The sequence below is a fragment of the Salvelinus alpinus genome, chromosome 22 (assembly GCF_045679555.1).
Source record: "Salvelinus alpinus chromosome 22, SLU_Salpinus.1, whole genome shotgun sequence".
In the NCBI taxonomy this organism is placed as follows: domain Eukaryota; kingdom Metazoa; phylum Chordata; class Actinopteri; order Salmoniformes; family Salmonidae; genus Salvelinus; species Salvelinus alpinus.
In genome coordinates, this window is record NC_092107.1 from 30,329,082 (window position 1) to 30,400,915 (window position 71,834).

Genomic DNA, 71,834 nt, shown 5'->3' on the forward strand with positions numbered 1-71,834 from the left:
ATTCCAGGCTGTATCACAACCGGCCGTGATTGGGAGTCCCATAGGGTGGTGCACAATTGACCCAGCGTCATCCGGGTTAGCGTTTGGCCGGGGTAGGCTGTCATTGTAAATAAGAATTTGTTCTTAACTGACCTGCCTAGTTAAATAAAAGGTACAATAAGAAAGATGTGGAAGAGAGGGAAAGATTGATGTGTTGGGTTATTGAGGTTGGACAGGGATGGTGAGGGTTTGATAGAAGGGCTATTTTTTTGTCTTAGTAGTATAGGATTAGATAGGAGGGTTTAGTTTCTCTCAATGTTTATTTTCTTTATATTCATTTAGTCTGTAAACTGTGATTGACTACACGCCCCAATGCAGTATGAAGCGCTGTGCACCGCTAACGTTTGTTTACGGACCGCCATAATATTATATTAGAAGAAACAAAGCAGTGCGCTGCTATTCTAGACATTATGGTAATCTTACTCAACTTCCTTAGCCGTCAGCTGATTGTCGAGTTGGGAGGAAAAGAAAACATAGCTATGGCGGCAGAGATTCATTCGAGGCCTCAAAGTTCAAGACCAGTTCTTCTAAATAAAATCGAAGGACACTCGCACACGGTCAATGCTGCAGTTTTGATACCGAAAGAGGACGGAGTGATCACGGTTAGCGAGGACAGGTAGGTTGTCTGACGCCCCATTAGCTGTTTTCCAGATCATTATCTAGCTATTAGCCAGATAACGGTAACGTTAGCTAGCCTGCTTACTATTATTATTTTTTTCACCTTTATTTAACCAGGTAGGCCAGTTGAGTTGAGAAAAGTTCTCATTTACAACTGCGACCTGGCCAAGATAAAGCAAAACAGTGGGACAAAAACAACAACACAGAGTTACACACAAACAAACGTACAGTCAATAACACAATTTGCCATGGGGACCAGACGGTTCTATTCTAAATACACCGTCTGGAACATCATGACAATGTTTGATTCTTGAGATGGTCCTCTTCAAGCCGGAATGTTGAATACAGTTATATTTGAACTTACTCAGCCGATTGTCTGATGTTGGTCCTTCACATGTTCCAATCTTTAGACAAAATATCTACAGGAACATATTTAGTCGACTTTTTAGAACACCGGTATTGAAGTTTAAATCTATATCACCTGGTACGTGCGCAAAACCATGTAAATACCTGCAAGACAATAGATATCCTATTAAACTAGAGGGGCTAGCTACAAAGATTTGTATAACTAACCCAGAGCTTGTCTTTCCAATGGGAGCAAATTAATCATAGTGGACAGAACAAGCAAGGAGGTAGGCAGAGCCAAGCAGGAGCTAGTGAGATCCTATTGGCGCGTTTTAACCTTTATTTTCATATTTCCGTTAGGGAACGCCTACTCTGTTAAGTGCGCGTGTGCAGTAACTCAATTCGCCCTTGCACCCCTTCTAAACGACGCAATTTTTTGAAACTTTGCCAAAAGGCTACAAAACGCAGTCCGCTGTTTGGAGATGAAATGATTCATTGAATGTCGGGCAAAATCCATCTTGTTCCATCTTCTACCACTGCCAGTAACTGGGCTTCCTCTCATCACCATATTTGGTAGTGAGTGGAAACGCCAACCGGATGCTTCACATTTATACGTCCGGTGAAATATCTGGCTCATTGTTCTATCTGTGTTAGCTTTGTCATAAACCCTCAAATTTCCACAGTAGGGCGAAAATGGAAGCCATCTTACTCAGGGAGAAATCCAAAACCAGTCTAATTGGAATAAATGGCAGTAGAGGCAAATATTTTTATAACTAAACCAAGATAGACCACAGCTTGTTGTTTCAAATTGGAACAAATGAGCCATAATGGGAAGAACAAGCAAGGAGGTGGGAAGAGCCAAGCACGAGCTAGCGAGATCCCATTGGCCTGTTCTAGCACACATTTGCATATTTCCGTTGGGGAACTCCTACTCTGTGAAGGGCGCGTGTGCAATAACTAAATTTGCCTTTGCACTGCATTTTTTTGAAACTTTGGCAAAGGGTAAAGTCTACAAAACTTGGTTCACTCTGTTCGTAACAGATTGTAGTTTTGGGAACAGAACTGTATTGAGATCAAATGTTTCATTGATGATTAAATAAGCAGAATGTCCGCCAAAATCCATCTCGTTCCATCATCTCCCTCTGCCGGCCACTGAGCTTCCTGTCACTACCATAGTTGGTATGAGTGGAAATGCCAACCAGATGCTTCACATTTATACATCCGGTGAAATATCTGTCTCGTTGTTCTATCTGTGGTTGAGGCATAAGTGATGCCTTTCCTACTTTTACTTATGCAGCGGAAAAAAGTAAGGCATGTGATGTATCAGAAATTGTGTAATGGAATTATAGTCAACTTTACATATTGTCATATAATTATAAATACATTTTATACATACACTCCCGGTCAACAGTTTTAGAACACCTACTCATTCAAGGGTTTTTCTTTATTTTGACTATTTTCTAGATTGTAGAATAATAGTGAAGACAACAAAACTATGAAATAACACATATGGAATCATGTAGTATCCAAAAAAAATAAATAAATCAACATATATTTGAGATTTGAGATACTTCAAATAGCCACCCTTGGCCTTGATGACAGCTTTGCACACTCTTGGCATTCTATCAACCAACTTGCTTTTCCAACAGTCTTGAAGGAGTTCCCACATATGCTGAGCACTTGTTGACTGCTGTTCCTTCACTCTGTGGTCCAACTCATCCCAAACCATCTCAGTTTGGTTGAGGTCGGGGGATTGTGGATGCCAGGTCATCTGATGCAGCACTCCATCACTCTCCTTCTTGATAAAATAGTCCTTACACAGCCTGGAGGTTTGTTGGGTCATTGTCTTGTTGACAAACAAATTATAGTCCCACTAAACTCAAAACAGATGGGATGGCTGCAGAATGCTGTGGTAGTCATGCTGGTTAAGTGTACCTTGAATTCTAAATAAATCCCAGAATTCTAAATAATTCACAGACAGTGTCACCAGCAAAGCACCCCCACACCATACCTCCTCCTCCATGCTTTACGGTAGGAAATACACATGCGGAGATCATCCTTTCACCTATTATGCGTCTCATAAAGACACGGCGGTTGGAACCAAAAATCTCCAATTTGGACTCCAGACCAAAGGACAAATTTCCACCGGTCTAATGTCCATTGCTTGTGTTTCTTGGCCCAAGCAAGTCTCTTCTTCTTATTGGTGTCCTTTTAGTAGTGATTTCTTTGCAGCAATTTGTCCATGAAGGCCTGATTCTCGCAGCCTCCTCTGAACAGTTGATGTTGAGATGTGTCTGTTACTTGAACTCTGTGAAGCATTTATTTGGGCTGCAATTTTTGAGGCTGGTAACTTATCCTCTGCAGCAGAGGTAACCCTGGGTCTTCCTTTCCTGTGGTGGTCCGCATGAGAGACAGTTTCATCGTAGCGCTTGATGGTTTTTGTGACTGCACTTGAAGAAACTCTCAATGTGTGACGAATCAACTTCGCTCCTAGAGGCTACTGCATAAACAGTTTACTGCTTTCGTAGGTGTTAGCAATAGCAAATATTATTCTATTGATTTGGCAAGTCAGCTAGTTAGTAGGTTTGGAATGCATATCCTCAGGGCATAACAATGTGTGTAACGCTAGCTAGCTGCACAATCCTGGCACTGACATCAGGATATTGTTGATTTGTGTGCTAGTTGGTATACATTTGGCTACCTGTTACCTTCTCTACATACTAGGACCATGGACCTCATGATACAATATTATCACGATGCATAGGTTATGGTACGTATTGCAATTCTCACGATTCTTTATGTATTTCGATTCGATGTTTCAAACATATTGCTCACCGTATGTCTGCTGCAGAGGGACGAGAGAGAGCCATGAGAGAATGAGTTTTGATCAGCTATGGGAATAAAAGTCCTGAAAACAAATTGGCTCCCTATTTAAAAAGATGGAGAACAAGCTATGAAGGAAAAATACTGGTTTTGGTGCAGATACAGCAAACTAGCATAAAAATACTACCTAATACCCAACGGTCACCATTATTTGAGACGTTATCTTAGGGGTATGCCTTATGTGAATCAATTGACAAGTGTAACTGCCACCTCCAACCCCAATTGCAGTTGAATTTTTATTTTGTTTTCAGTCATTTTGTGCACCGCCTAACCACACAATTTAGACACAAAAGAGATGTAGGCCATTAACACCTACTCCAAAAAGTATTCATAAATGGTGAGGAAGAGATAGTAGGGTGGGCACTTCTCTAAAACGGGAGGCCATCCTCTTCTGGTCAACTTTAGGGCACCAGGCAGGCGTAGATCAGAGTAAGTTAATGTGGCGGTCATGCTTGGTCAATTGTACATTGAGGAGCAATATCCTGAGCAAGGTATAGAGAGAATTTAAATACCCTTCCTTGTCCCCAGTAGGATAAGCTTCTCATGGTTGACTAGAAAGGGTACATTTTTGAGGAAGGGAGATTCAAGTAGTATGAGAAGTTATTTTTTTATATCTTGTGACTGGACTGTCGTAATGACACTGTACTCTCCTTTTGTGTCACAATGATCTTGTGGCTTGAGAAATTCATGGTGTTCTAAAACTGTATTATATTGCAATAGAGGAGCTGACAGTCTTAGACATTTTTCTCCCAAGTAGCCCAAGTTCTAGTACTGTAATCCCTATTCACATTTGAGACTATCATGCTGCACCTTCAGGAACAGTGCCAAGAGGGGCACTTGAAGTTTGAATATGACATTTCCTGTGTCCTATGTCCAGAACTATCCGGGTATGGCTGAAGAGAGACAGTGGACAGTACTGGCCCAGCATCTACCACACAGTCTCCTGTAAGTACCACAAGCGATTAGAAGTAGGCCTCAGCTGAAACGTCCACTAACGTTAGATGCTAAAAATACAGTGCCATGCAAAAGTATTCATCCCCCTTGGCATTTTTCTGATTTTTGTTGCATTACAACCTGTAATTTAAATAGATTTTTATTTGGATTTCATGTAATGGACATACACAAAATAGTCCAAATTGGTGAAGTGAAATGAAAACATTTTTACTTGTTTCAAACATCCCACGGAGCACCATTTAAATCCATTATTAAAAAATGGAAAGAATATGGCACCACAACAAACCTGCCAAGAGAGGGCCGCCCACCAAAACTCAAAGACCATGCAAGGAGGGCATTAATCAGAGAGGCAACAAAGACACCAAAGATAACCCTGAAGGGGCTGCAAAGCTCCACAGTGGAGATTGGAGTATCTGTCCATAGGACCAATTTAAGCCATACACTCCACAGAGCTGGGCTTTACGGAAGAGTGGCCAGAAAAAAGCCATTGCTTAAGTGAAAAAAAGGAGCAAACACATTTGGTGTTTGCCAAAAGGCATGTGGGCGACTCCCCAAACATATGGAAGAAGGTACTCTGGTCAGATGAGACTAAAATTGAGCTTTTGGGCCATCAAGGAACACACTATGTCTGGCGCAAACCCAACACCTCTCATCACCCCGAGAACACCATCCCCATAGTGAAGCATGGTGGTGGCAGCATCATGCTGTGGGGATGTTTTTCATCGGCAGGGACTGGGAAACTGGTCAGAATTGAAGGAATGATGGATGGCGCTAAATACACGAAATTCTTCAGAGAAACCTGTTTCGGTCTTTCAGAGATTTGAGACTGGGACGGAGGTTCACCTTCCAGCAGGACAATGACCTTAAGCATACTGCTAAAGCAACACTTGAAGGGTTTAAGGGGAAACATTTAAATGTCTTGGAATGGCCTAGTCAAAGCCCAGACCCAATCCAATTGATAATCTGTGGTATGACTTAAAGATTGCTGTACACCAGCGGAACCCATCCAACTTGAAGGAGCTGGAGCAGTTTTGTCTTGAAGAATGGGCAAAAATCCCCGTGGCTAGATGTCCCAAGCTTATAGAGACATACCCCAAGAGACTTACAGCTGTAATTGCGGCAAAAGGTGGCTTTACAAAGTATTGACTTTGGGGGGGGGGGGTGAATAGTTATGCATGCTCAAGTTTTAAGTTGTTTTGTCTTATTTCTTGTTTGTTTCACAATAAAACATATTTTGCATCTTCAAAGTGGTAGGGATGTTGTGTAAATAAAATGATACAGGCCCCCCCAAAATCTATTTTAATTCCAGGTTGTAAGGCAACAAAATAGGAAAAATGCCAAGGGGGTGAATACTTTCGCACGCCTCTGTAGCTGAAGCGTATACTATTGAATCAAAACATTGGCCATACACAATTGTTTTTTCAATACATATTTTTCATCTCTGTACTAGCGCCGTGCTCCTGTATGTCTTACCATCACGACAGCAGGCGCATCTTCATCGGGCAGGACAACGGAGCCATTGTGGTGAGTGAGATGAAGCCTTAAAGATGACCTCATGTGTAAACCCCAGTCTCTGTGTTTTGAGTGGACCCATAACATTCCATTCTGGTTCACACTGACCCCGTTTCTAATGTGTCCCTGCTTTGAATGAGAAACAAGCTAGAAGTATGAAGTTACATGGAATAAGAGTGGGACTGGTAACTGATCTTTACTATTGTTTGGTGGTGCTAACAGGAACTCCTTCTGTCTGAAGATTTCAACAAGATGAACCATGTGAAGACCTATCCTGGTGAGATTGTAGTGGGGGTTTTCTGCCTTTACAAAGCCAATGAAAACTAAGAAGCTTTGGTGATGTAGACATGATATGATCTCTAGTGTTCAGTAATGGAGTCTTGTGTAACAGTATATATCAGTGATAATGGCTCTTTAGTGTACATTAGTATGTGTGTATACTGGGCTGTGTTCTGAAGCACTGCCCAGTCCCATGAGAGATAATCTGGTCCCTACTCAGCATGCCTCTGGGGAAATGTCTGAACAGGAAATAGAGACCGACGTCATTGCTGCTTAGAACACATGCATGCACACACTCAGACCCAGACCCACAGTGAAAGAGGATAAGTAATTATTGTTCAAGCAATCCAACTTGATGATGATGATCCACCACCACCTCATATTGTCTGACTATTATTATGTTACTACAGTCACCTTCCCCCAGGCTCAGAGAATATGGTCTCTGTGACTAACAGGCTAGCCATGCAGCCTGGACCCTTCTCTCATCACTGGAAAATCCATGCTTAGGGAAATTTGAGTAAAAAAAAAAATGTAAGCATTAAATGCCAAAAAACAGATGTCACTGTGGAAGTTTCTAGCAGTTCTCATCCAGCAGTGAAAATGGGCCCAGAACAGAAAAGCTCCATTAAGTAATCTATAGTCATTCTACTCACTCAAACCTTTTGCAGAAAGAGAAAGTTGAGTGGAGAATGAATTCAACATTTGTGTGTGTGTGTGTATTTAACCCATTGTGGCTGTGTGTGTCCAGCCCATCAGAACCGTGTGTCAGACATGGTGTTTTCTCTGGAGAGCGAGTGGGTGGTGAGCACCGGACACGACAAGAGTGTGAGCTGGATGTGCACCCAGAGCGGCAGTATGCTGGGGCGCCACTACTTCGGCTCCTGGGCCAACTGTCTACAGTATCCTTCTCTGTTTGCGTGAGAGCTGGACAGGGGTCAGTTTATTGTTAATGTTCATATTCCTAAGAATGACTTCTTTGGTCAAAGGTAACTTCCTATCTGTCCTATGTGCTCTTCCTGTGTATCTTCCTTGACTCTGTGTTTAGGTATGACAACGACACCCAGCATGCCTTTGTAGGGGACTACTCAGGACAGATCACCCTGCTGAAACTGGAGAGACAGACCTACTCCACCATCACAACACTGAAGGGCCACGAAGGTAACACATATACCACAGGAGGTTTGTGGCACCTTAATTGGGGAGGATGGGCTCGTGATAATGAGTGGAATGGTATCAAATACATGGTTTTCAAGCGTTTGATGCCATTCCATTTGCTCCGTTCCGGACATTATTATGAGCCGTTTGCCACTCAGCAGCCTCCTGTGACACACACAGGGACACACGGACAGCCTATGCACAATATGGAAACGGACGCTACAAAGTGCTCGGATGCCATCTCTAACTGGCAATCATTTAAAAGAGGAAATGTTGCTGGCAGATTGTATGGAGCCATACTGTATTGTCATGCAGTGGGGTAACAGTTTTGCACTTGTATGCATACTGCCGTTCAAAAGTTTGGGGTCACTTAGAAATGTCCTTGTTTTTGAAAGAAAAGCAACTTTTTTGTCCATTTAAAATAACAGCAAATTGATCAGAAATACAGTGTAGATATTTTTTATGTTGTAAATGACTATTGTAGCTGGAAACAGCAGATTTTTAATGGAATATCTACATAGGTGTACAGAGGCCCATTATCAGCAACCATCACTCCTGTGTTCCAATGCACGTTGTGTTAGCTAATCCAAGTTTATCATTTTATAAGGCTAATTGATCATTAGAAAACCCTTTTGCAATTCTGTTAGCACAGCTGAAAACTGTTGTTATGCTAAAGAAGCAATAAAACTGTCCTTCTTTAGACTAGTTGAGTATCTGGAGCATCAGCATTTGTGAGTTTGATTACAGGCTCAAAATGGCCAGAAACAAAGAACTTTCTTCTGAAACCTGTCAGTCTGTTCTTATTCTGAGAAATGAAGGCTATTCCATGCAAGAAATTGCGAAGAAACTGAAGATCTCGTACAACGCTGTGTACTACTCCCTTCACAGAACAGCGCAAACGGGCTTTAACCAGAATAGAAAGAGGAGTGTGAGGCCCCGGTACACAACTGAGCAAGAGGACAAGTACATTAGTGTCTAGTTTGGGAAACAGACGCCTCACAAATCCTCAACTGGCAGCTTCATTAAATAGTACCCGCAAAACACCAGTCTCAACGTCAACAGTGAAGAGGCGACTCCGGGATGCTGGCCTTCTAGGCAGAGTTGCAAAGAAAAGCCATATCTCAGACTGGTCAATAAGAAGAAAAGATTAAGATGGGCAAAAGAACACAGACATTGGACAGAGGAACTCAGCGCTGTAATCGCTGTCAAAGGTGCTTCAACAAAGTGCAGAGTAAAGGGTCTGCATACTTTTGTAAATGTCATATTTCAGTTTTTTTATTTGCAAAAAAAATGTAAACATGTTTTTGCTTTGTCCAGCTACAATTGTCGTTTACAACATTAACAATGTCTACACTGTATTTCTGATCAATTTGATGTTATTTTAGTTTGCTTTTCTTTCAAAAACAAGGTGTGTGTGTGTGTGTGTGTGTGTGTGTGTGTGTGTGTGTGTGTGTGTGTGTGTGTGTGTGTGTGTGTGTGTGTGTGTGTGTGTGTGTGTGTGTGTGTGTGTGTGTGTGTGTGTGTGTGTGTGTGTGTGTGCGCACGTGATTGCACATTATGTTTTTTTACGAAAATTGTGTGTGTACCAGTCAAGTTTGGACACCTGCTCATTCAAGGGTTTTTCTTTATTTTTTACTATTTTCTACATTGTAGAATAATAGTGATGACATCAAAACTATGAAATAACATGTAGTAACCAAAAATTCTTAAACAAATCATAATACTCTTGGCATTCTCTCAACCAGCCTCACCTGGAATGCTTTTCCAACAGTCTTGAAGGAGTTCGCACATTTGCTGAGCAGTTTTTGGCTGCTTTTCTTTCACTCTGTGGTCCAACTCGGGTGATTGTGGAGGTCAGGTCATCTGATGCAGCACTCCATCACTCTCCTTCTTGGTCAAATAGCCCTTACACAGCCTGGAGGTGTGTGTCATTGTCCTGTTGAAAAACAAATGTTGGTCCCACTAAGCGCAAACCAGATGGGATGGTTTACCGCTGCAGAATGCTGTGGTAGCCATGCTGGTTTAGTGTGCCTTGAATGTCTGTGATTTATTTAGAAGTGTCACCAGCAAAGCACCATCACACCTCCTTCTCCATGCTTCACGGAAGAGGGCCCTATTTGGTAAAAGACTTAAGTCCATATAATGGCCAGAACAGCTCAAATAAGCAAAGAGAAATGACAGTCCAGTCAATGTGGAACATTTCAAGAACTTTTAAAGTTTATTCAAGTGCAGTCGCAAAAACCATCAAATGCGATGATGAAACTGGCTCTCATTTCCCTTTGACTCACCCCAACCTTCTAAAATCAATCAAATGTTATTTGTCAAATGCTTCGTAAACAACCGGTGTAGACTGAAATGCTAATTCGGAAAGTATTCAGATCCCTTCCCTTTTTCCACATTTTGTTATGTTACATCCTCATTCTAAAATGGATTCAATTACATTTTGTTATGTTACATCTTCATTCTAAAATGGATTCAATAACATTTTCCCTGACAATACCCCATAATGACAAAGCGAAAACAGGTTTTTAGAAATGTTTTGCAAATGTATTTAAAAATAAAAAAACAGACCTTATGAGACTCGAAATGGAGGTCAGGTGCATCCTGTTTCCATTGATCATCCTTGATGTTTTTACAACTTGATTGGAGTTCACCTGTGGTGAATTGAATTGATTGGACATGAATTGGAAAGGCAGATATCTGTCTATATAAGGTCCCACAGTTGACAGTGCATGTCAGAGTAAAAACCAAGCCATGAGGTCGAAGGAATTGTCCGTTTAGCTCCAAGACAGGATTGTGTCGAGACACAGATCTGGGGAAGGGTACCAAAAAATGTATAGTATTGAAGGACCCCAAGAACACTGTGGCCTCATCACTCTTAAATGAAAGAAGTTTGGAACCACCAAGACTCTTCCTAGAGCTGACCGAGAGCTGACCAAGAGCTGACCAAGAACCCGATGATCACTCTGACAGCGCTCCATAGTTCCTCTGTGGCAATGGGAGAACCTTCCAGAAGGACAAACATCTTTGCTGCACTCCACCAATCAGGCCTTTATGGTAGAGTGGCCAGATGGAAGCCACTCTTCAGTAAAAGGCACATGACAGGAAACTTGGCACCATTCCTACGGTGAAGCATGGTGGTGTTTTTCAGCGGAAGGGACTGGGAGACAGGATCAAGGGAAAGATGAACGGTGCAAAGTACAGAGATTCTTGATGAAAACCTGCTCAGGACCTCATACTGGGGCAAAGGTTCACCTTCCAACAGGACAACGACCCAAAGCACACAGCCAAGACAATGCAGGAGTGGCTTCGGGACAAGTCTCGGAATGTCCTTGAGTGGCCCAGCCAGAGCCCGAACTTGAACCCGGTCCAACATCTCTGGAGAGACCTGAAAATAGCTGTGCAGTGACGCTCCCCATCCAACCTGACAGAGCTTAAGAGGATCTTTAGAGAAGAATGGGAGAAACTCCCCAAATACAGGTGTGCCTTGCATGTGGAGTCATACCCAAGAAGACTCAACGCTGTAATCGCTGCCAAAGGTGCTTCAACAAAGTACTGAGTAAAGGGTCTGCATACTTATGTAAATGTCATATTTCATTTTTTACATTTGCAACAAAAAAAGTAAACATGTTTTTGCTTTGTCATTATGGGGTATTGTGTGTAGATTGATGAGGGGGAAAAACTATTTAATCCATTTTAGAATAAAGCTGTAATGTAACAAAATGTGGAACAAGTCAAAGGGTCTGAGTACTTTCTGAATGCACTGTATGTGACTGGGTACCAGTACTGATTTGATATGCAGGGGTACGAGGTAATTGATGTAGATATGTACATATAGATAAGGATAAAGTAACTAGGCAACAGGATAGATAATTAAGCAATGTGGTATGAAGTGCTGTTATATGGTCAATATACCACGGCTAAGTGTTGTTCTTATGCACAACACTGAGTGCCTGGATACAGCCCTTAGCTGTGGTAGTGTATTGGCCATATACAACAAACCCCAGAGATGCCTTATTGCTGCTATTATTATTACCAAAGTAATTAGAACAGTAAAAAAATATATGTTTTGTCATACCCATGGTATACAGTCTGATATACCACTGCTTTCAGCCAGTCAGCATCCAGGAGCCAAACTACTTGGTTTATAATAAACATTATACCATGGCATTGTTGAATACTCATTTCTGATTGGCTTGAAGGGCATTCTACAGCGTGCATTATTTCCCTATAATGCACATGTTCTATGTTTGAGCTGCTTTTAGAAAGCAAAAGTCCTACTGAACATTTATTGGTATTGTTGAATTTGACTGATGGTTTGGTTAGCGAAACATGCAACCATGTTTGTTTGGTCACCAAGGCAACTAGCTACTGTACGATCTACTGTAGTAAACTTGCTAGCTACTTCAGTGGATGTTGAACACATTTCTAGTGGCAAATGTGGTAAATAATTTATTTTTTATTTAACCTTTATTTAACTAGGCAAGTCAGTTAAGAACAAATTCTTATTTACAATGACGGTCTACCCCTGCCAAACCCGGACGATGCTGGGCCAATTGTGCATCGCCTTATGGGACCACCAATCACGGCCGGATGTGACACAGCCTGGATTCGAACCAGGGACTGTAGTGACTCCTCTTGCATTGAGATGGAGTGCTTTAGACCGATGCTCCCCTCGGGAACCCTAAATGATGCACCTTCCACATCATTCCTAATTTTCCATAGAATGCATAGCCCCTCGTTGATTATCCCTTTTTGCACCAAAAAAGTGCAAAAAGGGTCAATGCAGATAGTAGCTATTGGTTAACTTTTTAGCAATCTTATGCCTTTGGGTTAGAAACTGATAAGGGTCCTGTTGGTTCCTGACTTGGTACAGCTTTTCCGTGTGATAGCAGAGAGATCCGTCTATGACTTGGGTGGTTGGCGTTTTAGAAAATTTTTAGGGCTTTCATCTGACACCACCTGGTGTAGAGGGCCTGGATGGCAGGGAGCTCAGTGACGTACTGGGCCGTACGCACTACCCTCTGTAGAGTCTTGCGGTTGGATGCTAAGCAGTTACCATACCAAGCGGTCACACTACCAACCACCCGTCTGTTGTGTCATAACTTCCTGGTCTCTCTTTCTCTCTTTCCCCCCCTTCTCACCATCCTTCCCCCCCCCCCCCCCTCAGGTAGTATTGAAGCTCTGTGGTGGGATCCTGTTCAGAGGCTTTTGTTCTCAGGAGCGTCTGACCACAGTGTCATCATGTGGGATATCGGGGGCCGCAAGGGACGAACACTACTGCTCCAGGGACACCAGTAAGAGGGAGTGTGTGTGTGTGTCAGCCAGTGCATATGCTTATCAGTAGCAGGGCTCTGTAGGTCAGTACCAGTTGTCGCAGGGAGCTGTTCACTTCCTAATGTTTTATTTTGATGTTTTACCATCTGTGAGCTCCTCAGATGGCGTAACTATCAGACCAATTTACGTCTGGAATTCTTTGGAAGATCACTCTATTTTCTACATTCTTCCTCCTTTTTTCCCCTCACCCCTCTCTTCCTCTCTCTCTTTCTCGCTCTCTCTCTCTTCCTCTCTCTCTTCTTCCCAATATCCAGTGAACGAGTGCAGGCGGTGCGATACCTGCAGCTGACCAGACAGCTGGTGTCCTGTTCTGCAGATGGCGGCATCACAGTGTGGAACATGGACACTCCCAGAGAAGAGGTAGGTACAGTGCATTCAGAAAGTATTCAGACCCCTTGACTTTTTCAACATTTTGTTGAAGCCTTATTCTAAAATTGATTGAAGTTTTTTTTCCACTTATCAATCTAAACACAATACCCCATAATGACAAAGGGGAAAGCAGGTTTTTCGAAATGTTTGCAAATTGCAAATTGATTCTAAATACAAAACTGAAATATCACTTTTACGTAAGTATTCAGACTCTTTACTCAGTACTTTGTTGAAGCACCTTTGGTGACTACAGCCTTGAGTCTAATTTGGTATGGCGCTACAAGCTTGGCACACCTGTATTTGGGGAGTTTATCCCATTCTTCTCTGCAGATCCTCTCAAACTCTGTCAGGTTGGATGGACAACGTCGCTGCACAGCTATTTTCAGGTCTCTCCGGAGATGTTAGATCGGGTTCAAGTCCGGGCTCGGGCTGGGCCACTCAAGGACATTCCGAGACTTGTCCCGAAGCCACTCCTGCATTGTCTTGGCTGTGTGCTTTGGGTCGTTGTCCTGTTGGAAGGTGAACCTTCACTCCAGTCTAAGGTCCTGAGCATTCTGGAGCAGGTTTTCATCAAGGATCTCTCAGTACCTTGCTCCGTTCATCTTTCCCTTGACCCTGACTAGTCTCCCAGTCCCTGCCGCTGAAAAACATTCTCACAGCATGATGCTGCCACCACCACACTTCTCCGTAGGGATGGTGCCAGGTTTCCTCCAAGCGTGACGCTTGGCATTCAGGACAAATAGTTTAATCTTGATTTCATCAGACCAGAGAATCTTGTTTCTCATGGTCTGAACTCCAAGCAGGCTGTCGTGCCTTTTACTGAGGATTAGCTTCCGTCTGGCCAGTACCATAAAGGCCTGATTGGTGGAACGCTGCAGAGATGGTTGTCCTTCTGGAAGGTTCTCCCATCTCCCCAGAGGAACTCTGGAGCTCTTTCGGAGTGACCGTCGGGTTCTTGTTCACCTCCCTGACCAAGGCCCTTCTCCCCCGATTGCTCAGTTTGGCCGGGCAGCCAGCTCTAGGAAGAGTCTTGGTGTTTCCAAACGTCTTTCATTTAAGAGTGATGGAGGCCACTCTTCTTGAGGTACTTCAGTACTGGATAATTGTTTTTGGTACCCTTCCCCAGATCTGTGCCTTGACACAATCCTGTCTTGGAGCTCTACGGACAATTCCTTCGACCTCATCGCTTGGTTTTTGCTCTGACATGCACTGTGAACTGCGAGACCTTAAATCCAATCAATTGAATTTACCGCAGGTGGACTCCAATCAAGTTGTAGTAACATCTCAAGAATGATCTATGGAAACAGGATGCACTTGAGCTCAATTTCGAGGCTCACAGAAAAGTCTGAATCCTTATGTAAATAAGGTATTTCTGTTTTTGTTTTCTATAAAAAAAAATGTGCATTGTCATTATGGCGTATTATGTGTAGATTGATGAGGGGGGGGGGGGAAACAATTCAATTTTAGAATAAGGCTGTAACGTAACAATGCAGGAAAAAGTAAAGGGGTCTGAACTTTCAGAATGCACTGTATATCAGGAGCCAGGAATACATCTCAATGCCTCACTTCACCTCCTCCTTAAAAAGTAGAGGTGGGCAAACTTTTTGGCACCAAATAAAACAAGACCAAAAAACATGTTGTAGTTTTCCCACCCCTGCCTTAGATGCTGCTGAACTCACAATCTGCTTGGTTAAGGAGCTACGTCAACTCACTATTGCCCTTTGGTGTTGAACATTGCTACAAAGTAACATCACTCCCCCTCTACTCTGTAACTTTCTCTTCCTGCTTGACTCTCTACAGGCTCCTCCGTGGTTGGACAGTGACTCATGTCAGAAGTGTGAACAGCCTTTTTTCTGGAACGTCAAACAGATGTGGGACTCAAAGACCATTGGACTTAGGCAGGTAAGAGGGCAGGCAGCCTCTGGTATAGACCAGAGCCTTGTATTGAGAATATAATACAAGGCTCTGGCATAGCCATTACTGTTGTAAGAATTGCCTTGTAACTGTATAATAGTAATGGTAGAAATATAGGAACTAGGGAGTGATCAGTCCATTTTCTTTGACCCTTGGCAAATGCTGATGTGGGACTCTAAGACCATTGGGCTTCGGCAGGTGAGAGGGCAGGCAGCCCCTGGTGTAGCCATTACTCTAATACAAATATCCTTGTGACTCTATTGTAGTGGTAGAAATATAGATATAGGCACATAGAAATACAGGAACTAGGAGTGATCTGTCTTTATTATTGACCCTTGGCTAACTCTCGTGTTTCCTGTTTTAGCACCACTGCAGGAAGTGTGGCAAAGCGGTGTGTGGGAAGTGTAGTTCCAAGAGCACTACATACCCTGTGATGGGCTTTGAGTTCCAGGTGCGCGTGTGTGACACCTGCTACGACACCGTCAAGGACGAGGAGTGAGTATGATCGACTAGTAATAGAACATAATTGTGATAAAACATCTCAAAACAATCTTAGTCGCTCTGGATAAGAGTGTCTGCTAAATGACTTACAGTGGGGCAAAAAAGTATTTAGTCAGCCACCAATTGTGCAAGTTCTCCCACTTAAAAAGATGAGAAAGGCCTGTAATTTTCATCATAGGTACACTTCAACTATGACAGACAAAATGAGAAAAAAAAATCCAGAAAATCACATTGTAGGCTTTTTAATGAATTTATTTGCAAATTATGGTGGAAAATAAGTACTTGGTCACCTACAAACAAGCAAGATTTCTGGCTCTCACAGACCTATAACTTCTTCTTTAAGAGGCTCCTCTGTCCTCCACTCGTTACCTGTATTAATGGCACCTGTTTGAACTTGTTATCAGTATAAAAGACACCTGTTCACAACCTCAAACACTCACACTCCAAACTCCACTATGGCCAAGACCAAAGAGCTGTCAAAGGACACCAGAAACAAAATTGTAGAACTGCACCAGGCTGGGAAGACTGAATCTGCAATAGATAAGCAGCTTGGTTTGAAGAAATCAACTGTGGGAGCAATTATTAGGAAATGGAAGACATACAAGACCACTGATAATCTCCCTCGATCTGGGGCTCCACGCAAGATCTCACCCCGTGGGGTCAAAATGATCACAAGAACGGTGAGCAAAAATCCCAGAACCACACGGGGGGACCTAGTGAATGACCTGCAGAGCGCTGGGACCAAAGTAACAAAGCCTACCATCAGTAACACACTACGCCGCCAGGGACTCAAATCCTGCAGTGCCAGACGTGTCCCCCTGCTTAAGCCAGTACATGTCCAGGCCCGTCTGAAGTTTGCTAGAGAGCATTTGGATGATCCAGAAGAAGATTGGGAGAATGTCATATGGTCAGATGAAACCAAAATATAACTTTTTGGTAAAAACTCAACTCGTCGTGTTTGGAGGACAAAGAATGCTGAGTTGCATCCAAAGAACACCATACCTATTGTGAAGCATGGGGGTGGAAACATCATGCTTTGGGGCTGTTTTTCTGCAAAGGGACCAGGACGACTGATCCGTGTAAAGGAAAGAATGAATGGGGCCATGTATCGTGAGATTTTGAGTGAAAACCTCCTTCCTCTTTGGAGGGAGTTGAAAGTCCGTGTTGCCCAGCAACAGCCCCAAAACATCACTGCTCTAGAGGAGATCTGCATGGAGGAATGGGCCAAAATACCAGCAACAGTGTGTGAAAACCTTGTGAAGACTTACAGAAAACGTTTGACCTCTGTCATTGCCAACAAAGGGTATATAACAAAGTATTGAGACAAATACTTATTTTCCACCATAATTTGCAAATAAATTAATTGAAAAGCCTACAATGTGATTTTCTGGATTTTTTTTCTTCTCATTTTGTCTGTCATAGTTGAAGTGTACCTATGATGAAAATTACAGGCCTCTCTCAACTTTTTAAGTGGGAGAACTTACACAATTGGTGGCTGACTAAATACTTTTTTGCCCCACTGTAAATGTAATGTCACTATAATAATACTATAATGGAGTATAATAAAAATGTGACTCAGATTTACATTTATCTTCTTCATGCCACCCCTCATTTCCTCACGTACCACTTTGTCTCATCTTCCAGTCGTACTGCGTTAGCAACGTTCCATGAGGGGAAGCACAACATAGCCTTTATGGACATGGACCCTTCCAGAGGCCTGATGGTGACCTGTGGCAGCGACCGTGTCGTCAAGGTCAGACATACTATCAGCCTTGATCAGTAACTAGTGGTCAGATACAGTCCCTGATGAGTGGGTTTTAGACTCAATACTACTAAATGTTTTTTAATATGCTTGGAAAGCGGAAATGTTCTAGAACATCGAAGTTAACATTACTGGAGACCTTGCCGTTTTGGAGACAGCATCGCCTTTGCTAGCAATGAGATTTACAGTGACTAATTTAACAGTAAGTAAGTGAATTGTTTCGCCCCAAAGTTAGCCAAGAATATTAGCTTGTCAGCTAAAATTGTTTGCAGTTAGTTAGCAATCACCTCTACACTATTTTGCTTGCTACAGTAGCACTGACATATCAATAACCTGTCTCCAAAAATGTTGAGGTGTTGGTTGTTTACATTTTACCATTGTGATGTGCATCAATGCGTGTCTACTTTCTATGCGAATGACTGTCATCTTTACATATCCATCTGACTTTACCGAATTCCTGATTGGCTCTTTCTTTCCACAGATATGGGACATGACGCAAGTGGTTGGCTGTAGCATAGCAACAGGCTTCTCCCCACGTTGATTATCCCCCCCATCGGCCCTCAAACTCTGTCCTCTACTCTACTGACAGATGTCTCTGTCATTGGGAACTCCTCTGTCTCCTCATCTTTCTGGCTCCTCTTCTGTCCGGCTGCTTCTGTTCTCTCATCTCCCACTGGACGTTTGGATGAAGATACGTATGCGTGTGTTGTGTTGTGTAAGTGGGTGGGTACTAGTGTTGGTAACCCTTTGCTTGATTTGGTGTCAGTTTTGTACGTGAGAAGTTGAGTCTCAAATGTGTCTCAGGTCTAACTTCCAGTGTGTACCTGTTCAGCGGAGTGCCAAGCACAATGTTCTGTTCTGATGTGTGAATGGAAGGGAGCAGTGTTTGTGTTTACGTATGTTCCACCTCTGTCTGGTTTCTTTGACATAGTGGGTCAGCTCTAATTCCTTTTGCACTGTAACATTGGACTGCTAGACCCGATAATCCACAAAGCCCTGCCCAACAGACACATACAGGGCTCTCCTATTGGCTGCTTACTTCAACTTTCTACATTTTAAATATCGCAAATGCTAACCATGACAACACAGCTTTTGTATACCCATATCCATAGCGTGTACAGTATGAGATACAGTGTGCTTATCGCTCTATATCCCTCACTGATCATGAGGTCAGTTTCTCTCTTTCCTCGCTAGTTGTTCTTTCCCTCTCTCTTTCTTTCTCTTCACTAGTTGGCCTTACTCACTCGTTTGTCTCAGGAGGAGAAGATGGAAGAGTCATTAGAGGGCATGGCTGTATGTGCCGTCACCATGGCAACCCTGGCCGAGCTGTAGCCACAGCTGTTCTCCCACAGACCTTGTCCAACTTCATCTCAGACACCTAAAACATCTTTCATCAATTTACACAACTGTACAGATATCACTTCTAGTCCTGATAACCAAGACCCCATACTCTGTTGCCTTTGCGAAAAGTTAAGATGAATTTGCGTATAATGATAAACGGTGTAAGCTTTTGAACAAGAGGTTTTTATTTGGCTTTTTCTCTCTTTAGACAGGCACTTAGGTACTGAAATGGTACTGTATAAAAGGCAATGTAGCGCTAAAGTTCCCATGCACTGATGTTTTACGCTGTTTCATCTCTCACTGTGGGATTGTGGGTAAAATTAGAAGCTGCTTGTGTTTCCTCTAAGGCCTTAAGAGAGAGGGATGGACCAAGCCTTCTAGAACCTTCAAAACTCTCACGACTGTTCTTACACACACTACTCTGTAGCATAGCTGCATTTTTCTCTCAACACTCACCCATGAATACTAAGCATTCAACACTATTTACTAGTTCCTCTGTCACTCTCCCACTCTGTTTTGTTTCCAGAGCCCCATAAGGTTCTCCACTGCACTTAAATGCACTAATTGTGGTTTAGAGAGCAGATGTGCATTAATATAATAAAAAAAGAAAAAAAACATTTTGGGGGGGATTTTCTTCGTTACGGCTTGAGTTGCATAACGTCCTTAAACTGGTAGATATTTGGCAAATTTTATGCTAGGTTAGACTAACGCTTGCCTTAAGGTAAAACTGAACATGACGTGGGAGTAACGATTTTCAAATGTAGTCCCATTCCAGTTTTGATCACCTACTGAATAATATTCTATTTCTAGCAAAGTGTTTGGTTGTTTCTTGATGTTTACTTCATGTACACTTCATGTATAGGATGGTGGTGAGGTCACACAGACAGGATGATGTGGCCATGTGATGTTTTGATGTCACTGAGAAATCTTTCACAGATGTGCTTGCAATGTTATGCCAGAAACGTGATGACATCTCTGGGAGACATGTTTATGTCACAGAGAGGTGTTGACATCATAAATACATATTGTGGACATCACAGAGATACAGGGGTGTGCATGTTTCACAGAGAGGAGTTAATATCACACAGAACATGCTAATGTCTCAGAGGGACATGGCGAGGTCACAGAAGCTGCAGGCAGCCTAGCGGTTAAGAGCGTTGGGCCAGTAACCGGAAAGTTGCTGGTTCGAATCCCTGATTCGACCTAGGTGAACAAAGCACATAACCCTAATTGCTCCTGTAAGTTGCTCTGGATGAGAGCGTCTGCTAAATGTAAAGTACATTTACATTCACATCAGGGATGTGCAGTGTTCTTGGGAAACACTTTTGCTACAGTACAATCAAGGCTCAAGATCAGCTTTTTTGAAAATTGTGGTAGATCAAAAGAAATCTCTCTGTAAGAGGATACATGTGACAGTTAACTGGAGTCCCAGTGATTTCTGTTCCCAACTATAGATCAATTCCAACTAGATCAATTCCTTTGAGTAATCGAGAGCCACTAACATTTGTGATTCCCTCCACAAATGATTGTTCCCACCACAATTGTGATCAATACAATTCTCTAGGTATGTTGGTTTGTAATGAAGTATAAGTCTGTTTTATGGGGTCGATCCCATGAAGAAGAATTTATATACTTTTTACATTTATTAGTTTTACTGGTTCTTATATGTAATTTGACTAAACTCCATCCACATTTTCACATGTATAAAATAGTAAGATCTCAAACTGGAGCCATATCTAGCAGAGGGGTCTAGTGGGAGGAGCTATAGGAGGACAGGTTCAAGGGATGGAACGGAGTCGTATCGTGGTTTCCATGTCTTTGTTTGATACTGTTCCATTTATGCCATTACATTGAACCCTTCATCCTATAGCTCCTCCTACCAGCAGCCTCTGAATTCTACAGTATACATTCTCTACTACTCTGTTAACCTCTTTGTTGCTGTTTGTCATTTTATCATGTCATACTGCTTGTAAAATAATCTTGTTCCGACATTGTTGTATATCCTCTAATAATTGTATTTTTAAAGAGAAACTCCTGTTGATTATGTTGACCGTACTGACTTTAGTCTCCCTGTGGCACTCTGTTCTGTCATGGTGAGGAAATAAATAAAAGCTTAATAAAGATATCCATTCAGACCTGTTATTAAGTCTATAACTCTTGTGTTGGATGCCTCCCCCATCTGCAATATAGTAACACTCAGAAAATACTTTACATCAGTTGGGTTTTACATCAGTGTATTTTTTTATTCAAGGATGAAATCACAAAATACATGACTGCCTCATCAATAAGCATATTTATATATCTCATTATTTCCTCAAAGTGTTTAAGTTCCCCTTAAACATCAAGTGTTACATAAATATATCTTAGCTGTATTGGCCATGTCAGGTACAGCGGTGGGAACTTCTCTGGTCTGAATAGGTAAAAGCTCCATCTACCTGCTGATAGTGAGAGGTCTCTTCATGCCTGGGCTCAGTATAACCACCCAGAGGGGTCTATTACAATGCAAGATCAATGATTTAACCAGCTAACTTGCCAAAATATTCAGATTATTATAATTTTGTAGATGAGCATGAAATGAGGATGGTGTAATTGACTCAACAACCAAAACCACATATCTAAGTTGACCTTCTAATTGATGTTTCTGGTTGTTAATCAAAGTTAGCTGGCTAACTCATGAATCCTGCTCTGTCGTTTTGCCCTCCTGATGATGTAATTGTGTTAATGCACACCAATGCATTTAATCAGTTATGTACACAAGCGTTGTAGACTTTTCATGGATAAACAGACAACTTCATGAGTTTGTAATACTGAAGAAGCACTTGGGTAAATTAGTTTGAACATTTTCAAAGCAGAGCAAACCAACCAACCCTGTGTTAGGCTGGGCCCATAGCAACAGGCTGTGATGTGATTGGTGGATGGATAAGGGAGTGACTTTGGTCACATCAGATTCCCATCTGATTGACAGCTTTCATTGAGTCACTGCTTGAAGTGGTAGAAAAACAACATACTGTGTTTGTTGGGTTAAATGTATAAAGAACTGAAAAGTGCTTTCCCTATCAGCAGCTCAAAGGCTACAAGGTAAAGAACTCTTTTCAGAGAACCCCAAATCAGCATCATCAAACACTGTTCTGTTTTAGCCCTCAGTGCAGGAGTTTTTAGCTTAGAATATTGTGTTTTAAGCCATGTAGAGGTTATATATTTAAAACGTGTTAGAGGTCAATAAATATCTGAACTGTTAAAGTAGTGCAAATCAAATATAGTAGGACCCCCTCCCTGACAGGTATGTGTAGACTGTTAGCTATGCTGAACTGGTTCCCAGTATACGGCACTGGTTCCAGTGTGTACTGTAGTACTGGTATGGTACTTGTGTGTGGTAGTGGTCTCAATGGGGCTGGAAGGTCTTGGCCAGATCCTCCATCACACTCATGAACTTCTGCTGCTCCAACGGGGAGCTGTGGGTCCAGGCCAGGGGCAGGTGGGCCGACACCATCCTCCGATCTGACACACACAATACAGTCTGTTTTACAACCTGGTTGGTTAAAATAGTGGCATTTACTATTCACATTGTGATTGATCCATCCTATAGCCATGTCAATGACGTTAGCTAGAAAATACAGTTCAACCAAAACGTAGGCCTAGCTGTTGACCCCAGATCCCCTGACATGTATTGTGTACATGCAGGCACAGAGATGAGAGGATGTGTCTGTGTTAGTGACTCTATTGAAGTGTTTCTTTTCTATCCCGCTGTGCTGGGGAAGGTCACTGAGGTCGCCGCATTGGAGAGAGAGGGTGTGTGTCAGAGGGGGGTTCCACTGTACTCTCTGGTACCGAGAGCTCCAGCTGCAGTGGACCAATGCCAGAAACCCAGCCCAACCCACCGCCCGCCTGCTATCTCCAACCTTCCCCATCCTCTCATGCCCTCAGTCCAACCCACACAGACAAACACTGCATTCAGACAGCACTCGTCTTCTTTCTCTCCTTCTTCCCCACTCTCTAAACCCCTACCATACGCTCCAAATATCCTCTCATCTCTTTCTCTCTCTGTCACTATTCTTCTCTCTCTCCCCTTTCCCTCTCCTTCGACCTCTTTTCTCCAATTCTGACTGAGGTCCACTGTACCGAGAAGCCTGGCTGTTTTAGAGAGCTCTTGTTTTCTCCAGAAGCACATATTGAGAACGGGTTGTGAGGAGAGAGAGTGTGTGTGGATCTGACAGTTAACCCATGACACTCTACGCTAGACCTCACTTTGCTGTCTAACTGTAGCTTTCTCTCTCACTCTCTCTCTTCTGGTCATGACTTCAGATACTTTACCATATAACACATATTATATTGCTACCTGTAATTGCTAAACAAATGGGAACAATCCCATTCTTCAGACAATGCTTCACTTTGTTTGTGATACTTAATTTAGAACTTGTGTTTTCTGTGTCTCTTACTGCCTACCCTGGAAGAAGCTTCCGCTGGGCTTGGTGGCGGTGGCCTCTGAGATGGCCAACCACACCGCGGTGTCAGCCCCCTGCTCCGGGGTCCTCAGGCTGTCCTTCATAGACTGGTAGAAGTCAGGCATGGCATTGGCCACCGCTACAACTCCAGAGAGAGAGAGAGAGACGCGTCAGTAACACAGTTATCTTAGTGTATTATGTTTAAAACTGTTTTAGACAATATTAAAACAGAGTTGGATTTATGTATTGAAATAGTACATCTCAATTGTAAATGTCAACCTCCAAATGTGGATATGTGTTTACAATGTTGTCATACTTAGAACCAAAGCTGTTAGTTGCTGGTGATTATGTAGTTGTGGTGTATTGATACAGTACCCGGCGTGTCCACCCAGCCAGGGTGCATCACTGAGAAGTGGACGTTGCTATGGGTCTTGGCCCACTGCTCTGTCATCACCACCTGTTGCCTCTGAAACACACACAATACATACACACACACCAGTAGCTGGGACCAGTTCAAGCACAAATCTCAAACGCAACATTCCCCCGCTCCCCCGCCCTCCTGCTCCCCCACCCCCCCGCTACCCCGCCAACCCGCTCCCCTGCTACCCCGCCCTCCCACTCCCCCGCCCTCCAGCTCCCCTGCCCTCCCGCTCCCCCGATCTCCCCCGCCCTCCCGCTCCCCTGGTCCCCCGCTCCCCTGCACTCCTGCTCCCCTGACCTTGTGCTGTGCGTAGACCATGGTCCCGTCATAGCGACCTATTTCTGTCTGCAGGTTCCCTGTCCTCAGCTTCTGGACCAGCATCCCTCCAGATGAAACTGTGATCTGAGGAGGAGGATTTAGTAAAATTACATCTAAGAGAATAACCACCAGTGGTGGTGCCAGTGGGTTGTGGGTTTCAAACTCACCACTCTTGGCTCTGCACTCTTCTCCAGTAAGGGAATCAGGCCCTTGGTCAGGATATACACACCTAGAGATAGAGAGAGATGTGTGTCTTTCAAAGGGTATTGAGACTGAAGTATTCGTATTCACATTCACCTCTCTCATTGACTCACCCATGACGTTACTGGCAAAGCTCTTCTCCAGCCCCTCAGCGTTCACATCCCTCTCACTCATGATGCAGCCTGCATTATTTATCTGATCAAATCAATCAGTCAGTAAATAATCCTACATTATGAATACTGTACACATGTAATAATACATCAAACATGGGAAGAAGCCCTACATTATGGGAAGGATGAGAGACAGAGAGAGCGAGAGACCGAGAGAGAGCGAGAGACAGAGAGCGAGCGAGAGACAGAGAGGATGATGATGAAAGGCAGGGTGATGACTAGAGGGAGAAAAATATATGTTACAGGGTTATCACTTTGAGTCAAACATATGTTCATCACTCACCAGTACATTCAAGGCTTTGTACTTCCTCTTGAAGGCCTCTGCAAACTCCCAAACCTTCCGTGTCTCCGACAGGTCCAGAATGTGGACATATATTTCCTGAAATTACATGATTATTACACTCTGGTTTAGAATATCCAAACAGTGTAAAAAGTCCCCCACACAAACATTTTTAAGGTGAGAGAGAGGCCCAAACGCATTCACTTTATTTCCTGACTCCTTGACAATGTCAGCCCTGGCCTCCTCTGCTTTGTCCTTGTTCCTGCACACCATGTGGACTGTACCACCTGTAGACGGGATGGGGGGATAACAGTAGAGGAAGAGTGGCTGAACCAGCGGTGTATTCAGTGCGGTGAAACGTGATGATTCTTTTCCTCCAAAGACACACATACACACACTCACTCACACTTGCACACACACACTCTCTCTACTCTACAGACACACACTGTACCTCTCTTGGCGATGGCCATGGCTGTAGCTCTCCCTATGCCACTGTTGGCTCCGGTGATCATGAAGACCCTGCCTGCCATGGACACCTGCAGGTCCTTTTCCACAAAGTGTTTGGCGGCAGAGAGGAACGCACTCCTGCAACACACACAGTTAGACAGACAGCGGTTAGGTGGAGGATATCCATCCACTGCTCCACTCCACAGGGTGGTAGAGGGGGACTGAGGAGCTCAGTAACAATACACCCTTTTCCACTTGAAATGACTGAATGATCGATTGAAAACAGATTATAAGAAAGTGGGTCAGTGCCAGTGCACATAGATGTCCTGGGGTCAGATAGATGCTGTCTCCCGCTCCGAACCTAAAATGGAGCAAATTCCAAACAGTTTAGATATTCAATCAGCAAGACAAAGGTCTAACAAAGGGAAAGACTGTTGCATCATCTCTTAGGTAATGTGAGAAGGAGAGAGGAGGTGGTTCTGAGGCCACCGCTGGTGACACCGACAGCGGCCTATGTGCCTCGTCAAGGGGTTCAATGGCAGCCATTGTTCCCAATGGGGGATTAAGGGAGCAAAGCGGTGCTGTGCTTAGGGATTGTTTTCGGCTAAATGCATGCTCTGTTTGGTGGTGTCATGCAGCGTAAACACTAGTGGAGTCCAGGGTCAGGGAGACTGGTTGGTCTCTGCAAGAAAACACAACATTGAACAAAGGAAGTGCTGAATAAATGACAAAGACACCTCTTCAGTTGGATTTGATTGCTTTGTTTTAGAATGAGGAAAGGCAGTGTGTGGTCTGATGCTATTTTTTGTTTTTATTTTTTTATTTTTTTGGTCTGATGCTATTGGTAAGCCATTTATCAACAGTTCCACATGATGGCCTTGACTTGAGTTGGTGGATTTCCAAATAAGATTGCAAGCTTTATAGTAAGCATTGATAACCCAATTTATTTAGTAATATGATGGCAAAAAGTAAACAGTTCTTCAACAGTTTAGTCCATTTAGCGGTTTTGACACCACACAGCAGTAAAGGCCCAGGCCCTATTTTGAAGATCTTAGATCAGTTTGCCTATCCTGATTCTTAATCAATGAGGGTGAAAAGAAATCTATAATCTATCTGAAACACTGTGATGTTCACTGTGATTAATTGAATACTATCATGCCAAAGGATGAACACACATACAAACAAAGAGAGAGAGAGAGAGAGAGAATATACACATTGTTCTGGAAATAGGAATGTATTTTGTATTATTCAGTTTTATACATTTTATTGATTTAGTTTATATTTGTGGCATTTGTAGCCAGGGATTTGATTCCATGAAATAACCTGAATCAACCATAACAAATGTGTGCGTATGGACCCAAAAGGTGTGGGACCAGTTATCAGTTGCCTACTGTTCTCCAGAGTAAATATAAAAGCATGAAAGATGATGATGACAGACACACCATAACATAGCAAATCTTACCTGGTGAATTCAGTCATTCCTTTCAGAAACCAAGCGGAGTTGCGGTAAAGAGACATCGTTGTATTACCCATGGAAACCTCTCGTCCCGTCGTCTGTTATTGCACTCTCTCCTCCGGTTTTAACTTGGGCCAAACCCACGTGTTTCAATTTACATTGGATGACACCTTCGGCCACCCAGCGGCGACTAGGGAACAATAACTGAAGCACAATGAAATTCAGTGTCAACTGGTGTCAGCTCGACACTGTCCTTGATGTCTATAGGCTTGAATTAATGAAATAAAATATATTTCCTACTGAATATTCAATAGGCTTACATGGCAAATTCAGGATTTGCTTGTACAGCATTTCAAATGTAAATTAAATGTATTTCAACAACCGCATATTTCAGTAACAGAAGAAAATTTTATCAGGGAATTATTGATAACAATTCTAGGGGAAATGAAGCTATTGTCGGTTTTTATCGGCATGTAGGCTACAATAGAAAAAGCTCTAATAACACGCAATATGTCTGGAAATGAAAGATGATAGACACACAAACACATCATTTGGTTTGACAAGCAGGATGGTTTCTATATTTGATCCCAAACCAGAGTGTACATACAGTACACTGCAATCCACCTTTCCCAGGAAAGCTCCTGTGACAGGTGTGAACCAATCTCGACCAAGCAAAGCAAAAAACGAGGCGCGGCACAGTAAAGAGAAGGTGTGGTTTCGCAATTTAACCCACAGCATTGTGGGAAGGTTGACGATGCCTCAGCCATATGAATCGGTTTCACGCAAGAATTTAGATAACATATTTTTCATCAAGTGTCGGCCTTAGCCTCACATTGCAGCTTCACGATGGTGAGTCAAATGTCGTCTTTTGGTTCCATGTTCAAGTTTTGACATATTTTACAGGGCAAGTAAATGCTCTCTTTATAACATGCACCTGTCCAAAAGGTGAGTAGTCTACTGTAACTGTAACTGTGTGGTCATTGGCGCTCCATCACACTTAGTTCCTTTGGCCTGTCGTTGAACTTGAGTCTTGTCGCCTGAACCTGTTTGCCCGGAGGCTACAGTAGCCTAAAGAAGCGTTGCTGTCATGTTTTTATAGTAGAACGTCTTGAAAGTAATGTGTAAGTTACATTTTTGCTTAAACTGGCCATTATAAGGCTGACCGTGGAGAATTGTGAAATATTGTTTATGTCTGGCACAACAAGCATCAGTTAGAAGTGTGGTTTGGATTGCAACACATCTAGGCATAATGAGTATAATTGTGGGGTGTGTTCAAAGTGTCTGAGTATGTGTGAGTGAGTAGCCTATATGAAAATGTCAATTTGTGTGTTACATGAGCATACTATGTTACATGAGCATACGATGTATCATTCGGTGTATGTGAATACGTATTAATGCAGTTACTGATTAACTAGGCGTTAACAACATGGTTGGACACCAGAGTGACACCAGAGAACCTAATGAACAAGAGGAACTATTCTGCTTCAATCTGTTGCCTGCAATAATACCCATTCTAGTCATTCTATTTCTATGATTTGGTTCCAAGCGGGTCAACTTCCTGCCCCCTCTCCCCACAGATGCGCTTCCTGCTGCTGTTCAGCCGGCAGGGGAAGCTGCGACTGCAGAAGTGGTTCACTCCGGTGACTGAGAGAGAGAAAAAGAAGGTGATCAGGGAAATGACTCTGATGGTGCTGGCTCGCCCTCCCCGCTCCTCTAACTTCCTCCACTGGAGGGACCTCAAGATTGTTTACAAGAGGTGACTGAGGAAGTAGATTATGTGTTTGGGGCTGGATCTGTCTGTGGTTTACCTTCGATCTCTTTCTCTTATATCCCTCTCTCTCTCTTTAATTTGCTTTATTTGGCAGATTATTTGGTTTCCTATTTTTGACTTCTGTCTTTTCTTTTGTCTGTTTCTCTGTTTCTCTGCCCTATTGCTGTCTGTTTCTCTGTTGACCCCTATTGCTGTCTGTTTCTCTGTTTCTCTGCCCTATTGCTGTCTGTTTCTCTGTTGACCCCTATTGCTGTCTGTGTTTCCCCCCTCTCACTATTGTCTCTGGGCTGGAAACAGACTAAGGTGCCTGTGTACTGTAGTGGTGTGGCGGGATGGATGGGGGTGGAAGGGGGTAGACTGGAACCATCCTTGGCCCTTTTTATTAGTGGTTAATGTTTAACCTCTTAAAATCCTTCCTCCTTACCCACAAAAACAAACAGACGCACAAGTTAAATAATCTAATTTTATTTGTCACATACACATGGTTAACAGATGTTAATGCGAGTGTAGCGAAATGTTTGTGCTTCTAGTTCCGACCATGCAGTAATATCTAACAAGTAATCTAACAATTTTACAACAACTACCTTATACACACAAGTGTAAAGGAATGAATAAGAATATGTACATAAAAATATATGGATGAGCGATGGCCGAACGGCATAGGCAAGATGCAGTAGATGGTATAGAGTACAGTATATACATATGAGATGAGTAATGTAGGGTATGTAAACATTATATAAAGTGGCATTGTTTAAAGCGGCTAGTGATATACATTTATTACATCCAATTTTTAATTATTAAAGTGTCTAGAGATGAGTCACTATGTTGGCAGCAGCCACTCAATTTTAGTGATGGCTTTTTAATAGTCTGATGGCCTTGAGATAGAAGCTGTTTTTCAGTCTCTCGGTCCCAGCTTTGATGCACCTGTACTGACCTCGCCTTCTGGATGATAGCGGGGTGAACAGGCAGTGGCTCGGGTGATTGTTGTCCTTGATGATCTTTATGGCCTTCCTGTGGCATCGGGAGGTGTAGGTATCCTGGAGGGCAGGTAGTTTGCCCCCGGTGATGCGTTGTGCAGACCTCACTACCCTCTGGAGAGCCTTACGGTTGTGGGCGGAGCAGCTGCCGTACCAGGCGGTGATACAGCCCGACAGGATGCTCTCGATTGTGCATCTGTAACAGGTTGTGAGTGTTTTTGGTGACAAGCCGCCTTTCTTCAGCCTCCTGAGGTTGAAGAGGCGCTGCTGCGCCTTCTTCACCACACTGTCTGTGTGGGTGGACCATTTCATTTTGTCCGTGATGTGTACACCGAGGAACTGAAAACTTTCCACCCTCTTCACTACTGTCCCGTCGATGTAGATAGGGGGGGTGCTCCCTCTGCTGTTTCCTGAAGTCCACGATCATCTCCTTTGTTTTGTTGACATTGAGTGTGGGGTTATTTTCCTGACACCACACTCTGAGTGCCCTCACCTCCTCCCTGTAGGCCGTCTCGTCGTTGTTGGTAATCAAGCCTACCACTGTAGTGTTGTTTGCAAACTTGACGATTGAGTTGGAGGAGTGCATGGCCATGTTGTTTCCTACCCTCACCACCTGGGGGCGGCCCGTCAGGAAGTCCAGGACCCAGTTGCACAGGGCAGGGTCGAGACCCAGGGTCTTGAGCTTAATGACGAGTTTGGAGGGTACTATGGTGTTAAATGCTGAGCTGAAGTCAATGAACAGCATTCTTACATAATATTCCTCTTGTCCAGATGTTTTAGGGCAGTGTGATTGCGATTGTGTCGTCTGTGGACCTAACAATCATTTTTCCACCTCTCCCACACTTAACTTTATAAAATTCAAACTTGCACTGCTTTTCTTTCATTATTAGTTTTTTATGCATGAATATAATTGCTCACTGTTTGTCGTGGGCATTTCCTGTTAAGTTTGCCCACTTTGCCAATGAAATAATCATTAAAATAATTGGCAACATCAAATGGTTTTGTGATGAATAAGCCATCTGATTCGATGAAAGATGGAGTTGAATTTGTCTTTCTGCCCATAATTTCATTTAAAGTACTCAAGTTTTTTTCCCATCATTCTTTATATTGTTGATCTTGGCTTCATAATAAAGTTTCTTCTTTTTGTTCAGTTTAGTCACATAATTTCTCAATTTGCAGTAAGTCAGCCAGTCAGATGTACTGCCAGACTTATTAGCCACTCCTTTTGCCCCATCTCTTTCAACCATACAGTTTTTCAATTCCTCATAAATCCATGGAGCCTTAACAGTTCTAAAAGTCAGTCAGTACTTTGGGTGGTGGACCATTCTTAATACACACAGGAAACTGTTGAGCGTGAAAAACCTAGCAGTGTTGCGGTTCTTGACACACTCAAACCGGTGCGCCTGGCACCTACTACCATACCCTGCTCAAAGGCACTTAAATATTTTGTCTTGCTCATTCACCCTCTGAATGGGGCACATACACAATCCATGTCTCAATTGTATCAAGGCTTAAATCCTTCTTTAACCTGTCTCCTCCCCTTCATCGGCACTGATTGAAGTGTTTTTAACAAGTGACATCAATAAGGGATCATAGACTGACCAGGTAAATCCAGGTGAAAGCTATCATGGAAAGGGCAGGTGTTCTTAATGTTTTGTACACTCACTGTACAAGTTAAACACATAACAGACAAGAGCAGTATGTTCTACCCTTAGTCACCATTTGGCTTAATAAGCATGAACCTCTATGGTAAAGTGACTCTCTCCATATAAACATAAAAACCATAACCCTGTTCCTTGATCTCTGACCCCCTTGCAGGTATGCCAGCCTCTACTTCTGCTGTGGTTTGGAGGACCAGGACAATGAACTGTTGACCTTGGAGGTGCTGCACCGATATGTCGAGCTGCTGGACAAATACTTTGGCAACGTAAGCATGATGTACAGGCAATGCAAGGGCTATTCATTGGCAGGTTAAGGTCTCTTTGGGGGACAATGTTCAATATAACACAGGGAAAGTTCAGATGAAATTGGTGAATAGAAACTAAATGTGCTTTTTACAGCATTTTCAACATTTTTATAATCTTAATGGTGCCTAATTCCTTTCATTGAAGTGCTGTTGTCGCCCTGTCTGCTCTGCTGCAGGTCTGTGGGTTGGATATCATCTTTAACTTTGACAAGGCCTGCTTCATCGTGTGTGTACATGTTTTAGTTTACTATTCCCAAGAATAGTAAACAAACAAAAATTCAGATAAGTGAGGAAATTTTGCTGGTCCTCAGTAGGAAAAAAGGCAATTTCAGGATTAGGGGTTATGTTTAGGGTTAAGGTTAGGGTTGGGGGTTAGGGAAAATAGGATTTTGAATGGGAATCAATGAATGGTCCTCACAAGTATAGTAAGACATGGGTGTGTCTGTGCTCGTGCATGTGTGTGGTTATTACAGAATTACATGAAAAGTGGAGGCTTGTGTTGAAAGTAAAATGAGTCAGTCAAATACATCAACAGAAGCATACAGACACACTGAGACACTAGTTTAATCTAATTGTTACAATGGCAAAACAGAAGTGATCAGAAAGTGTATCAGGAATCAGGATCCATGCTGCCTCCTGACAGAAATGTATAAATGAAAGTGACTGCATCACCCTGACGTGCGACAGACAGGACTTGACAGGCAACCAAAATAAAAGACCACTGGCTGACAATAACCCCGTCATAGGCACCTCCCATACCGCACGGTCTCTTTCTGCAGTCCCCTACAACCCTGCCTCATTCTTTGGTTGATCTTGGGCGTGAGTGAGTCATCGATGGACTTTAACTGTGTACATGTGCATGCACACTGCAGGTGTGTGAGCTGGACATCATCTTTAACTTTGAGAAGGCCTACTTCATCCTTGATGAGTTCCTGATGGGAGGAGAGATCCTGGAGACCTCCAAGACAGCTGTGGGCATCGCTATGGAGGAGGCAGAGACACTACAAGAGGTGACCCCTCCCCACACACAGACACACACACACACACACACAGTCACTTAAGTGTGACACACTTGCCAAAATATGTAAATATGTTTATTCTGTTCTCTCAACAGACAATGGAGGAGTATATGAGTAAACCGACCTACTGAACCAATAACAGGGACATGAGTTGAACCTTAAGACTGAAGAATCCTTTCCCCAGTTGCCATAAGTGCCACAACATTTAAACTATTAAACTGTAATACACTCTTCCATTCAGACACCACACATAGTAATACACTCTTCCATTCAGACATCGCACATAGTAATACACTCTTCCATTCAGACATCACACATAGTAATACACTCTTCCATTCAGACACCGCACATAGTAATACACTCTTCCATTCAGACATCGCACATAGTAATACACTCTTCCATTCAGACATCACACATAGTAATACACTCTTCCATTCAGACATCACACATAGTAATACACTCTTCCATTCAGACATCACACATAGTAATACACTCTTCCATTCAGACATCACACATAGTAATACACTCTTCCATTCAAACATCACACATAGTAATACACTCTTCCATTCAGACATCACACATAGTAATACACTCTTCCATTCAGACACCGCACATAGTAATACACTCTTCCATTCAGACACCGCACATAGTAATACACTCTTCCATTCAGACATCACACATAGTAATACACTCTTCCATTCAGACATCACACATAGTAATACACTCTTCCATTCAGACACCGCACATAGTAATACACTCTTCCATTCAGACACCGCACATAGTAATACACTCTTCCATTCAGACATCACACATAGTAATACACTCTTCCATTCAGACACCGCACATAGTAATACACTCTTCCATTCAGACATCGCACATAGTAATACACTCTTCCATTCAGACATCACACATAGTAATACACTCTTCCATTCAGACATCACACATAGTAATATAGTAACAACACAGTCTGTTGTTTTATATAAGCACTTTCTAAAAGATGCATTAGGAGTTTGTTTTAAAACACAGTTTAACTTTTTTTACTTTGAGATTTTTTTATGTGTTATTAGTTTAAACTATTTTATAATGACATTATATTTGATAGGATCATACATGTTTTAAAAAATGGTAGCCTACTTTGCCTTATGTGATTTTCAAGCAAATTAATGTTATTTTAGAATATTGCAGCTGCATTTTCAAATGTTTTAATTCAGTTGTGAGTTGATCCAAAGGATTTAAACCACAATATTACCATTTTGAAAGTCACATTTATTATTTTAATTCTATGTTGTCTAATGTATCCATTGTCTACACAAGCATAGTGCCTTATTGTAATATGTATCAGTAGTCAAGCTCTAGCCAGAGGGTTCTAAGGCTGAAGTTAAAGGTGGACATTTTGAAAAGTGTTGCAGTACCGTTAAAGTTGTACTGTCTGAGTAGTTTTGTTTCCAGAATAGTCTTTTAAATGTTAGTTGGAGTACGTTGTTTCCAACTTTTGAAAATTGATTATTGCTACTTTATTAGACTATATCTCTTGGTTTTATAGCTGGAATTGACTAGAACTACCCTGCTTGCCCCAGGCTAAGATATTTGTCGTCTTAGTTCGTTGCAACCTGAGTTGACCTATGGTGCTAAAATCATGGAAATAGAATCTCATTCTGTGTGTCGGAAATTCCCAATATCAGGTTTTCTCATTATTGTAGCTCCAAATGGATTACAATATACTACTAGCTTACCTGTCAAACTAAGATGTTTGATTGATCGAGGCTACATATTGTTGTTGCTGACACATTGAGGCAGATGGTGTTTTGAATGTGATATCCTGCAGCCTGTTCACCATCTCTGTGTGCTCCAAATGAGTAAACACTACACAGTAAGGAAAAAATAAAGTCAATGCTTTATTCATCTCATACGTCACACATTACCGAACACATGTACGAAATATAATTTACGAGGAATAACACAAGTGGATGTGAAGAATCCAACACTGATTCGGCTGTATGGGCACTGAAATGTACGGCTAGTTTGAAGTGTTGTTTTATCTAGCCTATCAAAAACATTGAATATTATGCCACACACCCAGTTACAACCACCAATAGGCACTCCCTTGTAGCTACATCAGATCAAGTTCATGTATAAATTGGCTATTAAAGCATGAGCTGTAGTAAATCTACTGAAGAGACTAAACTCCATTGCATGTATTTATTTTTCAAAATAATTTATTATGATTCCCCCCCATCAAAACAATTATATAATATGTAGCTGCATCTCCCCCATCTACATTCCTTTGACAGTTTTGGCGTAAAGGTCCTTATCTTCGGTCTCTGGGTTCAGATAGCCTAGGACTTTCAGCAGCACGTCGTCATCCAAGCCATGCGTTTGCAAAGCACCGCCCGTGTCCTCCTCGGGTTCTGACTGCCTTTTCTGAGGCTGGCTTTTGTCTGAGTCCATTTGGTCAAAGTAGTCCTGTACCGCCTGCTCGAACTTTCCCAGCACAAGCTTATCGTCTTGTGAGGGAGGCTGCGATGCACGCTTTTTTTGGTCTGCCTTGTTTGCTGCCTGCGGGTACTGCACCAACATCTGGGCAGCCAGATATGTCTCCAGCTCGTCTTCGTCGACAGTGTTGTCGTAGTCACCCTTTCCTTTCTCTGGGACGTTTGGCTCAGAGAACATGTAGTCTTTCTGCCTTCCAGCTGGCGCGTAAAACCTTAACGGTGGGCTTGTATGCTGTTTCTGCTTCTTGAGTGCGGGTGCATTCTGATTTGCCACACTTCCCAGCCCAAGGATTTTTTGAATGTCTTCTGTGTTTATTTCGTATGGGACGTTGCTTGTTTGGGTCTCAGGCAGCCGTCTGTTGAAGAATGTCTCTAGAGGGATCTTATTTTTCTTAGAGGAGATCTGAGTTAGTTTGTCCTCTACCCTGGCCAGATCGTTGGGTGTCCAAGAATGTGCTTGTGTCCTCAGTGGTGTCCTGTCCTGTTTTGTCATCTCCCCACTCTTCAGCATGTCCATCAGGTCTTCTGGTGGGATCTGTAGTTTCTGGGAGATTTGGATGAGGTGGTAAATGGCTTGTGGATCTACCTTGTCGCTGTACAGAATTTGAGTTGCCCTCCTCTCTTCCCTCTCCTCCTCTTCTTCTAGCTCTCTCTTCCGCTCCTCCTGCTCTGTTTTCTCTAGCACCTTCAGAAGGTAGTAGTCGACCAGTTTGGTGATGTCATCTGGGTCATGTTCTCCCGGAACCGGCTGGCTCGATCGCTTGACCTCATCAATCTCCTCCTCATCTTCATTATCATCATCCTCTTCATCATCCTTCAAGCCTCTGTCAAACTCCTGCCTGTTGTCACTCTCCTCATCCTCCGTCTCCACCTGCTCCTCTAAGGGCGCCCAGTCCTCTCCCCCCATCACATCCTCATAGGCCAGATTCCTCACCCGGAATATGTCGTCATCATCATCATCCTCCTCTTCATCATCCTCAGTCTGGCGTTTGTGCCCAGCCTTGGCATTGGCTATCCTCCCCAGTTCCTCAAACACAGACTGCAGGTTGGCCAGGTTCTGGGGTGTATACTTCCCTTCCATGTTCTCATTGGTGCGTTTGAAGGGGCTCTCGCGGCCTGGGGCTCTGCTTTCTTCCTCACCGTCCTCCTCATCTTCAAACATCAGTGGGTACTTCCTGTTAGGCCGGCTGGTACGCTGCTGCTGTGACCATGGATATGCCACGCCCTCTCCCAACTGGCTCTCCTCCTTCGCCGGTCTCCGCCCTTTGCCCAGAGTGTGGCGGGCTGCACTGGGCCTCACAGGGGCTGGCTTGGGGCCCTTCTCGGTCTGCTGGAGGGTACTCAGCACCGCCTGCAGCCACTCCTGGGTCTTGTCCTCCTTGTTGCGCTCCCCTTCCTCATCCTCTTCATCCTGGTCCTGGCCGATCTTACGCTGACTGGTCTGGGCAGGAGAGGCTAGCCTCAGCATGGAGCGGAGTTTCTCTGAGTCTTTGTCCATGTTAGTGGTGTCGTAGTCTGGAGTGAGGGGAGCCTGCTCCTGGGGGGCTGGCGCTCCTCCCCCGGTACGCTGGCGGAGGCTCTCAATGTACTCCAAGGCCTTGAGCATGTCTGCGTTGGTGGGGAGGTAGGGGGTGTCTACTTGCTGGGGGTCCAGCTCACTGCCTTTCAGTCTGTGTTCTCTGAGAGAGGCCCCCTGGACACTGCCAGAGCCCAGGAGGAAGAGGAGGAGGAGCAGGGAGAAGAGGAAGGCCATCCCTACCGAGGAGAGCGTGGGGAGTGATGGCATGGTGTCTTCAGCCTGGAGATGACAGACACAACAGAGAGAGAAGTGTCAATGCTAACCTTTAGGTTTAGGATATGATTTTTTCACTGGTCAGACCATTATGTACATATTTCTTTCAAACAAGAATTTGTTAAAGGACTGTGCAGTCAAAATCGTGAGTTTCTTGTGTTTTATATATATTTCCACACTGATGTTGGAATAATACTGTGAAAATGCATGCTGGAGAAATTGCTCTTTAATTTAACGTAATCCCAGTAAAATACTTAACTGTTACCCAGAAATAATTTGATATTGAGATAAAATGGCTGCAATGGACCTTTTTTAATGATAAGGCCAGTTGAAATGCTTTTGTAATGATCAGCTCTCATGATCCTCATTTAAATTCTGAAACCTTTCATTTTCAGACCTGCCATTTTATTCCCGTTTGACGCTTCAGATATATAGTTATAGTTTACCAGTGATAGTGATATGCAATGAGTTTTTATCCAGAGATTTAAAATCGCATCTGTTGAATGCCCAAATTATTGTTTGCGGAGCAGTAATAACATGGATATTCAGCTCGCTTGTAAATCTCATTATTTTTCAAATTGTGACTCATTCCGGAAGGCAGCAATCTAGTTGTCTAGGTAACCCTTCGGCTGATGCTGGCTGCTGTCGAAACACAACTACCTACACACAAGACATCTCTAGCGCACTAAAACGCTGTTGTATTTGTTGCACGAGCTTTTTACTGATAAAATGCGATAGAACTTTATAATCATACACCTAATTTGGATAAAGGTATTGAACACGGCTACTTATAAACCAACTAGTGGATTAATTGGTTTTGAAATCAAAGTATTGCTTAATTTAGGCTACTTATCAGTTTAGCCTACATAATAACTGCAAATTACTGAAAACGAAAACTATAATAAACTTTAGTTAGTCTAAGAATGACAGAACAGAGTATGCATCTCTTCACTGCGGCAGACCTGTTTGCAATGCATCAGGTTGGTTGCAAAGCTAAACGGATTTTAAAATGGACAAACATATTAAACGAACTGAAAATAGTCTTAATTGAAATCCATTTTCTCTAAATAATAATAATTTCGATGTAGGCCCTGAGTAAAGTCTTACCTCTGCAGAATAGTTTCAATTGATCGTCGTGAGTGAACTTAGCATCTCTTTCTCAGTGTGAGCGTGAGCAGGGATTCTGTGTTCAGCACCAGGGACAGCTCCTCCCATTATATGAGGCGCCACCTGACTCGTGCGTCACTGCGACATACGCAATACTAGATCCAAAGAAACATACAAACCCAATTAGAACTGGCTCACATTTGTTCAATTATTTTATAATATCTTAACCTCAACTTTCAATTGGAAATGCTATCATGTCTAATTGTATTGGTTGTTAATTAACCAATAGTGATGAATCTCTGGACATTATGGACGTGATTTAATTAGCCCACAGCACAATGTCTATTTAGATGGTCATAGACCTATACAACCATGCCCACGAGTTCGCCAGAGTATAGGCTAATTATAGATTACAGGCCCAGCTATAATAATTTGTACAGGGACTTGAGACTACGTGAAGCATTTCGTATGCTACATAATGCTGCATTATTTGTGTTTACAACTAAACATTTGTGTAGGCTATTACAGCAACGCTGCACAGCATTTTGGATAATAATGCTGGCCAAGCAAGGAGAAATGCAACATCTGTTGATTTAAAACATATTGGTAGAGATCACTTCCTGTTCCCGTATCGCGCCCTAATCAGGTAGCCTACCATAACTGCTGATGTTCGTAGTAAATTGTGATTTGTACCTATGCGTCAACAAAAGGCGTTCGCGGGCGTCCCCCGTGACAGAGAGTAAAGTCCATCGATGACTCACGCCCAAGATCGGCCGAAGAATGATGCGGGGTGATGAGGACTGCAGAGAGACCGTGCGCTATGGGAGGTGCCTATGACGATGCAATCGTCAGCCAGTGGTCATTTATTTCGGTTGCCTGTTAAGTCCTGTCTGGCGCAGGTCAGGGGGACGCCGTCAATTTCATTCATACATTTACGTCGGGAGTCGGCACTCAGATGTGTACAGTAGTATGATTTGTTTACCTGATTCCAGATATGCTTTCAGATATCACTTCTGTTTTGCCATTGTAACAATTAGATTAGACTCGTGTCTCAGTGTGTCTGTATGCTTCTGTTGATGTATTTGGCTAATAGACCAACCATATTTTACATTCAGCACAAGCCTCCACTTCATGTAATTCCCTAATTACCGCAAGCATACATACACACACACACACACACACACACACACACACACACACACACACACACACACACACACACACACACACACACACACACACACACACACACACACACACACACACACACACACACCAAGCAGTAAAGGAAGTAAGGCTCAAGCAGCTTGGCTAATTGCTTGTGGTTGTGGGGATGCTCCGGGTAAACAGAAACCCATTACCACTCAGTTCCACCCTCTCCCTCCTCCTACAGCCCATCCGCCCAAAACACTGGCCTTTAAGGTCAAATAGAAACTTTCTTGCAGGCTTTTAATTAGCAGCAGTCTCAAGTGTAACTACAGTAATATACATATTGTTGTAATATCTGCATATGTTGCGCCATCTGTTCGATGTAATATCAAATTGTATCAGCCTATTAGAGAGACATAAAAACCTGTTATCTCCAAGTGCCTCAGATACTAATCAACCTGCATCATCTTAGGCCCTGGTTGTAGCCTGAAGACACTGTCTGATTTCAATAAGATAACGTCAGTGAAATTCAGGCTAATTGGTTCTTAATGCTTGCTTGGCATCATATAGACATTGATCTGTAGTAGGCTATTGCTCTGTACAGTATCAGTAATACCCATACATCTGACACATCTGTACTAATTCAATTTGAATTGATCTAATCAATCAAATTGATTCCAATGCCATACCAATTATCCATATCACATGCTGATGTCATATCATAGAGAAACTGCATCGTGACTGATACTACTCCTTAACCCCAGCTGTCAATGTCCTGGCAGGGTGGAGGGAGGGAGAGAGGGATACATTCTATTGGTCTAGAAGCTTTGACGTCAATGGCTCAATTTCCAGGTGGGTCATGTCCCTCTTTGTGTATGTATGATATGGGCTGGTTGTCTCAACCGTTGTCTGCATGTGTTTGCATATATCTCTGTCTGTGTTGTGACTCATGTTCATGCCCCCACTGAATTCTGTACATTTGTGGCAATGGCAATTTGCTTCAGATATACATTTGTGTGTGGGAAGACTATGAAATTATTTCAATATACTCCAGCCTCCAGAGCCCCAGAACGCCATATAAATACTCATCAATGTGGCATAGGCCTTGTTATTGTGAGGGGATTTACAGGTCGATTACAAAGGCGTCCGTATTATCAAATAAGTTTTAATGTCATGTGCACAAGTACAGGGAAATGCCTTTCTTGCAAGCTCTAAACCCAACAATGCAGTAATCAATACCAATGTAATACTAAAAATAGCATAAGGTAGAACAAAAACATGAGAAATAAAAATAGGAAGAACATGAGAAGTTATAGAGTAGATATGTATAGGGGTAACATGTCTAACCTGATGTGTAATTTGTGAGGCATTTGTGTGTGGATGTAATTGTAGCTCGACATACTACTCTTACATAAATGTGCCCTTTTTTATTTTTCTGTTTTCATCTCCAGCTAAAAAAGGAACACTATTTGTTTATTTCAACAAGAGGATGAGTCAGACATAGCTTTTCTACTGACAGATTGTGCTCGGAGCGAGAAATCAGACGAACACAAACATCCTCTGCTGTTGGTGGATGTGAGATGAAAAGCAGATTTATTTTCAAACTAGAACTATGATGTAAATATTGAAAAAAGTGCATTAGTTTGGAAGTTTTTATTTTGTATGAGAGGATTGACGAGGGTGATTCAGCGATAGAGAGGACAATGAGGGAAGTACAGTACAGAGCCCCGAGGAACACCACCAATTCAAATATGTTCTTTAAAAAATATAGATGTCTCTGCTTTTTGTTGTTGAGTGCTCCAACTCCTTTCTACCTCATGAGTCCTTTTTGGAGGTTTTTCTTGGTAAGCCCATCTCAATCTACATGTCTTAACCAGCGTTTCATGTTGATCAGTGATGACCCATCATTCAGGGCAGGTGGAGCCCCACCTTCATGTTGATCAGTGATGACCCATCATTCAGGGCAGGTGGAGCCCCACCTTCATGTTGATCAGTGATGACCCATCATTCAGGGCAGGTGGAGCCCCACCTTCATGTTGATCAGTGATGACCCATCATTTAGGGCAGGTGGAGCCCCACCTTCATGTTGATCAGTGATGACCCATCATTCAGGGCAGGTGGAGCCCCACCTTCATGTTGATCAGTGATGACCCATCATTCAGGGCAGGTGGAGCCCCACCTTCATGTTGATCAGTGATGACCCATCATTCAGGGCAGGTGGAGCCCCACCTTCATGTTGATCAGTGATGACCCATCATTCAGGGCAGGTGGAGCCCCACCTTCATGTTGATCAGTGATGACCCATCATTCAGGGCAGGTGGAGCCCCACCTGTTTTGCACCCCACATATCAGTTAGATTGAAATATAAAAAACATTTTGTTTAAAAAAGCCACATAAAAAAATGGTCTCATTTTTTGCTTTCTCGAGTAAGGCAGCTCCAAACTGTAGGTCTTTCAGCCTAACTCAGTGCTTTTTGTGGTGGTGGGGCAGCCAGCGGAAAATACAGATTGGCTCAGTGTTCTGTCACTCATGGGGACACTACATTCCCACCAAATCTAACGGTAGAGCTCGAGAATTCAAGCCCCTTGGGTGCTGCCATAGAGTTACGTTAGAAGTGCCCATCCAAGAAGGCGCAAGGTCATTGGCTACAGATTAAATTACGTCAAATCACCTTATATCTACAGTAGCTTTGATTGGACTGACTTCATACTTTCAATCTTAGCTAGCAGTCATCATCATGAATCAAGTCAACAATCTACTGGCAAATCATTTTTAAAGCTTGTCATATGCAGAGAAATAATGAAGAGAAATGATAGATAAAACATATTGGTGTTCAACGGCCATAAACATTACACAACAAGTTGGAAATCACAAATTCAACAATGAGTGGTTTGGAAGGAATCAGTGGCTAACTGCAATCACTAGCCTACTATTCAGTGGAGTGGGTTTGTGTTCCCAAATATGGGTTTAAGGGTCTCTTTTCCAAGTTTAAAATGATAAACATTCAACATTGGCCATGCTGTCAATCCAGCATGATTTCTGCCACGCTCAAAACAACTAACTCGGAACTGGGAAATCTGACTTCAGTGAGTTCAAGACAACTGGGAACTCAGGAAAAAACTAGCTCCGACTGGGAAAATATGTTTTGAATTGTCATCCAACTTGGAAGTGTAAATCAGGAACTCGGGCCTCTTTCTAGAGCTATGACCAGAACATCACTGACGTCATCATGATTCAACTTGTTTTTTTCCAGAGTTCCCAGTTGTCTTGAAAGCACCATAAATCTAGAGAATGCCAGACATTGATGACAAAATTTCCCTACGAAGGACCGCATCACCACCTTCCTGTTCAAGTAAGCACAGAACAACAAGGTGAGTCCAAAAATCTATTACAATTGAAGTCGGAAGTTTACATACACTTAGGTTGGAGTCATTAAAACTTGTTTTTCAACCACTCCACAAAATTCTTGTTAACAAACTATAGGTTTGGCAAGTCGGATAGGACATCTACTTTGTGCAAGACACAAGTAATTTTTCCAACTATTGTTTACAGGCAGATTATTTCACTTATAATTCACTGTATCACAATTCCAGTGGGTCAGAAGTTTACATACACTAAGTTGACTGCGCCTTTAAACAGCTTATTCCAGAAAATGATGTCATGGCTTTAGAAGCTTCTGATAGGCTAATTGACATCATTGGAGTCAATTGGAGGTGTACCTGTTGTCACGAACGTCGTAGTGAGGAGACCAAAGCGCAGCGTCATGTGAATACATATTTTTAATAGAAGACGACTGAACACGAAGAACACTAAACAAACTAACAAAATAACAAAACAAACGTGAACGCTACAAACAATGAGTGCAGACATGCAACTTCACATAGACAATAACCCACAAACCAAACTGGAAAATGGCAACCTAAATAGGATCCCCAATCAGAGACAACGATAAACAGCTGCCTCTGATTGGGAACCAATCTAGGCCACCATAGACCTACATATGTCTAGACTAGACACACACACCTAGATATACAAAAAACCCTAGACAAGACAAAAACACACATACCACCCTCGTCACACCCTGACCTAACTAAAATAATAAAGAAAACAAAGAATACTAAGGTCACGGGGTGACACCTGTGGCTGTTTTTCAAGGCCTACCTTCAAACTCAGTGCCTCTTTGCTTGACGTCATGAGAAAATCAAAAGAAATCAGCCAAGACCTCAGAAAACAAATTGTAGACCTCCACAAGTCTGGTTCATCCTTGGGAGCAATTCCCAAACGCCTGAAGGTACCACGTTTATCTGTACAAACAATAGTACGCAAGTATTAACACCATGGGACCACGCAGCCGTCATACCGCTCAGGAAGGAGACACGTTCTGTCTCCTAGAGATGAACGTACTTTGGTGCGTAAAGTGCAAATCAATCCCAGAGCAGAAGCAAAGGAACTTGTGAAGATGCTGGAGGAAACATGTACAAAAGTATCTATATCCACAGTAAAACGAGTCCTATATCGACATAAACGAAAAAAGGCCACTCAGCAAGGAAGAAGCCACTGCTCCAAATCCGCCATAAAAAAGCCAGACTACGGTTTGCAACTGCACATGGGGACAAAGATTGTACTTTTTGGAGAAATGTCCTCTGGTCCGATGAAACAAAAATAGAACTGTTTGACCATAATGACTATTGCTATGTTTGGAGGAAAAAGGGGGAGGCTTGCAAGCCGAAGAACACCATCCCAACCGTGAAGCACTGGGGTGGCAGCATCATGTTGTGGGGGTGCTTTGCTGCAGGAGGGACTGGTGCACTTCACAAAATAGATGGCATCATGAGGCAGGAAAATGATGTGGATATATTGAAGCAACATCTCAAGACATCAGTCAGGAAGTTAAAGCTTGGTCGCAAATGGGTCTTCCAAATGGACAATGACCCCAAGCATACTTCCAAAGTTGTGGCAAAATGGCTTAAGGACAACAAAGTCAAGGTATTGTCGTGGCCATCACAAAGCCCTGACCTCAATCCTATAGAACATTTATGGGCAGAACTGAAAAAGCGTGTGCGAGCAAGGAGGTCTACAAACCTTACTCAGGTACACCAGCTCTGTCAGGAGGAATGGGCCAAAATTCACCCAACTTATTCTGAATGAACTGTTTCACTGCCAGACAAGGCTCCGCTGATAGCCAGGCGTAGCAGTGGTAAGGTGTTGGGACTGCTGTTGAGAAGCTTTATGTAGGCCCTAACAGTTTGTGGGCACCATTTGTCACCGTTATAGTGCAATTAATGTATTGTTGTGTTGTGTAGTTGGTTTGTGGCATGCATCCCCAATAAAAAAAAAACGTTTGCGACACCAAGATGTACATGTTAAATTGCCACTGATGTTGATACATAACAATTTTGAATATTTCTCAGAAGATGTCATTGAGTTCAAATGATGTGATCCACAGTGAGACAGAACTCTACTGGTTACCATGGTGCACACCTTTCTTTAGTATTTAGCATCATGTGATAAAGAGCCCTCTAGGTAAAAGTCACTGCATTTGGAAAGAAAGTTTCCTTTAGAAACAAAAAGGGTTCTATCGCTTGCATCATAAACTCATCAAAAAAAGAAATGTCCTCTCACTGTCAACTGCGTTTATTTTCAGCAAACTTAAAATGTGTAAATATTTGTTTGAACATAACAAGATTCAACAACTGAGACATACACGGAACAAGTTCCACAGACATGTGACTAACAGAAATGGAATAATGTGTCCCTGAACAAAGGTGGGGTCAAAATCAAAAGTAACATTCAGTATCTGTTGTGGCCACCAGCTGCATTAAGTACTGCAGTGCATCTCCTCCTCATGGACTGCACTAGATTTGCCAGTTCTTGCTGTGAGATGTTACCCCACTCTTCCACCAAGGCACCTGCAAGTTCCCGGACATTTCTGGGGGGGGTAATGACCCTAGCCCTCACCCTCCGATCCAACAGGTCCTAGATGTGCTCAATGGGATTGAGATCCGGGCTCTTCGCTGGCCATGGCAGAACACTGACATTCCTGTCTTGCAGGAAATCACACACAGAACAAGCAGTATGGCTGGTGGCATTGTCATACTGGAGGGTCATGTCAGGATGAGCCTGCAGGAAGGGTACCACATGAGGGAGGAGAATGTCTGCCCTGTAATGCACAGCATTGAGATTGCCTGCAATGACAACAAGCTCCACCTCCAAATCGATCCTGCTCCAGAGTACAGGCCTCGATGTAATGCTCATTCCTTCGACGATAAACACGGATCCGACCATCACAACTGGTGAGACAAAACCGCGACTTGTCAGTGAAGAGCACTTTTTGCCAGTCCTGTCTGGTCCAGTGACAGTGGGTTTGTGCCCATAGGCGATGTTGTTGCCGGTGATGTCTGGTGAGGACCTGCCTTACAACAGGCCTACAAGCCCTCAGTCCAGCCTCTCTCAGCCTATTGCGGACAGTCTGAGCACTGATGGAGGGATTGTGTGTTCCTGGTGTAACTCGGGCAGTTGTTGTTGCCATCCTGTACCTGTCTGGCAGGTGTGATGTTTGGATGTACCGATCCTGTGCAGGTGTTGTTACCCGTGGTCTTCCACTGTGAGGACGATCAGCTGTCCGTCCTGTCTCCCTGTAGCGCTGTCTTAGGCGTCTCACAGTACGGACATTGCAATTTATTGCCCTGGCCACATCTGCAGTCCTCATGCCTCCTTGCAGCATGCCTAAGGCACGTTCACGCAGATGAGCAGGGACCACGGGCATCTTTCTTCTGTGTTTTTCAGAGTCAGTAGAAAGGCCTCTAGTGTCCTAAGTTTTCATAACTGTGACCATAATTGCCTACCGTCTGTAAGCTGTTAGTGTCTTAACGACCGTTCCACAGGTGCATGTTCATTAATTGTTTATGGTTCATTGAACAAGCATGGGAAACAGAGTTTAAACCCTTTACAATGAAGATCTGTGAAGTTATTTTGATTTTTATTCATTATCTTCGAAGACAGGGTCCTGAAAAAGGGACGTTTCTTTTATTGCTGAGTTTATATCGAACCCCTAAAAGTTCTATATAGAACCCTTTTGTATAGTTTTTTGATCAGAACCATAGAGGTTGTTCCATATAAAAATGGTTCCGTATTAAACCCTGCGTGCTGCCATTTATGAATTACTACTCTTAAATAGTCATATTTTTAGCTAAGAATATAATTTAATAAACAATTAAATATTGGACAAATGAATGCCAGCATTGTTGTTTTGTTCAATTTGTCATTATATGCAAATATAGTTTGGAAATATGCACTGGTGACCAGGGAGGCATCTTTTTGTTTAAGTGTTGGCCCATGTCAACTCTGGCTGACTTCTTTCACAATACAATACAACTTTGTCCATTAGTTACATTGAACAACATTCTCAACCTCCCCAAACAGCAGACACACACAATTGAGACAAGTACAGGTTCAAGCTGCAGTGCAGCACCCCTGGATGGAGAGCATGTTGTGGGGTTGTTTTGTTGGGCAATGTTTTGAGGATATGAACCCAGCAGCCCTCCAGTTGTCAGATCAATTCCACCCATTTTTTCCCCAGCGCCCGGGATTTGAACCGGACACCTTTCGGCCACAGGTCAAACTCCTTAGCCGCTGGGCTACCTACCGCCAGTACAGTAAGGGGTTGTTGTCTGACTGGTTCCAGAGAAGAAGGGGAAAAAATTGTTAATCTTCAGAAATAAACACGTGTTAATCTGCCAAAATGAAGACAAAATGCTATGCAGACTTATAATTATATTATAATGTAGAAGATCAACTTACATGCAGTTGTTGTCAGCAGCAGCTGAAATAGAGATCCTCTACCTTTGATAGTTCTGGGTTACTGTCAGACTGAGCAAAACCTAGATGTTGTGTTAAAAGTCATGTAATGATTAAATAGGCTATAGAATTACCAATACTTACTATACATAATTTATTATAAGTCATTTATACTTACCTCCTCTCAGTCAGAAACAGTCTTCTAATGGCTTCATGAAACAGTCCCCTCAATTGAAATAAAAGTAACAATTAGCTAATTGCCAATATCAGGCTGGCTCTGTAGCTCTATTTGGCATATCCCATAATAAAATATGTTTATTTGAAAGGGTTAGCTGGCTAGCTTCTAAAGAGGTGAATTAAAGTAGCCTATCTTTTTCTGTTTAGCTAGCTAGCTTACAAAAGTGCTCATATTCTAACATTTAAACTTTATTTATCTAGCATGTAGTTTATCATATGACTTTGGCTTCATATATTTTAATTAAATAATAGACTTTGCTTACCTTAATGTGAGATGGCACCGGAGAAGAAGGCAGACGTTTTACGTGCCCCTAGCCAATTAAGTTTTGTTGTTCGTTTATTTACGTTGTTTGTAACTTATTTTTTTACTTATTTTGTACATAATGTTGCCGCTACCGTCTCTTATGACTGAAAACAACTTCTAGACTGCGATTACTCACCTTTTTTTCCTTTCACAACTCTGACGAGCCCTACGCGAAGGATATACTGCTTCCTCGGGAACATGCCCCGATCCCTGTGATCTGCGTGAAGAGGATGCGGAGAAAGAGGGGCCGAAGGGCAGGCTGCCTTCTGAGAAGGCGCTCGAATAAACCCCCACTTCCCTCCATTCTGCTAGCAAACATGCAATCTTTGGAGAATAAAATCGGTGAGTTACGCGGAAGATTAAACTACCAACGGGACATTAATTAAAAACTGTAACATCTTATGCTTCACGGAATCGTGGCTGAACGACAACAATATCAACATACAGTTTGCTGGTTATACGACGTACCGACAGGATTGAACAGCAGCGTCTGGTAATATGAGGGGCAGCGGACTATGTATTTTTGTAAACAACAGCTGGTGCACAATATCTAAGGAAGTCTCGAGCTATTGCTCGCCTGAGGTAGAGTATCTCATGATAAGCTGTAGACCACACAACCTACAGAGAGAGTTTTCAGCATCTGCTTCATCTGACCACTTTTTTATTGATCTAGTCACTGGTGCTTCTTGCTTTAATTTTTGCTTGTAAGCAGGAATCAGGAGGTTAGAATTATGGTCAGATTTGCCAAATGGAGGGCGAGGGAGAGCTTTGCATACGTCTTTGTGTGTGGAGTATAGGTGGTCTAGAGGTATTTTTCCTCTGGTTGCACATTTAACATGCTGATAAAAATTTGGTAAAACAGATTTACTACAGGACTGTTTTGCTAGCACAGACTGGAATATGTTAGTCCTTTTCAACGTATGGACCGTCGTCCTACCTTCCTCGGAACAGATAGTTACATTTTCGTCAAGGGCTTATATAGTGGAGGGAGAGAAGGGTGTGTTTCATAGTTTATAACCCATGTCTCTTCACAGGGGCGGGCCACTGATTGAGCAGAGCTCTAACTTTATGAAAACCCAAATCTCTCATTTGGAAGCTAAAATTGAATTTAATCTTTTCACAAATAGTGTCATATTTAAACATTTAAATTGCACAACAATTCCATGTGAATCTGATATCTAGAATGTGTAGACTTTCCCAGATACAGTTTATGTCGTCTTGTCATCAGTCATAATGTCTCAGATGACAACCGAACTGACATCATATTCATTAAGTACCAACGCATATTTTCAACTGGTTCTATTACCGAAATATGGTTCCTCCCCCCCCCCCTTGTTTGATGTTCCCAGACTCTCTATGTTTAACAAAGGCTATTCAAAAGTCCTTCAGTAGAGTCCGAGAGAGAGGGAAGGGAGAAAGGTATTCATGGAGGGGTCATAAACCTTACCCACAGGCCAACGTCATGACAGTGTTGATGATTTAATTCCTGTGCTGTTTGTAACTACCCTGGTAGGTTGACTGACAACCTGATCCAGGTTGCAGGCACTGGTTACAGTTTGACATTTTTTCCTGAGTGGGCAGCTTGATGATAGCCAGTCAATATGTAAATCACCCAGAAAATATACTTCTCTGTTGATATTACCTACATTATCAAGCATTTCACACATATTATCCAGATACTGACTGTTTGCTCTTGGTGGTCTATAGCAGCTTCCCACAATAATGGGCTTTAGGTGAGGCAGATGAACCTGTAGCCATATTACTTCAACAGTATTTGAATTTAGATTGTCTCTAAGCTTTACAGCAATGTGTTTCTGAATATAGACCGCAACACCACCTCCGTTGGCATTTAGGATGTTATTACCATTAATTGCTACCACTGTATCAAAGGTATTATCAAAGTGAGTTTCAGAGATAGTCAGAATATGAATGTCATCTGTTACAAGCAAGTTATTGACTTCATGGACCTTGTTTCTTAGGCTAAATATGTTAATATGGGCTATTTTTCGCACTTTTCTGTGTTGCTTGATTGTTTTTAATGCTTTACTGGGAAGCTTATCAGAGGTAGACTTACTCGTGTTATTTACTTTGGAGCTGATAGTGCAATCAGCTTGCACCTTGCACTTGCATAAAGTAGTCTTCCTACTATTGCACACCGTCTCAGTGCTAACAGTGTAACTCTGGTTTATAGGCTCATGATTACTGCTTACAATAGCTGTAGGATAAACAGATGTATTCGGTGCAATTAGGGTACATAAATTAAATGACTTGCATTGTGTTTGCCAATGCCCCTAAGATCATATACATTTGATGCAGCATTATGACGACTCATTGTCAATGATAGGGATTAACTGAGCTGGTCTTGGATCATTTACCAACCAATGTTTCAATGCAGCCTTGAAATGCGTGGACAGCGTCCAGGAGCCAAGATGATTTGCATGGACTCTGTCATTCCTGTAGAATATCTTCTGTTTCCAGAAGGTGTCAAAGTTATCAATAAAAGTGACTCCAGCAGAGCTACCGTAGTCTTTTAGCCAGATGTGTAATGCCAGCAATCTGCTGAATCTTTCACACCCGCGGCCCAACGATGGTACTGGACCTGAAATTATTTGCTGTTTTTTGGAGTCTTTTAATGCTAAAATCAGTTCTTTAAAATCAATTTTCAAATGTTCCTAGCTAGCCCTCCTGATGTCGTTTGACCCCACATGGACTACGACAGTGTCAGCTCCCGGCATCTGTGGTAGAACAGTCGGAAGCAGCCTTGTTATGTCCTGTACTCGTGCTCCTGGGTAGCACAGGGTTTTTGCCTTGGGGAACAAGATGTTTCTCACCATATGATGACAGCTGGTGATGTTGAATGGGCCGGTCTCTCAGGCAGCCTCACGGTCTGGTTCTTTGGATGAGTTTAAAGAACCCTTTACCAAAAAATGGTGAGGGTTCTATCCCTACCCCAGAGTGTAATGTAATATTGGTACCCCCCTGTATATGGTCTCGCTATTGTTATTTTACTGCTGCTCTTTAATTACTTGTTAGTTTTATCTCTTATTCTTATCCGTATTTTGAAACTGCATTGTTGGTTAGGGGCTCGTAGTAAGAATTTCACTGTAAGGTTTACACCTGTTGTATTTGGCGCATGTGACTAATAAAATTTGATTTGATATATTGAAAAAGAATGTGCTTATTGGTAGGCTACTTGCAAGTTCGTTCAACCACCATCTTCTTGCTTGGTCATGCTGGAATGGCAGTTTTTAAAATCAGAATGGCAGTTACATTTTGAATTGAGCAAAAGGTTCTATACACTGTTTCCCATGCTTGTTCAATGAACCATAAACAATTAATGAACATGCACCTGTGGAACGGTTGTTAAGACACTAACAGCTTACAGACGGTAGGCAATTAAGGTCACAGTTAGGAAAAGTTAGGAGACTAAAGAGTCCTTTCTACTGACTCTGAAAAACACCAAAAGAAAGATGATCCCTGCTCATCTGCGTGAACGTGCCTTAGGCATGCTGCAAGGAGGCATGAGGATTGCAGATGTGGCCAGGGCAATAAATTGCAATGTCCGTACTGTGAGACACGTAAGACAGCGCTACAGGGAGACAGGACGGACAGCTAATCGTCCTCGCAGTGGCAGACCATGTGTAACAACACCTGGACAGGATCGGTACATCCAAACACCACACCTGCGGGACAGGTACAGGATGGCAACAACAACTGAGTTACACCAGGAACGCACAATCCCTCCATCAGTGCTCAGACTGTCCGCAATAGGCTGAGATGCTGGACTGAGGGCTTGTAGGCCAGTTGTAAGGCAGGTCCACACCAGACATCACCGGCAACAACGTAGTCGGTGGACCAGACAGGACAACGGCAACAACCCACCGTCGCTGGATAAGACAGGCCTAGCAAAAAGTGCTCTTCACTGACGAGTTGCGGTTTTGACTCACCAGGGGTGATGGTCGGATTCGCGTTTATCGTCGAAGGAATGAGTGTTACACCGAGGCCTGTACTCTGGAGCGGGATTGATTTGGAGGTGGAGGGTCCGTCATGGTCTGGGGCGGTGAGTCACAGCATCATCGGACTGAGCTTGTTGTCATTGCAGGCAATCTGAATGCTGTGCGTTACAGGGAAGACATCCTCCTCCCTCATGTGGTACCCTTCCTGCAGGCTCATCCTGACATGACCCTCCAGCATGACAATGCCACCAGCCATTCTGCTTGTTCTGTGTGTGATTTCCTGCAAGACAGGAATGTCAGTGTTCTGCCATGGCCAGCGAAGAGCCCGGATCTCAATCCCATTGAGCATGTCTGGGACCTGTTGATTCAAAGTGTGAGGGCTTGGGCCATTCCCCCCCCAGAAATGTCCGGGAACTTGCAGGTGCCTTGGTGGAAGAGTGGGGTAACATCTCACAGCAAGAACTGGCAAATCTGGTGCAGTCCATGAGGAGGAGATGCACTGCAGTACTTAATGCAGCTGGTGGCCACACCAGATACTGACTGTTACTTTTGATTTTGACCCCCCCTTGGTTCAGGGACACATTATTCCATTTCTGTTAGTCGCATGTCTGTGGAACTTGTTCAGTTTATGTCTCAGTTGTTGAATCTTGTTATGTTCAAATAAATATTTACACATGTTAAGTTTGCTGAAAATAAACACAGTTGACAGTGAGAGGACATTTCTTTTTTTTGCTGAGTTATATAATCTAAGAATGTATGCTTTTATTAAACACATTATTTCCTCTTGCTTCTAATAATGAATTAATAATAATTGATTGGATTTGTATAGCGCTTTTCTACCAACTGAGCTACTCTACGCGCTTTACATAGTATCGGGAAACTCATTTCATCCACCACCAATGTGTAGCATAGCATATAGTTTGCAACAGCAAAGGTTTGTATGAACCTTGCTGTTTGCCACTCAGACCTCGGCAACAATGTTTCAAAATATGAATTTGATCTTCCCCCTGCCACAGAGAGCTAACGGTGTAGGATGTCAGCTAGCCATTTCTCTGATCAGGAGAAATCATGCAACAGCATCATTCATTATGGATATAAATGTCAATACAAAACAGATTAAACAAATTTAAAGGGAATGTTAGCTGTCATTTCAGAGTTTAATTTGACTGGATTAGCTTTTGTTTGCTGTTGTTTTCGAAAATCCCCATTACACTCTGGGGTAGGGATAGAACCCTCACCATTTTTTAGTAAAGGGTTCTTTAATCTCGTCCAAAGAACCAACATGTTCTATATAGAACCCCAAAGAACCCTTTTTTCTAAGAGTGTAGGTAATGCTCAGTCTTCTAACAGATGCTGTTTACTGATGTTCAGAATCTCCACACAGTAGTGTCTATTCTGGGCTCCTTCATCCAGTACTGTCATAACACATTAGACCACAACAGGACTTCATCACAACCACGCTACAGTGGTGCCACATCTTTCCTTCACATTACTTCCAATATATTCCTTCCGTTCCTCACCCTGTCTCCTTTGCCTAAGGCAGCTAATGAAGCCACCGGAACAGTCAAGAAAAATCAACAAAACAGAGCAAAAAATAAGTCTGGCTAGAAAGGGGTCATATGATATTTTAATTTCTCTCTCTTGCTTTACCCCATGTACCTGACAGTCAGTCACAGCTTCCCTTCTTTCTGAATCTATTCTGCCATGTTACACAATAAGACACGCTCAATTCTGTTTTGGGTGTATAAATGGCTTCCCTTGGAGTCTTAAGCTTCTTGCTGCACGTTAATATAGGCCTTGCTGTATCCCGGCTTGTTCTGATTACATTGTCTTGGGCTTTGATGTTGTTATTTCGAGCGATAAGGGGGGGGGGGGGGGGGTGCTTTGTGATTGGCAGATGCTTTGTGATTGGCACAGAGAAGGAGACCTTTGCTTGGTTGGTGGAAGGAGGGATGGAAGGAGAGAGAGAGAGAGAGAGAGAGAGAGAGAGAGAGAGAGAGAGAGAGAGAGAGAGAGAGAGAGAGAGAGAGAGAGAGCGAGAGAGAGAGAGAGAGAGTGTGTGTCTGGAAGTACAGCCAGCATGACTCATAGGTCAGGTTTGAATGAGAGAGATAGACAGTGTATGTGTGTGCAGACATCTTTGGCTGTATTTGTGCGTGTGCATGTGTGTGATTGCGCTTCTTGTGATATGTGAGAAATAAGAAAAACAGAACCACCTGATTTTACCTCACTCCTAACCCATGGTACCAAAACACCAGCGTCAGTTAGAAAGTGTGAATCATCATCTATGGATGCCCAAGATGATCACTCTATAAAAATAAGTGATGGATATGACAGCAAGAAGACTCAAGGCTTCAAAATAATTATTTCCCATGAAATGTGGTTTCTGCTATTATACTGACCCAGCTAGCACATAACGTTCTGAGAACCATATGTTTCTTAGAGCTTGGTGAGAGCATGGTTGTCCTATGGTTATTTTGCATACAACCTTCCCACAACTGTCTGGGAATAGTGCAGGATAGTGGCTTGGCTTTGGAACATTCTCAGCACATTTCAGAACATTTCCTAAAAGTAAAAGGTTAAATTTCATTACAATTTTGGTAATGTTCTAGGAACGTCCTCCAACTTGTTTGACATTGCAAATGTTCTCAAATAGTTCAGAGAATGTAAGAAACAACGTACTTCTGTGGGAATTTCAGTATTTCAGCATAACGTTTCTTATAGGTTTCCTCATGGTTCAAGTCGTTTCTCAAATTGTTTTGATAACATTAAGAAACTTCCCATAAAAACCACAAGAAAACTTTAGTAATGCTCAGAAAACGTTCTAGGAATGTGCATTTAAAATATCCATTCCGTTCTCACCATCAACAAAACTCTCTCTATCCTCTATCTCAGGGCTGCCCAACCCTCTTCTTGGAGATCTACAGTCCTGTAGGTTTTCAGTCCAACCCTAATTTAGCATATCTGATTCAGCTAGTTAAGGTTTTGTTGAGCAGCAAATCAAATCAAATCAAACTGTATTTGCCACATGGGCCGAATACAACAAGTGTAGACTTTACCGTGAAATGCTTACTTACAAGCCCTTAACCAACAGTGAAGTTCAAGAAGAAGAAAATATTTACCAAGTAGGCTAAAATAAGTAATAATAAAAAGTAAAACAATAAGAATAACAATAATGAGGCTATATACAGGGGGTACCGGTACCGAGTCAGTGTGCAGGGGTACAGGCTAGTTGAGGTAATCTGTACATGTAGGTGGGGGCAAAGTGACTATGCATAGGTAACAAACAAACAGCGAGTAGCAGCAGTGTACAAGGGGGTCAATGTAAATTGTCCGGTGGCGATTTTTATGAATTGTTCAAGTCTAATGCCTTGGGGGTAGAAGCTGTTGAGGAGCCTTTTGGTCCTAGACTTGGTGCTCCGGTACCACTTCCCGTGCGGTAGCAGAGAAAACAGTCTATAACTTCTGTGACTGGAGTCTCTGACAATTCTATGGGCTTTACTCTGACACCGCCTATTATATAGGTCCTGAATGGCAGAAAGCTTGTACTGGGCCGTTCGCACTACCCTCTGTAGCGCCTTGCGGTCGGAGGCTGAGCAGTTGCCATACCATTCGGTCATGATGCATTCGGTCAGGATGCTCTCGATGGTGCAGCTGTACAATCTTTTGAGTATCTGGGGGCCCATGCCAAATCTTTTCAGTCTCCTGATGGGGAACAGGTTGTCATGCCCTCTTCACGACTGTTTTGGTATGTTTGGACATATGTTTGGTGATGTGGACACCAAGGAACTTGAAACTCTCGACCCGCTCCACTACAGCCCGTCGATGTTAACGGGGGCCTGTTCGGCCCGCCTTTTCCTGTAGTCCACGATCAGCTCCTTTATCTTGCTCACATTGAGGGAGAGGTTGTTGTCCTGGCACCACACTGCCAGTTCTCTGACCTCCTCCCTATAGGCCATCTCATCCTTGTCGGTGTCATCAGCAAACTTAATGATGGTGTTGGAGTCGTGATTGGCCACGCAGTCGTGGGTGAACAGGGAATACAGGAGGGGACTAAGTACACACCCCTGAGGGGCCCCAGTGTTAAGGATCAGCGTGGCTGACGTGTTGTCGCCTACTCTTACCACCTGGGGGCGGTAAGAAAAAAGTCCAGGATCCAGTTGCAGAGGGAGGTGTTTAGTCCCAGAGTCCTTAGCTTAGTGATGAGCTTCGTGGGCACTATGGTGTTGAACGCTGAGCTGTAGTCGATGAACAACATTCTCACATAGGTGTTCCTTTTGTCCAGGTGAGACAGGGCGGTGTGGAGTGAGATTGAGATTGCGTCATCTGTGGATCTGTTGGGGCGGTATGCAACTTGGAGTGGGTCTAGGGTGTCCGGGAGGATGCTGTTGATGTGAGCCATGACCAGTCTTTCAAAGTACTTCATGGCTACCGACTTGAGTGCCACGGGGCGGTAATCATTTAGGCAGGTTACCTTGGCCTCCTTGGGCACAAGGACTATGGTGGTCTGCTTGAAACATGTAGGTATTACAGACTCGGTCAGGGAGAGGTTGAAAATGTCAGTGAAGACACTTGACAGTTGGTCCGCGCATGCATTGAGTACACGTCCTGGTACACCAGAACAGCTGGTGCTCTCGTGCATGCTTCAGTGTTGCGTGCCTCGAAGCGAGCATAAAAGGCATTTAGCTGGATTTCTGGATTTCCCTTTGTTGTCCGTAATAGTTTTCAAGCCCTGCCACATCCGACGAGCGTCAGAGCCGGTATAGTAGGATTCAATCTTAATCCTGTATTGACGCTTTGCTTGTTTGATGGTTCGTCTGAGGGCATAGCGGGATTTCTTCTATGTGTCCGGATTAGTCTCCAGCTCCTTGAAAGCGGCAGCTCTAGCCTTTAGCTCTATGCAGATGTTGCCTGTAAATCCATGGCTTCTGGTTGGGATATGTACGTACAGTCACTGTGGGGACGACGTCATCAATGCACTTATTGATGAAGCCGATGACTGAGGTGGTGTATTCCTCAATGTCATTGGATGAATCCCAGAACATTTTCCAGTCTGTGCTAGCAAAACAGTCCTGTAGTGTAGCGTCCGTGTCATCTGACCACTTCCGTATTGAGCCAGTCACTGGTACTTCCTGCTTATGTTTTTGCTTGTAAGCAGGAATCAGGAGGATAGAATTGTGGTCAGATTTGCCAAATGGAGGGCGAGGAAGAGCTTGGTATGCATCTCTGTGTGTGGAATAAAGGTGGTCTAGGATTTTTTTCCCTGGTTGCACATGTGACCGTCTGGTAAAATTTTGGTAAAACTGATTTAAGTTTGCTTGCATTAAAGTCCCCGGGCACTAGGAGCGCCACTTCTGGATGAGCATTTTCTTCTTTGCTTATGGCCTCATAGCTTTGTGGTGGTAAATAGACGACTACGAATAATACAGATGAAAACTCTCTTGGTAGATAGTGTGGTCTACAGCTTATCATAGGGTACTCTTCGAGGTATAGCTATTAGTAGAATCAGGTGTGTTATTCTACTATTCTACTATTAGTAGAATCAGGTGTGTTTAAATTAGGGTTGGACTGAACACCCACAGGACGGTAGATCTCCAGGAAGAGGGTTGGGCAGCCCTATATATCTTGTTAAGTGTGTTCAGGTGTGTTGGCTGTGCACATTAATTGGCCACACTTGATCTTAATGATTGCTTGTTTCCTTTGAAATGGGGTCTGTTAAAATAGACAAAAAATAATAGCTTTTTATGTGTTAACAAAACAAGGCATGCTGGCTCTATCCTAGTGGCTTAGTGGACTAATTCCATGGATAGAAGATAGAAGATCATAGGTTCGTGTCACAGTAGAAATAAATGTGTTAATGCCTAAGGAAATGTATTGCCATGTTTTCTATCTGAGCTTTGAGTTAAAAAAAACTTCACCCAAAAGAAGATAGCATTGTTAATAAAAGTCACCGAAGGTTTTAAGTAAGGTATTCAAAAACATCCAAATAACCTATTATTTCCGTTCTCAGAGTGTTAATAAAACTTTTCAGGAAAACTTTCAGGGAACCATTGTGAAACGTTATCAGAACTTCCCTGCAACCTAAAAATGTAAGTTCCCAGAACAACCTAAATTTTCACTTCCATTCTCAGAATGTTCTGTTTTACTGGTCAGGAAACGTATGGCTTTGTTCCCAGAACCTATGCAAACCAAAAACAGACGTTCAAACAACTTCCAAGGAACCAAATGCCAGCTGGGAAGGTGCAGACTGACTGTGTAGACAATACATTCTGCTCCCTGGGTGGCTGTGAGACAGAGTAGAAAACGGTCAAATAAATCCAGCACATTAACATGTTTAATGATAGAAGGATACTGCTATCATGCTGTTTCCCTGTCGACCCTACGGCTGGGTGACTAACGTGTTGGTCTGTCTCCTATTGCCGTGTGACTCCTTGGTCTGTCTCCTGGGGGTTCTTTACCTGATCTGTGGCCTGTCTGTTGAGTCAGTGAGGAGTTTCAGCTTGAGAGAGCAGTGTGGACAGTAGACTGCACGCTGATAGGCAGACTACAGCTGCTTCGGAGTGTTAGAGCAGCAAACACACAGTCACCTGGGACTACTGGGCTTTAGTGTGGTGGGAAGACTTAATCAATAAACTGCTCAAACAGACTGAGGTCTGTGAGTGTTTGTCTGTTTGTTCTGCTGGTTAGTGAAGAATGGTACGTTTTTAATGTTATTGGAAGCAGCTCATGATCTCCCTCGTCATTGAGTCCTTTTGCTCAGCTAAATCTGTCTACATTCTGCATCTGATTTGTTGTGACTTTAACTACTTTAACCATTACAACAGACAGAAAAATACAAATCTTTTCGATAAACTGGCTTGGGCTTAGATAGAAGGCAGACTATAAAACTGATGAACCGTGTATCACCATAGAGCCTTCTCTAAAACAGGTATTTCCTGACAGGCTCAAGGCTTGCTGTAATGTCTTTTATCATTTCCTAGGGTAGAGGAACAAGGCAATTGTCTTCTGTCAACCAGGATGTCATTTCCCGACGGCTCTGACCAACTGCCCGCGACAGCAAGACAAATTAGCCCATTTCCTGGATCATAGGAATCCACACAGCCCGGAGCCAGGGCCACGTCCCCTCCCATGTCTCTCTTTATCACCAAATGACTATAAGACACACGAAGGATAGGTGAAATATGCTTAGCCCCCTATTTATTTGTCCCTTTCTCTCTCTCTCTCTCTCTCTCTCTCTCTCTCTCTCTCTCTCTCTCTCTCTGTCTCTCTCTAGTATACACATCTCTCTCTCTCTGTCTCTCTCTAGTATACGCATCTCTCTGTTTCTTTCTCTCTCTCTCTGTCTTTTGGGCAGGGGTTGATTTGGAAAGTGTCAAAAGAAAAGGATTATCTGAACTGGGTTAACATAAGTATATTCAAAATTATATTAGTAACAATCGAGAGCCATGCTGAACATCAAAACCCTGTATTTCCCTGTCATACAGGCAGCTACAAACACACAAACACACACACACACTGACCTTTACACATCAACACACACATCACCTTACATCCGTCCACCACTTATCTCAACCTCACATCAACACATGCACACAAGTTCACACATACACTCTGTCACACCTGCTGGTATTGAATCTCCTCTCTCATCTATTTGCTCTTTGTCACTTCCCCTGCAGAGAATGCCACTTGGCTTTTGTGAGCATTGGTATCCATGGTGACAAAGGAAGTCGTTCCATTGGTGGATGGCCCCCTCAGGAGCAGGTGATATGAAATGGCTTTCAATTGGCTTTTCACAGCTTATAGCACGGTGAGACATTGTGACATTGTTACCCTCGGCAACAGGGATCTCAGTGCAGTGGAGACATGCAGGGCAGTCACATAACTCAAATGTTTTTTATTGTTTTATTTAACCTTTATTTAATAAGGCATGTCAGTTAAGAACAAATTCTTATTTACAATGAAAAACCACAAAACATAATTGATCACTATCAACATTCAACAGCACAATGTAGAAAGACACACATAGATATAAATGTCACTGTTATAATCATCTGCCTTACCACTAATATAATACATATATTTTACAAAAAATAAACATGTACTTTGTTGTGAACGGTATAGAAAGCAGTATACAATATCAGAAACACACTTGTTGCTTTTTCTTTTCTATATGTCAATGAAGGAGAAGGTGGGGTAGAGTATTGGGAGAGAGGTGGAGAGGACAAACAACCAACAATGGAGCCGGTATTTATAGTTTATAACAATACCATAAAAATACACACAGATGATGCAATATGCTTTCCTGCCTCTGAAGGACATGCAGCACAACTGATTGACTCAAATGCATTAAGAAGGAAAGAAATTCTACAAATTAATTTAACAAATTAACAAGGCACACCTGTTCATTTAAATGCATTTAAATGCACCTCAGGAAGCTGGTTGAGAGAATGCCAAGAATGTGCAAAGCTGTCATCAAGACAAAGAGGGGCTACTTTGAAGAATCTAATAATCTAAAATATATTTAGAACACTTTTTTGGTTACCACATGATTTCTTATGTGTTATTTCGTAGATTTGATGCATTCACTATTATTCTACAATGTAAAAAAGAAAAGAAAAAACCTGGAATGACTAGGTGTGTCCAAACTTTTGACTGGTACTGTATGTACAGTGGGGAGAACAAGGATTTGAAACACTGCCGATTTTGCAGGTTTTCCTACTTACAAAGCATGTAGAGGTCTGCAATTTTTATCATAGGTACACTTCAACTGTGAGAGACGGAATCTAAAACAAAAATCCAGAAAATCACATTGTATGATTTTTAAGTAATTAATTTGCATTTTATTGCATGACATAAGTATTTGATACATCAGAAAAGCAGAACTTAATATTTGGTACAGAAACCTTTGTTTGCAATTACAGAGATCATACGTTTCCTGTAGTTCTTGACCAGGTTTGCACACACTGCAGCAGGGATTTTGGCCCACTCCACCATACAGACAGATATTTCTGTATTTAATTTTCAGGAAATGTGCTAACATTTCTAAAAACATGTTTTCACTTTGTCATTATTGGATATTGTGTATAGATGGATGCGAATTTTTGTTATTTAATCAATTTTGAATTCAGGATGTAACACAACAAAATGTGCAATAACTCAACATGAATACACTAGAGAGCTTTGTAGATTATTCCAGAAGTACAGTGGCTTGCGAAAGTATTCACCCCCTTGGCATTTTTCCTATTTTGTTCCATTCTTCAAGGCAAAACTGCTCAAGCTCCTTCAAGTTGGATGGGTTCCGCTGGTGTACAGCAATCTTTAAGTCATACCACAGATTCTCAATTGGATTGAGCTTTGACTAGGCCATTCCAAGAGATTTAAATGTTTCCCCTTAAACCACTCGAGTGTTGCTTTAGCAGTATGCTTAGGGTTATTGTCCTGCTGGAAGGTGAAAATCTGTCCCAGTCTCAAATCTCTGGAAGACCGAAACAGGTTTCCCTCAAGAATTTTCCTGTATTTAGCGCCATCCATCATTCCTTCAATTCTGACCAGTTTCCCTGTCCTTGCCGATGAAAAACATCCCCACAGCATGATGCTGCCACCACCATGCTTCACTGTGGGGATGGTGTTCTTGGGGTGATGAGAGGTGTTGGGTTTGCGCCAGACATAGAATTTTTCCTTGATGGCCAAAAATCTCAAATGACCAGAGTACCTTCTTCCACATGTTTGGGGAGTCTCCGACATGCCTTTTGGCAAACACCAAACATGTTTGCTATTTTTTTCTGGCCGCTCTTCCGTAAAGCCCAGCTCTGTGGAGTGTATGGCTTAAAGTGGTCCTATGGACAGATACTCCAATCTCCGCTGTGGAGCTTTGCAGCTCCTTCAGGGCTATCTTTGGTCTCTTTGTTGCCTCTCTGATTAATGCCCTCCTTGCCTGGTCCATGAGTTTTGGTGGGCAGCCCTCTCTTGGCAGGTTTGTTTTAGTGCCATATTCTTTCAATTTTTTAAAATAATGGATTTAATGGTGCTCTGTGGGATGTTCAAAGTTTCTGATATTTTGTTTAGAACCCAACCCTGATCTGTACTTCTCCACAACTTTCTCCCTGACCTGTTTGGAGAGCTCCTTGGTCTTCATAGTGCCGCTTACTTGGTGGTGCCCCTTGCTTAGGGGTGTTGCAGATTCTGGGGCCTTTATGAACAGGTGTATATATACTGAGATCATGTGACAGATCATGTGACACTTAGATTGCACACAGGTGGACTTTATTTAACAAATTATCTGACTTCTGAAGGTAATTAGTTGCACCAGATCTTATTTGGGGGCTTCATAGCAAAGGGGGTGAATACATATGCAGTTTCTAAGCCACTCCTCAGTAAAAAAAGGCACATGACAGCCTGCTTGGAGTTTGCACCTAAAGGCACCTAAAGACTCTCAGACCATGAGAAACAAGGTTCTCTGGTCTGATGAAAACAAAATTGAACTCTTTGGCCTGAATGCCAATCGTGACGTCTGGAGGAAACCTGGCACCATCCCTACGGTGAAGCATGGTGGTGGCAGCCTCATCCTGTGGGGATGTTTTTCAGCGGCAGGGACGGGGAGACTAGTCAGGATCGAGGTAAAGATGAACGGAGCAAAGTACAGAGATATCCTTGATGAAAACCAGCTCTAGAGCTCTCATGACCTCAGACTTGGTCAAAGGTTCACCTTCCAACAGGACAATGACCCTAAGCACACAGCCAAGACAACGCAGGAGTGGCTTCGGGACAAGTCTCTGAATTTCCTTGAGTGGCCCAGCAAGAGCTCGGACTTGAACCCAATCGAACATCGCTAGGGAGACCTGAAAATAGCTTTGCAGCAACGCTCCCCATCCAACCTGACAGAGCTTGAAAGGATCTGCAGAGAGGAATGGGATAAACTCCCCAAATACAGGTGTGCCAAGCTTGTAGTGTCATAGAAGACTCGAGGCTGTAATCGCTGCCAAAGGTGCTTCAACAAAGTACTGAGTAAAGGGTTTGAATACTTTTGTAAATGTAATATTTCTGATTGTATTTGTAATAAATTTGCAAATTTTTTTCAAAACCTGTTTTTGATTTGTCATTATGAGGTATTGTGTGTAGATTGAGGGAAAAAACGATTTAATACATTTTAGAATAAGGCTGTAATGTAACAAAATGTGGAAAAAGTCAAGGGGTCTGAATATTTTCCAAATGCACTGTATACACATCAATACATTACGAAAAGCAAAACAGAGATACAAAATACAATCATAGAAAATGAATCCATTCTTCAGGTTAACACGGCAGAAGTCTGTTCAAGAGGGCTTTATAAACAATAAGAGTGATATGCGTTGATCTACAAGACTTCAAAGAGGGCCCGCCTACTTTTTGATACAGAATGCAGTGATGTGTACTAAACCTTTGCCCGTAATAAAGTGTATAGTGTGCTTTGATAAACTGTGTCCAATGGCTTCAATAGGCAGCTGCATTCATATAGACGTACTGCCATAATCAATAACCGGTATGAATGTTGAGGGAATTATTTTGTTTTCTGCTATTTAATGAAAGGCAGTTCAATGTATCGATCAGCAGCTGACATTTCAAGAGCAAGAGCAGACTTTACAAAAGACTCAACTGCAACTCAGTTTTTCTAAATGTTCTCATACCATTGTATTTACATGTGTGTGTGTGTGTGTGTGTGTGTGTGTGTGTGTGTGTGTGTGTGTGTGTGTGTGTGTGTGTGTGTGTGTGTGTGTGTGTGTGTGTGTGTGTGTGTGTGTGTGTGTGTGTGTGTTCAGATATGTTTAATTTTTTATGATGACTTTGTCTTGCTTCATTAAAGCCCCCTCCTTTCCTGGTCCTTCTATAAATATTCTGCCTAGGTGACTCATCGTCCGCTCTACCAGTCCTCCCTCCCTCTTAACACTGTGTCAGTCCTCTCTCTCTCTCTCTTTCTCTCACTCTCTCTTTCTCTCCGTCTCTCTCTCTCAATCATCTCTCTCTACCTCTCTCTCTCTCTCTCTCTCTCTCTCTCCCTCTCTCTCCGTCTCCCCCTCTCTCTCCCTCTCTCTCTCGCTCTCTCTCTCTCTCTACCTCTCTCACTCCCTCTCTACCTCTCTTTCTCTCCATACCTCTCTCCCTCTCTCTCCCTCTCTCTCTATTTATTAGTGGCTATGTGATTCCAGGACCCTCAGTTAGAACATGACAGTGTCTACCACACCTTCCCAATATCCAGACGGATGTGTTTGTGGTTATTGTTGTTGTGATGTGCTTGCTTCCTCCACTCGTTATGATGTTGCATCATGATATTTGTTCCTGGCCTTAAATGATAATGAGTTGATGATGAATAATATGGTATGCTCTTAAAGGGGCAGTTTTAAATGAATGATACAGTGGGGAGAACAAGTATTTGATACACTGCCGATTTTGCAGGTTTTCCTACTTACAAAGCATGTAGAGGTCTGTAATTTGTATCATAGGTACACTTCAACTGTGAGAGACGGAATCTAAAACAAAAATCCAGAAAATCACATTGTATGATTTTTAAGTAATTCATTTGCATTTTATTGCATGACATAAGTATTTGATACATCAGAGAAGCAGAACTTAATATTTGGTACAGAAACCTTTGTTTGCAATTACAGAGATGATACGTTTCCTGTAGTTCTTGACCAGGTTTGCACACACTGCAGCAGGGATTTTGGCCCACTCCTCCATACAGACCTTCTCCAGATCCTTCAGGTTTCGGGGCTGTCGCTGGGCAATACGGATTTTCAGCTCCCTCCAAAGATTTTCTATTGGGTTCAGGTCTGGAGACTGGCTAGGCCACTCCAGGACCTTGAGATGCTTCTTACGGAGCCACTCCTTAGTTGCCCTGGCTGTGTGTTTTGGGTTGTTGTCATGCTGGAAGACCCAGCCACGACCCATCTTCAATGCTCTTACTGAGGGAAGGAGGTTGTTGGCCAAGATCTCGCGATACATGGCCCCATCCATCCTCCCCTCAATACGGTGCAGTCGTCCTGTCCCCTTTGCAGAAAAGCATCCCCAAAGAATGATGTTTCCACCTCCATGCTTCACGGTTGGGATGGTGTTCTTGGGGTTGTACTCATCCTTCTTCTTCCTCCAAACACGGTGAGTGGAGTTTAGACCAAAAAGCTCAATTTTTGTCTCATCAGACCACATGACCTTCTCCCATTCCTCCTTTGGATCATCCAGATGGTCATTGGCAAACTTCAGACGGGCCTAGACATGCGCTGGCTTGAGCAGGGGGACCTTGCGTGCACTGCAGGATTTTAATCCATGACGGCGTAGTGTGTTACTAATGGTTTTCTTTGAGACTGTGGTCCCAGCTCTCTTCAGGTCATTGACCAGGTCCTGCCGTGTAGTTCTGGGCTGATCCCTCACCTTCCTCATGATCATTGATGCCCCACGAGGTGAGATCTTGCATGGAGCCCCAGACCGAGGGTGATTGACCGTCCTCTTGAACTTCTTCCATTTTCTAATAATTGCGCCAACAGTTGTTGCCTTCTCACCAAGCTGCTTGCCTATTGTCCTGTAGCCCATCCCAGCCTTGTGCAGGTCTACAATTTTATCCCTGATGTCCTTACACAGCTCTCTGGTCTTGGCCATTGCGGAGATGTTGGAGTCTGTTTGATTGAGTGTGTGGACAGGTGTCTTTTATACAGGTAACGAGTTCAAACAGGTGCAGTTAACACAGGTAATGAGTGGAGAACAGGAGGGCTTCTTAAAGAAAAACTAACAGGTCTGTGAGAGCCGGAATTCTTACTGGTTGGTAGGTGATCAAATACTTATGTCATGCAATAAAATGCTAATTAATTATTAGAAAATCATACAATGTTATTTTCTGGATTTTTGTTTTAGATTCCGTCTCTCACAGTTCAAGTGTACCTATGATAAAAATGACAGACCTCTACATGCTTTGTAAGTAGGAAAACCTGCAAAATCGGCAGTGTATCAAATACTTGTTCTCCCCACTGTATATCCCCATTTATTATTGAAGAATAGAACTGAGAAATGCCTCATGATCTTAGTTCAACTGTCGTCACCATCAGAATCAACAAAAAATACGTTTTTACTCCATTGTTGTAAACAATGGAATTGTAAACAAACTCTGTATAGTTAAAAAAAAATGTTTTAACTATCATTTTATATTATGTATGGTCAGTCTTTGTATCGATAGCACTGCCTTAGAGCGTGGTTATATTTCTCTAACCCCATCCCTCAGCTTTTTACCAAAACAGTGGCGTGGTGCCCGCTTTATTGTTTGAACAGCAGATTTCCCCTTTAATGCTGGATGTGGCTGCGTTTCTGGAAGTCTAATTAACTACACTATAATCATTCTTGTCATTGCATTTCCAAGATTTTGCGGGCAGTCAATGCCACTGCTGACTGCTAGATGACCCTTGTCTTCAAGTTGCTAAATTGATTGATCGGTATGTCCAATGGGATCAATAACAAAACCTAGTTTGGGCCAATATGCAGTATTTAAAGAGTTATAAACCTGGAATTACCACATTGCTGCTATTAAACAGATTTATCAGGCCTCTGGCACATTGGAGAGCTCAGTAATGAAAGAGTCTCTGTCAATCAGACACCATGATGACAGGCAGCCTGCTGAATGGCTCTACTGAGAGTAGAAACGGGATGGAAAGTGGCCTTGGAGTCGAACAGTAACATTTACACAGGAAGCAATCATTTGTCAAGTAAAAGTAATAATGTCAACACCATAAGAAACACTCTTATAAAGATGAAATTGCCTTGCAGTGTCCATGACCACTGTCTGATCTGGTCATCATGACAACAGATTGGTCCAGAGGGGTTTGTGGGTAATTAACCTGCATTGTGGCTCAGTTTGATATTCGTTAGCAGGTATGTTCTATGAACCAATGAGGATGGCTAGTCTTTGACAACTATACTGTTTTAGAACTGTGAACAGTTTCCATCATGACAATACTCATAAGAGCGCTGAGTTTTTTTTACTACTTAATCTCTCGTGGACAGATTCAAATGGTAAGTGACAACTTTCGCAAGATTTTTACTTCTGGGTATCCAAGATTACTTACTACTTGACTTGACCGAGAAAAACTCCAGTCACTATCTAGTCTCACTATCTAGTTCACCCTGACTAATCAACATGCTTGTTAGCTGTGCGTTCGGCAGGCATGTAGGGCCACGCAACACCACCCACACCCTATCTGTCATCCATGTTGTCATATGTTTGGGGGGATAATATAAAGGGAGATTCCCTCGTCTGCTTTTCTCCAACTCTGCTGAATCGTCTCACTATTTCACCCTGACTAATCAACATGCTTGTTAGCTGTGCGTTCGGCAGGCATGTAGGGCCACGCAACACCTCCCACATCCTTAACGAAGCTTCAAGGAAACCCTAACTAATAAAGCCTCCACCAAGCTGTGTGCTTTAGCTCTGTAGCTCTGAGCCGCCCGCCTCATCTCTGGGAAGCTTTGTAGCTCACTGCTCGCAGACGCAGCATCTCACAGTGGGTGACGAACCTCCAAAGTCAATATGTAGGTTCTCACTTGGGAGAGACAAGTCACATTCACTGTGATATTAACAGAGACTAAATAGATGCTTCTGGAAATTACTTTGAAAGGCTTTCTCTCCTTTCTAAAAGGTTATGTATGATAGGAGGGACATCTGTTCTCTCTACATAGTCAGAAATAAGACATTTAGTGAACATGCTTCATGTATACAGTGCACACGAGGTTGGTGGCACCTTCATTGTGGAGGATGTGCTCGTGGTAATGGCTGGAGCGGAATTAGTGGAATGGTATCAAATACATCAAACACATGGTTTGATGCCATTCCATTTGCTTTGTTCCAGCGATTATTATGAGCTGTCCTCCCCTCAGCAGCCTCCACTGATACAGTGACCCCTTACCACAGTCCAACTATACAGTTGAAGTCGGAAGTTTACATACACTTCGGTTGGAGTCATTAAAACTCATTTTTCAACCACTCCACAAATGTCTTGTTAACAAACTATAGTTTTGGCAAGTCGATTAGCACATCTACTGTGTGCATGACACAAGTAATTTTTCCAACAATTGTTTACAGACAGATTATTTCACTTATAATTCACTGTATCACAATTCCAGTGGGTCAGAAGTTTACATACACTAAGTTGACTGTGCCTTTGAACAGCCTGGAAATTCCATAAAATTATGTCATGGCTTTAGAAGCTTCTGACAGTCTCACTGACATCATTTAAGTCAATTGGAGGTGTACCAGTGGATGTATTTCAAGGCCTAGCTTCAAACTCCGTGCCTCTTTGCTTGACATCATGGGAAAATCAAAAGAAATCAGCCTAGACCTCAGAAAACAAATTGTGACCTCCACAAGTCTGGTTCATCCTTGGGAGCAATATCCAAACGCCTGAAGGTGCCACGTTCATCTGTATAAACACCATGGGACCACACAGCCATCATACCGCTCTGGAAGGAGATGTGTTCTGTCTCCTAGAGATGAACGTACTTTGCTGCGAAAAGTGCAAATCAATCCCAGAACAACAGCAAAGGACCTTGTGAAGATGCTGGAGGAAACAGGTACAAAAGTATCTACAGTATCTGTATCCACAGTAAAACGAGTCCTATATGGACATGGCCTGAAAGGCCGCTCAGCAAGGAAGAAGCCACTGCTCCAAAACCGCCATAAAAAGCCAGACTACGGTTTGCAACTGCACATGGGGACAAAGATTGTACTTTTTGGAGAAATGTCCTCTGGTCTGATGAAACAAAAATAGAACTGTTTGGCCATAATGACCATCGTGGCAAAATGGCTTAAGGACAACAAAGTCAAGGTATTGGAGTGGCCATCACAAAGCCCTGACCTCAATCCTATAGAAAAAGTGTGCGCGGGCAAGGAGGCCTACAAACCTGACTCAGTTACACCAGCTCTGTCAGGAGGAATGGGCCAAAATTCACCCAACTTATTGTGGGAAGCTTGTGGAAGGCTACCTGCAACATTTGACCAAAGATAAACAATTTAAAGGCAATGCTACCAAATACTAATTGAGTGTATGTAAACTTCTGACCCACTGGGAATGTGATGAAAGACATACAGTGGGGAGAACAAGTCTTTGACACACTGCCGATTTTGCAGGTTTTCCTACTTATCAAGCATGTAGAGGTTTGTAATTTTTATCATAGGTACACTTCAACTGTGAGAAACGGAATCTAAAACAAAAATCCAGAAAATCACATTGTATGATTCTTAAGTAATTCATTTGCATTTTATTGTATGACATAAGTATTTGAACACCTACCAACCAGTAAGAATTCCGGCTCTCACAGACCTGTTGTTAGTTTTTCTTTAAGAAGCCCTCCTGTTCTCCACTCATTACCTGTATTAACTGCACCTGTTTGAACTCGTTACCTGTATAAAAGACACCTGTCCACACACTCAATCAAACAGACTCTAACCTCTCCACAATGGCCAAGATCAGAGAGCTGTGTAAGGACATCAGGGATAAAATTGTAGACCTGCACAAGGCTGGGATGGGCTACAGGACAATAGGCAAGCAGCTTGGTGAGAAGGCAGCAACTGTTGGCGCAACTATTAGAAAATGGAAGAAGTTGAAGTTGACGGTCAATCACCCTCGGTCTGGGGCTCCATGCAAGATCTCACCTCGTGGGGCATCAATGATCATGAGGAAGGTGAGGGATCAGCCCAGAACTACACGGCAGGACCTGGTCAATGACCTGAAGAGAGCTGGGACCACAGTCTCAAAGAGAACCATTAGTAACACACTACGCCGTCATGGATTAAAATCCTGCAGCGCACGCAAGGTCCCCCTGCTCAAGCCAGCGCATGTCCAGGCCCGTCTGAAGTTTGCCAATGACCATCTGGATGATCCAGAGGAGGAATGGGAGAAGGTCATGTGGTCTGATGAGACAAAAATAGAGCTTTTTGGTCTAAACTCCACTCGCCGTGTTTGGAGGAAGAAGAAGGATGAGTACAACCTCAAGAACACCATCCCAACCGTGAAGCATTGAGGTGGAAACATCATTCTTTGGGGATGCTTTTCTGCAAAGGGGACAGGACGACTGCACCGTATTGAGGGGAGGATGGATGGTGCCATGTATCACGAGATCTTGGCCAACAACCTCCTTCCCTCAGTAAGAGCATTGAAGATGGGTCGTGGCTGGGTCTTCCAGCATGACAACAACCCGAAACACACAGCCAGGGCAACTAAGAAGTGGCTCCGTAAGAAGCATCTCAAGGTCCTGGAGTGGCCTAGCCAGTCTCCAGACCTGAACCCAATAGAAAATCTTTGGAGGGAGCTGAAAGTCCGTATTGCCCAGCGACAGCCCCGAAACCTGAAGGATCTGGAGAAGGTCTGTATGGAGGAGTGGGCCAAAATCCCTGCTGCAGTGTGTGCAAACCTGGTCAAGAACTACAGGAAATGTATGATCTCTGTAATTGCAAACAAAGGTTTCTGTACCAAATATTAAGTTCTGCTTTTCTGATGTATCAAATACTTATGTCATGCAATAAAATGCAAATTGTATGATTTTTAAGTAATTAATGTGATTTTCTGGATTTTCGTTTTAGATTCCGTCTCTCACAGTTGAAGTGTACCTATGATAAAAATTACAGACCTCTACATGCTTTGTAAGTAGGAAAACCTGCAAAATCAGCAGTGTATCAAATACTTGTTCTCCCCACTGTATAAGCTGAAATAAATCATTCTCTCTACTATTATTCTGACATTTCACATTCTTAAAATGAAGTGGTGTTTCTAACTGAGCTAAGACAGGGAATTGTTACTAGGATTAAATGTCAGGAATTGTGAAAAACTGAGTTTAAATGTATTTGGCTAAGGTGTATGTAAACTTCAGACTTCAACTGTACATAGAGGAAGTAGGCTTACATCCGTTCAATTACCATAGGACATAGGTGGACACAGGTGGCCTTCAATTAGAGTTAATTTAGTCACAGGTGGCTAGCGTTTAGACTTCTCTACTATTCACTAGCTAACTGACTTCCCCTGTGCTGGGTGGCATTACTTTTTTACCACCGTCAACACAGACTGAAATGGAAGACGGTGCTGGAGAAGATGGTGAACTTTTTTTAAACGTATTTTGTACATAATATTGCTGCTACCATCTCTTATGACCGAAAAATAACTTCTGGACATCAGAACAGCGATACTCACCACGAACTGGCAAAAGCTTTTTTTTCTTTCACGGGTCCGACGAGCCCGATGTGAACGAGATACTGCTTTCGCTGGAACAGGCCCAAATCCCTGTCATTTGCGTGAAGAGACGACGGCGAAAAAGAGGATGGAGGTCGGGCTGCCTTCTGAGAATTCGTAGGCGATCGAATAAAACCCCCTGCTTTCCGTTCTTCTAGCTAACGTACAACCATTGGGAAAAAAATTCACGACCTACGAGGAAGATTAAACTACCAACGGGACTATCAAAACTGTAATATCTTACGCTTCACGGAGTCGTGGTTATACGCTGTATCAGCAGGATAGAACTGCGGCGTCTGGTAATGCATATATGTAAACAACAGCTGGTGCACAATATCAAAGGAAGTCTCTAGGTTTTGCTCGCCTGAAGTAGAGTATCTCATTATAAGCTGTAGACCACACTATCTACCTAGAGAGTTTTCATCTGTATTTTTCGTAGCTGTCTACATACCACTACAGACCGATGCTGGCACTAAGACCACACTCAATGAGCTGTATTCCGCCATAAGCAAACAGGAAAATGCTCATCCAGAGGCGGCGCTCCTAGTGGCCGGGGACTTTAATGCAGGGAAACTTAAATCTGTTTTTACCAAATTTCTATCTATGTGCAACTAGAGGGAGAAAACTCTAGACTACCTTTACTCCACACACAGAGACGCGTACAATCTCTCCCTCGCACTCCATTTGGCAAATCTGACCATAATTCTATCCTCCTGATTCCTGCTTACAAGCAAAAATTAAAGCAGGAAGTACCAGTGACTCAGTCAATAAAAAAGGGGTCAGATGAAGCAGATGCTAAGCTACAGGACTGTTTTGCTAGCACAGACTGGAATATGTTCCCGGATTCTTCCGGTGGCATTGAGGAGTACACCACATCAGTCATTGGCTTCATCAATAAATGCATTCGATGACGTCGTCCCCAAAGTGACTGTACGTACATACCCCAACCAGAAGCCATGGATTACAGGCAACATCCGCACTGAGCTAAAGGCTAGAACTGCCACTTTCAAGGAGCGGGACTCTAACCCAGAAGCTTATAATACATCCCACTATGCCCTCCGACGAACCATCAGACAGGCAAAGTGTCAATACAGGACTAAGATCAAATTGTACTACACCGGCTCCGATGCTCGTCGGATGTGAGAGGGCTTGCAAACCATTACAGACTAGAAAGAGAAACACAGCCAGGGAGCTGCCCAGTGACACAAGCCTACCAGATGAGCTAAACTACTTCTATGCTCGCTTCGAGGCAAATAACACACCAGCTATTCTGGACGACTGTGTGTTTATG

General features: G+C 42.9%; 4 protein-coding genes across 4 annotated transcripts; 2 read left to right on the forward strand and 2 right to left on the reverse strand.

Moving 5' to 3' along the window:
- The first annotated feature begins 442 nt into the window (after positions 1-442).
- LOC139549406 (WD repeat and FYVE domain-containing protein 1-like) lies at positions 443-21,151 on the forward strand. The gene is made up of 12 exons (XM_071359891.1): positions 443-655; positions 4,763-4,830; positions 6,290-6,363; positions 6,574-6,628; positions 7,379-7,529; positions 7,676-7,788; positions 12,956-13,082; positions 13,377-13,482; positions 15,292-15,393; positions 15,770-15,900; positions 17,551-17,659; positions 18,150-21,151. The coding sequence occupies exons 1-12, from the start codon at positions 450-452 to the stop codon at positions 18,207-18,209; spliced, it is 1,302 nt and encodes a 433-aa protein (XP_071215992.1). The 5' UTR covers positions 443-449; the 3' UTR covers positions 18,210-21,151.
- A 75-nt stretch (positions 21,152-21,226) lies between these two features.
- LOC139549407 (dehydrogenase/reductase SDR family member 12-like) lies at positions 21,227-26,908 on the reverse strand. Its single transcript, XM_071359892.1, has 10 exons — positions 26,751-26,908; positions 25,293-25,426; positions 25,046-25,128; positions 24,845-24,940; positions 24,505-24,586; positions 24,358-24,419; positions 24,170-24,274; positions 23,827-23,917; positions 23,453-23,590; positions 21,227-22,507 (listed from the first exon to the last, which is right to left on the reverse strand). Exons 1-10 carry the CDS (start codon positions 26,819-26,821, stop codon positions 22,392-22,394), a joined length of 978 nt encoding a protein of 325 aa, XP_071215993.1. The 5' UTR covers positions 26,822-26,908; the 3' UTR covers positions 21,227-22,391.
- A 589-nt stretch (positions 26,909-27,497) lies between these two features.
- On the forward strand, positions 27,498-33,913 carry LOC139549410 (AP-1 complex subunit sigma-3-like). The gene is made up of 5 exons (XM_071359894.1): positions 27,498-27,593; positions 28,322-28,500; positions 31,311-31,419; positions 32,331-32,468; positions 32,573-33,913. The coding sequence occupies exons 1-5, from the start codon at positions 27,591-27,593 to the stop codon at positions 32,606-32,608; spliced, it is 465 nt and encodes a 154-aa protein (XP_071215995.1). The 5' UTR covers positions 27,498-27,590; the 3' UTR covers positions 32,609-33,913.
- A 439-nt stretch (positions 33,914-34,352) lies between these two features.
- Positions 34,353-38,674, reverse strand: LOC139549408 (secretogranin-2b-like). Its single transcript, XM_071359893.1, has 3 exons — positions 38,562-38,674; positions 37,869-38,023; positions 34,353-36,767 (listed from the first exon to the last, which is right to left on the reverse strand). The coding sequence occupies exon 3, from the start codon at positions 36,753-36,755 to the stop codon at positions 34,752-34,754; it is 2,004 nt and encodes a 667-aa protein (XP_071215994.1). The 5' UTR covers positions 36,756-36,767; positions 37,869-38,023; positions 38,562-38,674; the 3' UTR covers positions 34,353-34,751.
- Between the last annotated feature and the right edge of the window lie 33,160 nt (positions 38,675-71,834).

Coding starts and splice junctions, on each gene's coding strand:
- LOC139549406 (XM_071359891.1), top strand. CDS start 450: ATGGTAATCTTACTCAACTTCCTTAGCCGTCAGCTGATTGTCGAGTTG. Junction 4,831..6,289: donor CATCTACCACACAGTCTCCT/GTAAGTACCACA, acceptor TCTCTGTACTAG/CGCCGTGCTCCTGTATGTCT. Junction 6,629..7,378: donor CCATGTGAAGACCTATCCTG/GTGAGATTGTAG, acceptor GTGTGTGTCCAG/CCCATCAGAACCGTGTGTCA.
- LOC139549407 (XM_071359892.1), bottom strand. CDS start 26,821: ATGGGTAATACAACGATGTCTCTTTACCGCAACTCCGCTTGGTTTCTG. Junction 25,427..26,750: donor GGAATGACTGAATTCACCAG/GTAAGATTTGCT, acceptor TGTGTGTTGCAG/GAGTGCGTTCCTCTCTGCCG. Junction 23,591..23,826: donor TGGCTGGGTGGACACGCCGG/GTACTGTATCAA, acceptor CTGGAGTTGTAG/CGGTGGCCAATGCCATGCCT.
- LOC139549410 (XM_071359894.1), top strand. Junction 31,420..32,330: donor TGGACAAATACTTTGGCAAC/GTAAGCATGATG, acceptor TGCACACTGCAG/GTGTGTGAGCTGGACATCAT. Junction 32,469..32,572: donor AGGCAGAGACACTACAAGAG/GTGACCCCTCCC, acceptor TTCTCTCAACAG/ACAATGGAGGAGTATATGAG.
- LOC139549408 (XM_071359893.1), bottom strand. CDS start 36,755: ATGCCATCACTCCCCACGCTCTCCTCGGTAGGGATGGCCTTCCTCTTC.